A 65403-nucleotide genomic window follows, 5' to 3' on the forward strand; every position below is an offset into this window, starting at 1 on the left:
TGCAAGATGCAGTAAAAGCAATTCTAATAGGCAAGTTTATAAAGATAAAAAGAAAAAACATTACAAAAAGCAATCTATCTTTATCTCAAGTAACTAGAAAAAGAAATAAACTAAGCCCAAAGTTAGAAACAAGAAAGAAAATAACGAAGAGCAGAAATGATAGAGATACAAGAAAAGCAATAGAAAAGACCAACAAAACTGAGTTGGTTTATTTGAAAGATAAACCTGAGAAACCTTTAGCAAGATTAGCACAGAAAAACAGAGAGAACAGCTTTATTCACAATAGTTAAGACATGGAAACAACCTAAGAATCTATCAAAAGATGAATGGATAAATAATATTTTACATACAGTGAAATATCCTTGAACCTTGAGAAAGAAGAAAATCTTGCCTTGTGCAAAAATATAGATGAAACTTGAGGGCGTTATGCTAAGTAAAATAAATTAGAAAGACAAACACAAGTACTGTATGTTCTCACTTTTATGTGAAATTAAAAAAAAAAAAGAGGCAAACAGAAAAATAGCTAGTAAAATGACGGTTACTAGGGGCTGAGATTGGGAGAAACAGAAAACGGTTAAAGAGTACAAATTCTCAGCACTAAAATACTTTCTGGGGATTTAATTTACACATGGTGACTATAACAATATGTGTGTGTTAAGTCACTTCAGTCTTTGCGACTCCAGGGACTGTAGCCCACCAGGCTCCTCTGTCTGTGGAATTCTCCAGGCAAGAAAACTGGAGTGGGGAACCATGCCCTTCTCCAGGGGATCTTCTCCATCCAGTAATCAAACACTAGTCTCTTAAGTTTCCTGCATTGCCAGGCAGGTTCTTTACCACTAGTGCCACCTACTGTATTATATACTTCAAATTTACTAAAAGAGTATATCTTAAATATTCTCACTACAAAAAAATAAATAAATGTATAGTAAATGGGAGAACAGATGGGTTAACTAGTTTTTGGTAACTATCTGCAATATATATATGTATAAATCATCACAATGTACACCTGGAGCTTGAACATGTTGTATGTCAATGATACCTCAATAAAGCCAGAGGAAAATAAAATATAAATAAATGAAAATTATGGATGAAAATTAAAGGAAATTAGAATTCCACCTAATTTCGACCTTCTCCCCACCAGGTTCTTGTGAATTACCAAATAAACATAGTAACTTTATAGTAAAGAAGCCTAAAAGACACCATGTTATCCAAGTGTTCAAAGTTCATATCATCAGTAATAGAATAAGTAAATACCAGGTTCCTTCTAATAAGACGCAGCTGGGGTGGACACAATATCAGTTTTGTGGAGTCTCATTGTCAAAAAGGAAAATTCTAATTCTGCATACACACTAGGCAAATATAAATTGAAAAACATTGTATAAAATAAATGGCCTATACTCTTCAGAAATATTTAGCTATTAAAGGCAAAGAAAAACTGAAAAATGGTTTCAGATTAAAGGACACTAAGACACATAATACCTAAATCTAATTTGTTATCCTGAATTAGATCTCCACTTTAGGAAATACTCTCAGGAACAGTTAGGGATGGGTGTGCATATACACTATTTCAGAAAAATATTTAAATTCATATTAACATTATATAATTATAGACAGAATGGCAAAGCACCCATGGTAAAACATTAACACTATGAAATCTGGTGGAGGTCTAAATCTGTACTGTTTTCTTTTCTGTAAGTTTTATTGCTGTTGAATTGTAATTTGAATGTGGTGTATTTGTATTTGAAACTTTATTATGCTTGAAACCACTTGATGTTGTCTAGGCATATGATAACCAGTGACCTTTCAGCTTCATATTTGTAAAAAGAATACAATGTATGGCAATAAGGCTAGTAAAATAGTAGAGAATGAGTGAATCTGAACTGGAAGCTAGAGCTAGTTTCTATAACTGATGGCATGTTTGTGACAATACGCCTGCACTGCTGAGATACACTAAGAACAAATAATTGAGCATGTGTTTAGGGAATATGCTGCACTGGAATCAGTATGAGAAGTGGGCAAAGATTGGGAGATATTGTCCTGAAGAGGAGGAATCTTTCTCTAAGATAAAAGAAGATGATCCTACAGCGCATTTAGCTTCCATTTTAGCAGAGAAAATGCTTTCATCGTCAGTTCTTCAGTAAAGTTGCCTGTGACCCAAATTCACGTGTGCTGTGTAAATGTCAATTTACCAAATATTGGTTGGAAGCTTAGGGTTGGCAATGATAGAGTCTCAGATCTCCTAGCTGTTGTTGACCATAACAAGAGAACTCAGGTAAAAAATCTATTGTCATTACCTGATTTGTCATATACAAGTTGCTTAAGCTTAGGTAAGTCTCATATCTACTCTTCAGTTTTCTCATCTAGAAAGGGAGAAAAAAAATTTTTCCATGTAAGAAGTATGAAAATACAAGCAACAAAAATAATAGCTTTTTGAAAGTAATCTTTATTTTAGATTACAAATAAATATTATAGCAACATGGCTAGGATTCAAAGTCATAAACACTAAATTTATACATTTCAAGAAAAATAGTCTACACATACAAAAAGATATTTCTTTGTTTTTCAAGCATAAAAGGAATAGAAGAAATAGGAAATTTCAAAGCTTTTTCAAGTTAGATAGTGAGATACTCTGGTACCGTATCAGGTATACCAAACAATAAGAATTCCATAAGTACAAGGTGGTTCAAAGAACTAAACTATGTCTTTTAAATTCTTAAAAGATTTTTGCTCTGTGATAGTTCTTTTGTGTGGCCCCAATGATTTACTAAAAGTTATTTTATAGACATGATTCTTGGTTCTTCATTTCTTGGAAAGTAGTTTAAGGACAAATGTATATACCCCCTAGTATTGTTTATGGCTAGTTAGAGAAAAAACTCACAGACACACAAAGGCAAAGACATCAGAATCAACGTACATGAGAGCCACACAAGAAACTGAAAGGAAGATGTGGGATGTTTTTCTTTTTAATAATTTAGGGGAAATGGCTTGAATCAATCATATCTAAACTAAACTTTAGAGGCCCCCAGAACTAAAACTAGTCTTTCATTTGGAGAAGGCAATGGTAACCCATTCCAGTACTCTTACCTGGAAAATCCCATGGACGGAGGAGACTGGTGGGCTGCAGTCCATGGGGTCGTGAAGAGTCGGACATGACTGAGTGACTTCACTTTCACTTTTCACTTTCCTGCATTGGAGAACGAAATGGCAACCCACTCCAGTGTTCTTGCCTGGAGAATCCTAGGGACAGGGGAGCTTGGTGGGCTGCCATCTATGGGGTTGCACAGAGTCGGACACGACTGAAGCTACTTAGCAGCAGCAAAACTAAAACAGACATTTAAGAACCATACAAAACTCAGGTGTTGCCAAGATTTTACTTTATTCCTTATTCCATTTTTTAGCTCAATATGGTGCAGTTTAAAGTGTTATATACATAGTACACTTATTTCAGATGGAGATGGTATCAATAATATAGGAAACAACACTATTACTTAAATTAAAAGTGCATTTATTTATTTATTTGAAAAACACATGCTAATTTTCATAAGAACTTTCTAACCACAAATAATCAAATCAGATGGAGCTTAAAAAAGAAAAAAACTGCCATTTTCATAAAGCTTTTATCATAAAATTTTTCCCATATATTTTCAAGCAATTCCTTCAAATACCCATTGGATTCATCAATACATTTTTCAGAGTCTAGCACTTGGTCGCTTTGGATATTATTTACTGCTTCTTGGGTCATGCAGATGCTACAAACACTTATTTCACCTAACAATACCTAGCCTATGATGACCATTACTTTATGAGCTGTATAGCACAGCTTTAAACTTATTTTCCACTTCCTTTCCACTTCTCACTGACTTGAAAAAAAGAGAAATAGGAAATGCTTACTTCTGTTGCATTACTGAGAGCACTTCTTGTTACAACTCATGCAAGTCACTTTGTTACTAGTGATAATGGGATATTACAGAATACAGACCAAAACTCCTCTCAATATTAACTAGCATTCAAAAAAAGAATAACAATGTTGGAGAAAATATTTAAAGTGTTTCAAAATGTCTTTCATTAGACCAAAGATGGAAGACAAATTGTATGACAATTCTGCCTACAAAGCAAGAAATTAAACAACATATTCTAGGTTTTTGTAAAGGGATTTTACCTGAATTTTATCAATTTTTATAATAAATTCTACGCTTCATTTTCAATTAAGAAAACTATATTTTTATTAGGTTTGTGCACTAAAAACTTAATATTCATATTTGGTCCAGTTTTACATGGCTGTCATTACCACTAAAGAATGATTAGTATTTAGACAGACTGTGTCTAATTCATATCTATTACTACGAACTTTGTGACCTTGTGAGTGTACACACTCACTAAGTGCTAACTGAGTGAATGAAAGAAAGACTGATGAGTGGATGACTGGAAAAACCATTGGTGAAGAGATATTCCATTTTACCATTCATGTCACCAGTATAACAGACATCCTCACCCCATTAGTCTCTTTACAGCCCCTCTTACATCTTTGTTTCTGAGGGTGTAGATTAGAGGGTTGAGGCTAGGTGTGACAACAGTATAAAAGAGGGCAATGAACTTGCCTTGATCTTGAGAATTTCCTGATGGTGGCTGGAGGTATAGGCACATGACTGGGATGTAAAAGAGGGATACGACCATAAGATGGGCTCCACACGTCCCAAAGACTTTCTGGAGTCCAGTTGTTGACTGCATCCTCAGCACTGCCCGGGCAATGGCACCATAGGAGCTGAGAATGAGGATGAGAGGTACCAGAACAAAAATGGAGCTCGTGACCATGAGGGACAGCTCATTAACACGGGTATCAACACATGACAGTTGAAGCAGTGCTGGAACTTCACAGAAGAAATGGTCCACTTGGTGATGTCCACACAGGGGTACCAAAAATGTAAAGAAGGAGTGAAGTGCTGAGTTGGTAAAGCCACTTACCCAACAAGCCACAGCCAACAGTTGGCAGAAACGAGGGTGCATGAGGACAGTATAATGCAAGGGTCTACACACAGCTGCATAACGGTCATAGGACATCACCATCAGTAGAACACATTCTGTGCATCCCAATGCAAGGACAAAATAAAGTTGAATCATGCAACCAGTGTAAGAGATGGTTTTTCCTGGACCCCAGAGGTTGACCAGCAACTGAGGGATGAAGCTGGTGGTATAGCAGAGATCCAGAAAAGAGAGGTTTGAGAGGAAGAAGTACATGGGAGTGTGGAGATGGGAATCCAAGTATGACAAGATAATGATGAACAGGTTGCCTGTCAATGTCATCAGGTAGAACACCAAGACAACCACAAAGAGAACTACTTCCAGATGAGGCCAATTAGAAAATCCCAGTAGAACAAAGTAGCCTTCAGAGGTTACATTCATTTTTTTCGTGGTCGTTCATTACTTGTTATCTGAAGCAAGTATCATATATACACTAGAAATGTAAAGAACTACTGCAAGAGAAAAAAAAATCACATCAGAGCCACCTGTAGTTACCTCTTTTGGGTTGTTTAATTGCTTGTGTTTTATAAATGCAACTCCTGAAAAAGATATTAGCAGTAGACAAATACTTGAATTTCAGCAGGCACGTTAAAAACAGCCTCACACTTGTAAGTCTGATTCAGGCTTTAAAACTCTGTCTACAGCTCAGAAACCATGGAGGATAATCAGCACATTGCCTAAAAGAAACTGTGTAATTAAACATAAGATTTATTATAAAGAATTATTGAGCTATAAAAGGAGAGGAACTATTAAAAAAAAATGTAGTTAGAACTCTGAATAATGTCTTGGGCCAAGGGACAGTATCCAAGGAAGGACAAGCTTGGAAAGAGGCACTTCCTGCTCAAGGCTGCAGTTCAGACCTCGTCAAAGAGGGTGTGGTTGAGTCCACTGGATGATGAAGTTAACTGTGGCTGAATCAAAAAATAGCAATCAATGGTCAAAGAGTGAATTACAAAGATACATCACTTAGAGATCACTGTCATTTGAGGGGTAATAGGAAAATTTCAAGATTTTAAAGTTTCTTTGGAATGAGACAGTATACCATGAGAAATATAAACCCACATGGTTTTGTTGCTTCTTCTGATGCACATATAATTTTCTTCTTCCTTACACAGTTGCATAAATAACATAATACATTAATTTTAAACAGTAGCAGCTCTGAGATATATTTATCTGCTGCATGACCCATCCTTCAGCATTCTTATAGAAGTTAAAATAAGATATGAGACCAAAAATAGATGTAAGTAGAAAACTGGTAGGAAATTTAGGATTAAATTTCTACTTACAGTAAGAAAGGAAAATAAAGACCTCATCAAAGGTTGCTTTCATAGGCTGTAGAATGAAATATCTCTTCTCTATTTTTGAAATACAGCATTATGGAGGATTCCCTGTATTTGTCTGCCTAATCTATGCCTCTATCTGTGGGCCAATGATCTCTTTGAAATCACCAACATAAATGTCTGCCTACACCATGTATTCTAATCTACTACATCAATACAGGAAGGCAGAGTCTGAAAATAACTATGATTATCATTACAACACAAGAAAGGATCCTGAGTCTACCAAAAAGGTCTCATTTTAGCTGGAAGGAGGAACTAGTTGGAGCATATACTGTGTCAGGGAATGGACCCCTTTTCCTAGAGCAAACAGAGCCCTTATGGAAACAAAAGAATACTGTGTTTTGTCTTCCTTGACTGAGGCCACTGGGAGTATAAATCCCAAAGTAGCAATTAATGCCCTTCAAGGAGTTGTGCTAGGTTAGAACAGTTTCCTGCTTTCTCCCAAAGCAGAGTAGAAAGGACCAATTGAAACCACTCAGTTAGCTGATTTGTTTCCCTGGACTGCCCTTGTGCACGCCCCACTCTGAGCTGAGCAAACACTCACAGCTCCACACTGGAAGGAGGGCTGCCATGACCGAGGGAAAGCTCAGTGTGGAATGCTGCGGCAGCTGAAAAATCAAATGGCCTCTGAGCAGGGAGGGGGCAGCCATTATTGGCACTTACACAGGCAGCACATCATGAGCATAACAAGTCTCTGATGGCAGCGAAACCACCACACCCAATACAATGACTATCGCCAAATAAACATCCCCAGCCTCTCTTACTCCAGCACTGCTCCCCACTGGGGCTGAGGGGGCCAGTGCTGGAAGGGAGGAGAGCACACACTACAAGGGAATGGAGCCAACTAATGCAACCCTTAGGGCTTCTGTTCCAGCAATGTGGGACCCACCCTTGCCTTAAAAAGGGTGGTGACAACAATTGAGCAGAGAGGATGTCTTGGCTCACACTGGCTCTGGCCCTAGCCCCTTCATCTCTAACCCCACCTCCTAACCAGGTGGTACTTGCCAGCACACTCTGAAGAAATATCTGTCTTGTATTCAAATCAAACTCAGCTTTTCCCCCAAAGCCACTGCACCCACACGAACTGTACAGGGACACTCCCAAATCTGCACATTATTTTAAGCTTGCCAGTAGTAAATGTTTCACTGAATTTCATAAAAACAGAGGAAGTCAAGCAAAATGAGAAGACAGAGTAACTTTTCTCAGTTGAAAAAGCAAGAGCACACTCCCGGGGGCAGGGGGGAGGAGGGTGGAAAAACAACTAATGAGATGAAATAAACAATTTACTAAAGAATTGAATAACCTCAGCTATGCAGATGACACCACCCTTGTGGCAGAAAGTCAAAAGGAACTAAAGAGCCTCTTGATGAAAGTGAAAGAGGAGAGTGAAAAAGTTGGCTTAAACTCAACATTCAAAAGACTAGGATAATGGCAACTGGTCCCATCACTTCATGGCAAATAGATGGGGAAACATTGGAAACAGTGACAAGCTTTATTTTCTTGGGCTCCTAAATCACTGCAGATGGTGACTGCAGCCATGAAATTAAAGATGCTTGCTGCTTGGAAGAAAACCTATAACCAACATAGACAGCATATTAAAAAGCCGAGATGTTACTGCCAACAAAGGTCCATCTAGTCAAAGCTAAGGTTTTTAACATAGTCATGTATGGATGTGAGAGTTGAACCATAAAGAAGGCTGAGCACTGAAGAACTGATGCTTCTGAACTGTGGTGTTGGAGAAGACTCTTGAGAGTCCCTTGGACTGCAAGGAGATCAAACTAGTCAAACCTAAAGGAAATCAACCCTGAATACTGAATACTCATTCGAAGGACTGAGGCTGAAGCTGAAGCTCCAATACTTTGGCCACCTGATGTGAAGAGCCAACTCATTAGAAAAGACCCTGATGCTGGGAAAGATTGAAGGCAGGAGGAAAAGGGGATGAGAGAGGATGAGACGGTTGTTTGGCATCACCAACTCAGTGGACATGAGTTTGAGCAAGCTCTGGGATACGGTAAAGGACAGGACAATGCCTTGCTGTCGTCCATGTGGTCACAAAGAGTCAAACACGACTGAGCAACTGAACAACAACAAAAAAAGTTGAAAGCAGTAGTGATAAGAATGCTAACTGAATAAATGGAAAGTGCAAGATGAAAAATGGATGAAAAGAATAGATGAAAACTATAAGAATTTTATCAAGAAAATAGAAAATGTTAAAAGAATAAGTCTGAACTGTAGCATACAATAACTAAAATTTAAAACACACTAGAAGGAATGAAAGAAAGTGACAGCAGCAGCAGCAGCAGCAGAAGGAATGAACAGCAGACTAGGTGATAGAGAAAAATACATAAGGGATTGGAAAGATTACTTTAAAATCACCAACTGAAGTGTCCTTCTTTGTCTCTTTTCACAGCCTTTGTTTTAAAGTCTATTTTATCTGATATGAGTATTGCTACTCCTGCTTTCTTTTGGTCTCCATTTGCATGGAATATCTTTTTCCAGCCCTTCACTTTCAGTCTGTGTGTGTCCCTTGTTTTGAAGTGGGTCTCTTGTAGACAACATATATAGGGGTCTTGTTTTTGTATCCATTCAGCTAGTCTTTGTCTTTTGATTGGGGCATTCAACCCATTTACGTTTAAGGTAATTATTGATAAGTATGATCCCATTGCCATTTACTTTATTGTTTTGGGTTCGGGTTTATACGCCCTTTTTGTGTTTCCTGTCTAGAGAGTATCCTTTAGCATTTGTTGGAGAGCTGGTTTGGTGGTGCTGAATTCTCTCAGCTTTTGCTTGTCTGTAAAGTTTTTTATTTCTCCTTCATCTTTGAATGAGATCTTTGCTGGGTACAGTAATCTGGGCTGTAGGTTATTTCCTTTCATCACTTTAAGTAAGTCTTGCCATTCCCTCCTAGCCTGAAGAGTTTCTATTGAAAGATCAGCTGTTATCCTTATGGGAATCCCCTTGTGTGTTATTTGTTGTTTTTCCCTTGCTGCTTTTAATATTTGTTCTTTGTGTTTGATCTTTGTTAGTTGGAATAATATGTGTCTTGGGGTGTTTCACCTTGGGTTTATCCTGTTTGGGACTCTCTGGGTATCTTGGACTTGGGTGATTATTTGCTTCCCCATTTTAGGGAAGTTTTCAACTATTATCTCCTCAAGTATTTTCTCATGGTCTTTCTTTTTGTCTTCTTCTTCTGGGACTCCTGTGATTTGAATGTTGGAGCGTTTCATATTGTCCTGGAGGTCTCTGAGATTGTCCTCATTTCTTTAAATTCGTTTTACTTTTTTCTTCTCTGATTCATTTATTTCTACCATTCTATCTTCTACTTCACTAATCCTATCTTCTGCCTCTGTTATTCTACTATTTGTTGCCTCCAGAGTGTTTTTGATCTCATTTATTGTGTTATTCATTATATATTGACTCTTTTTTATTTCTTCTAGGTCCTAGTTAAACCTTTCTTGCATCTTCTCCAAGACAGAAACATAGATCAATGGAACAAAATAGAAAGCCCAGAGATAAATCCACACATCTATGGACACCTTATCTTCAACAAAGGAGGCAAGAATATACAATGGATTAAAGACAATCTCTTTAACAAGTGGTGCTGGGAAAACTGGTCAACCACTTGTAAAAGAATGAAACTAGAACACTTTCTAACACCATACACAAAAATAAACTCAAAATGGATTAAAGATCTAAACGTAAGACCAGAAACTATAAAACTCCTAGAGGAGAACATAGGCAAAACACTCTCTGACATAAATCACAGCAGGATCCTCTATGACCCACCTCTCAGAATACTGGAAATAAAAGCAAAAATAAACAAATGTGACATACGGATGGCTAACAAACACATGAAAAGATGCTCAACATCACTCATTATTAGAGAAATGCAAATCAAAACCACAATGAGGTACCACTTCACACCAGTCAGAATGGCTGCGATCCAAAAATCTGCAAGCAATAAATGCTGGAGATGGTGTGGAGAAAAGGGAACCCTCCTACACTGTTGGTGGGAATGCAAACTAGTACAGCCACTATGGAGAACAGTGTGGAGATTCCTTAAAAAATTGCAAATAGAACTACCTTATGACCCAGCAATCCCAGTGCTGGGCATACACACCGAGGAAATCAGAAGTGAAAGAGACACATGTACCCCAATGTTCATCGCAGCACTGTTTATAATTCCAGGACATGGAAACAACCTAGATGTCCATCAGCAGATGAATGGATAAGAAAGCTGTGGTACATATACACAATGGAGTATTACTCAGCCGTTAAAAAAAATTCATTTGAATCAGTTCTGATGAGATGGATGAAACTGGAGCCGATTATACAGAGTGAAGTAAGCCAGAAAGAAAAACACCAATACAGTATATTAACACATATATATGGAATTTAGGAAGATGGCAATGACGACCCTGTATGCAAGACAGAAAAAAAGACACAGATGTGTATAACGGACTTTTGGACTCAGAGGGAGAGGGAGAGGGTGGTATGATTTGGGAGAATGGCATTCTAACATGTATACTATCATGTAAGAATTGAATCCCCAGTCTATGTCTGACGCAAGATACGGCATGCTTGGGGCTGGTGCATGGGGATGACCCAGAGAGATGTTATGGGGAGGGAGGTGGGAGGGGGGTTCATGTTTGGGAACGCATGTAAGAATTAAAGATTTTAAAATTTTAAAAATAAAAAACTAAAAAAAAAAGAAGAAGAAAAATAAAATAAAATCAAATTAAAAGCTTCTGCACAACAAAGGAAACTATAAGCAAGGTGAAAAGACAGCCTTCAGAATGGGAGAAAATAATAGTAAATGAAGCAACTGACAAAGAATTAATCTCAAAAATACACAAGCAACTCCTGCAGCTCAATTCCAGAAAAATAAAAGACCCAATCAAAAAATGGGCCAAAGAACTAAATAGATATTACTTCAAAGAAGACATACAGATGGCTAACAAACACATGAAAAGATGCTCAACATCACTCATTATCAGCAAAATGCAAATCAAGACCCCAATGAGGTACCACTTCACACCAGTCAGAATGGCTGCGATCCAAAAGTCTACAAGCAATAAATGCTGGAGAGGGTGTGGAGAAAAGGGAACCCTCTTACACTGCTGGTGAGAATGCAAACTAGTACAGCCACTATGGAGAACAGTGTGGAGATTCCTTTAAAAACTGGAAATAGAACTGCCTTATGACCCAGCAATCCCACTGCTAGGCAGACACACCGAGGAAACCAGAACTGAAAGAGACGCGTTTACCCCAATGTTCATTGCAGCACTGTTTATAATAGCGAGGACATGGAAACAACCTAGATGTCCATCAGCAGATGAATGGATAAGAAAGCCATGGTACATATACGCAATGGAGTACTACTCAGCCATTAAAAAGAATACATTTGAATCAGTTCTAATAAGGTGGATGAAACTGGAGCCAATTATACAGACTGAAGTAAGCCAGAAAGAAAAACACCAATACAGTATACTAACACATAGATATGGAATTTAGAAAGATGGTAACCATAACCCCGTATGCGAGACACCAAAGAGACACAGATGTATAGAACAGTCTTTTGGACTCAGAGGGAGAGGGAGAGGGTGGGATGATTTGGGAGAATGACATTGAAACATGTATAATATCGTATAAGAAATGAATTGCCAGTCTAGGTTCGATGCAGGAAACAGGATGCTCAGGGCTGGTGCACTGAGATGACCCAGAGAGATGGTATGGGGAGGAAGGTGGGAGGGAGGTTCAGGACTGGGAACATGTGTACACCCGTGGCATATTCATGTTGATGTATGGAAAAACCAATACAATATTTTAAAGTAAAAATAAAATAATAATAATAATAAAAAAATATTTTTAAAAATAAAATAAAATCACCAAATGAGACTAGCAAAAAGAAAACAGAATTTCGAACAATGAGCTTCTTGGTGCTGCTCACTGCAGGGTGGAGTCCAACACCCTTGTCAAAGCCAAAAAATCTACCACCACCCTGTGACAACCACCTCCTCCCCTGCCCTGTCACCGCCACCACCTGTGTCACCACCACTTGGGGACAGGATGGATAATTAGGCCAGTCTTTAGTGAGGAGACATATTCCTCAGTTCTGTGGTGTTCTTCATCACACATTTATGAAGTTTCTGAAGGGCACTGGAGACTATTGCCAAGCACAGCATGACCTCTATGCAAACAAGTGATCTGTAGAAATTCACTATCACTCCAATAAGAAGCTCGCAGTGAATAACCCGGACACAGAAGAACTGAACTGAAATTCATAGAGCATTTTTCACAAGACTTCTGACATGGATGGAGTAAACCTCAGCACACTTCATTTCTATCACCTTAGTATTACTGAACCAAAGAATTGTTGTTTCTTGTTAGAAAGGTCATTTCATTTCCCATTACTCTCAACTTCATACTCTAAAGCACTGAGTATTTCAAGCGGAGTATATTGAAGTAGATTAAGTTTCTTTGCATCATCTCTATTATTCAATTTTTAAATTTTTTCATAATCTTATTGAGCATTTTTTAACTAAATTAACATGCTTCAAATGAACCACCAAGATCCTGTGGAACTCATATACAAGAACATGAGATTTCTTATTACACACAATCAAATCAATGCAAACAAATGTATAGAGGAACTTAAGTACCACAATAATAAGAGTATGTGTTGTTGTTCAGTTGCTCAGTCCTGTCCGACTCTTTGCAACCCCATAGACTGCAGCACGCCAGGCTTCCCTGTCCATCACCAACTCCCGGAGTTCATTCAAACTCAAGTCCATTGAGTTGGTGATGCCATCCAACCATCTCATCCTCTGTCATCCCCTTCTCCTCCCACCTTCAATCTTTCCCAGCATCAGAGTCCTTCACTATCTCATGGAGGTTTCTCAAACTCATTTCCGTTGAGTCAATGATGCCATCCAGCCATCTCATCCTCTGTGGCTCCTTTCTCATCCTGCCCTCAATCTTTCCCAGCATCAGAGTCTTTTCCAATGAGTCAGCTCTTTGCATTGGGTGGCCAAAATATTGGAGCTTCAGCATCAGTCCTTTCAATGAATATTCAGGGATGATTTCCTTTAGGACTAACTGGCTTGATCTCCTTGCTGTCCAAGGGACTTTAAGAGTCTTCTCCAGTACCTCAGTTCAAAAGCATTAATTCTTCTGCACTCATTCTTTTTTTCTGGTCTAACTCTAACACCCATACATGACTACTGCTAAAACCACAGCTTTGACTATATGGACCATTGTCAACAAAGTTTTACCACAATTATAAGAGTATGTGAAGTTACCACAATAATAAGAGTGTGTGAAGACACTTACAACACTATTCTTGAGAAAGAAGGTAGCTGTGATCTCAGCGGGCCTTTTGATGATGGTGCTGAATAGTAAGGACTAGTTCATAAATTCAGAAGTTGAATGACTCTTTACTAAGATAAATGAACCCCCTTTCAGATAGTGCTTTATCTTTTAGTTAAAACTTGTTCACATGGTAAGATCATGAGGCTCCAAGGGAGAGAGTGGAAGCATGCAACACCTCTGTAGTCCAGCACAATAGCCCTTCTACCACACATGTTCTATTAGCCAAGCAAGTCACAGAACCAGTCAAAATTCAAAATTCAAAGGAGGAAACACTTGGGAAACACTAACACATCACTCAAAATTCTCCAAGCCAGGCTTCAGAAATACATGAACCGTGAACTCCCTTACGTTCAAGCTGTTTTTAGAAAAGGCAGAGACCAAATTGCCAACATTCACTGGATCATTGAAAAAGCAAGAGAGTTCCAGAAAAATATCTATTTCTGCTTTATTGACTATGCCAAACCCTTTGATTGTGTGGATCACAAGAAACTGTGGAAATCTGAAAGAGATGGGAATACCAGACCACCTGACCTGCCTCTTGAGATATCTGTATGCAGGTCAGGATGCAACAGTTAGAACTGGACATGGAACAACAGACTGGTTCCAAATAGGAGAAGGAGTACATCAAGGCTGTATATTGTCACCCTCCTTATTTACCTTCTATGCAGAGTACATCATGAGAAACGCTGGGCTGGAAGAAGCACAAGCTGGAATCAAGACTGCCAGGAGAAATATCAATCACCTCAGATATACAGATGACACCACCCTTATGGCAGAAACTGAAGAGAAACTAAAAAGCCTCTTGGAGGAAACCAGAATTGAAAGAGACACATGTACCCCAATGTTCATCGCAGCACTGTTTATAATAACAAGGACATGGAAGCAACCTAGATGTCCATCAGCAGATGAATGGATAAGAAAGCTGTGCTACATATACACAATGTAGTATTACTCAGCCATTAAAAAGAATACATTTGAATTAGTTCTAATTAGGTGGATGAAACTGGAGCCAATTATACAGAGTGAAGTAAGCCAGAAAGAAAAACACCAATACAGTATACTAATACATATATATGGAATTTAGAAAGATGGTAACGATAACCCTGTATGTGAGACAGCAAAAGAGACAGAGATGTATAGAACAGACTTTTGGACTCTGTGGGAGAGGGAGAAGGTGGGATGATTTGGGAGAATGGCATTGAAACATGTATAATATCATATAAGGAACAGACCACCAGTCTAGGTTCAATGCAGGATACAGGATGCTTGGGGCATGCGCACTGGAATGACCCTGAGAGATGGTATGGGGAGGGAGGTGGGAGTGGAGTTCAGGATTTGGAACTCATGTACACCCATGGTGGATTCATGTTGATGTATGGCAAAACCAATACAGTATTGTAAAGTAAAACAAAGTAAAATTTAAAAATATATATAATATAAAATAAAATAAAAAGCCTCTTGATGAAAGTGAAAGAGGAGAGCGAAAAAGTTGGCTTAAAGCTCAACATTCAGAAAATGAAGATCATGGCATCTGGTCCCATCACTTCATGGCAAATAGATGGGGAAACAGTGGAAACAGTGTCAGACTTTATTTTTTGGGGCTCCAAAATCACTGCACATGGTGACTGCAGCCATGAAATTAAAAGACACTTACTCCTTGGAAGAAAAGTTATGACCAACCTAGATAGTATATTCAAAAGTAGAGACATTACTTTGCCAACAAAGGTCCATCTAGTCAAGGCTACAGTTTTTCTAGTGGTCATGTATGGATGTGAGAGCTGGACTGTGAAGAAAGCTGAGTGCCGAAGAATTGATGCTTTTGAAGTGTGGTGTTGGAGAAGACTCTTGAGAGTCCCTTGGACTGCAAGGAAATCCAACCAGTCCATTCTAAAGGAGATCAGCCCTGGGATTTCTTTGGAAGGAATGATGCTGAAGCTGAAACTCCAGTACTTTGGCTGCCTCATGTGAAGAGTTGACTCATTGGAAAAAAACCCTGATGCTGGGAGGGATTGGGGGCAGGAGGAGAAGCGGTCGACAGAGGATGAGATGGCTGGATGGCATCACTGACTCGATGGACATGAGTCTGAGTGAACTCCGGGAGTTGGTGATGGACAGGGAGGCCTGGCGTGCTGCGATTCATGGGGTCGCAGAGAGTCAGACACGACTGAGCGACTGAACTGAACTGATCTGAACACATCACTTATGCATGGAAGGAGCTAATCACACACACTGCAGAGGGTGTGGAGAGAGAAAAAGGTAGCTAGTTTTGCTAACCATCTTCAACAGACTCTATGCTTCCCCTGTAATTAATGAATTCCCTATCTATTTTGTGTCAAGTCTACCATTATGTCTTTAATGTTTGTGTATGAATCCCTGAAAAAACAATGATTAGTGTTACTTTTTAAATATTATTTATTTTTATCATTAAATACTATTTAAATAAATATTAGTTGAATAAATTCCTTAGAAAATACTAAAGAATAACCTTTTAGAGAGGAAATATCAACTCTAACTTTGAATCAGAACCATATGGAGAGAAATAAGGTGGGTGTTCCTTGGTAGGTCAGTTGGTAAAGAATCTGCCTGCAGTGCAGGGGACCCAGGATCCATCCCTGGGTCACAAAGATCCCTTGGAAAAGGAAAGGGCAAACCACTCCAGTATCTTTGCCTGGAAAATCCCATGGACAGAGGAGCCTAGCGGACTGCAGTCCATGGAATCACAAAGAGTTGAGCATGACTGAGTGACTAAAACTTTCACTTTCAAGGTGGGTGTAATTTATGTGAAATTAAAAGGAATTTTATTCATTAAAAAATACTTCTGGCTAAAACAATTCTTAATCATAAAATTTCTGAAATTCTTATAATTTTCCCATACTTCTCTGAAGTTGTTTACCAACTTATTTTTGTTTGTAGTGTGATTCCCAACTTCTCTCACAAAAAAAAAAAAAGTGGTTTCTGCTAATGAATTGAGCAGACATTTAATATTTATATGCCTTTGGAGCTGGGTAACAACATTTAATACTTGACAATTTGTTTTATTATATAATTGACCAAAACCATATATTTATACTGTCTGGGAACATGTGGTTATAGTTCTGTGGGATAAATAATTTGTCAGTGTTCACCAGCTTGTAAAAATACAGTGTAAGGACTTAAACATTAAATAAGTAATGAAATGCATTTCTCTTTAAAAATGAAAACAATTTAAGGAATCTCTAAGACAACATCAAGGGTACCAACATTCACCTTATAGGGATCCCAGAAAGAGGACAAAGAGAGAAGAGTATGGAATATGTAAATATGGAGCTGCACCTTGAAGCAAGCAGAGCTGGAGTGTTCCCTAGGCTCAGGCTGGGACATGAGCCTGGGGGGCAGTCTTGGGAAACTGGTCAGTCACTCATGCAGTTTTCAGTCCTCTCTCTCCTCACTGCTTTAGGAGCAAGCAAGTGTGCACAGCTCCTAAGGAGTGAAGTCCAAGCTTCCCACAGCCCTTCTCTTAATCTCACAAGTCCTGCAATCAGTCAAAGGGGCTCATTTTCTCCATCAAGGAACACAGAGCTGGGGTGCCCAGTATCTGGCTGGAACCACTCACTCCCTGGGGAGGATCTCTGCCCATGTCATCTCTCTTTTCTTCTGAGTCCCATCCCAAGGGTACAGGTCCTGACCTGATGCTTCTCTTCCTAACTGGCTTCCATGTGGATATTTCTTATAGCCTTGGTTGTACAGGAGTTGTTCTCCCAGTCTCCAGTTAGTTTCCAGTAAGAATTGTTCCACATGTAGATATAATTTGTATGTATTCATTAGGGGAAGGAGTCTCCCCATCCTCCTATTCCATCATCTCTTCTCTTCCTATGCATAATTCATCTAATGGGACTGCAAGATGCAGAATTTATATCCAAATGGCAACTTCCTCCTCCCTAGTCATTCTCACTTCCCTTTAGATCATGTCAGTGATAGGTATTCAGTACCTTAACCACTTTTTAAACCATTTAAACAATTAGTACTAAGTATCATCTACTTTTTTTCATCATCTTAATATATATCTTTGACTACTGAGGTTTTTTTAATTACTTTTGACAGAAATAAATAGAACTTTTGTGAACTCTTGTGTATCTGGAAGATTATTAAGATTTATTAGAATGTTTTATAATAATCAGAATAAATACTAACTGCATTGATATGATATGAAAGTTATTTGTTGTTTTCACAATTATTTTGGATGACTACTTAGTTTAATTCAAACAAAAATTTTAAATCTGGGCATTTCATAGTAATGTTAATAGCACAGAGTGGTCACATAAATATTTGATTCCAGTAGTACATTTCCACAGAATTAATATCACATTGTGTATGCACTCTATGATAGCAGTTACATATAGTATAAGTTATTCATTATATTTTTCTGTTGATGTACTTTTAGTTTTGTTTTGTGCTTTTTTTTTTTTTTTTTTTTTTTTTTTTTTGCCATACTGTGAGGCATGTGGGATCTTAGTTTACTGACCAGGGATTGAACCCATATCCCTTACACTGGAAGTGCAGAATCTTAAACACTGTACCACTATGAAAGTCCCTACATTACCTCTTATATTTATTTATTTTGCTTCCTAAATGTTCATATTCACCAACAAATGGAGACAGATGTGTCCATGGCAATCCCTGAGAGATGGATCAAACTACTTCCTGACATACTTCTGAGAATATGTCTCCTGGGCAAGAGAGACAGGATAAGGATTCAGAACAGGGAGAAGAAATGAAGTGTAACGTATTCATATACCTTTTTTTTTTCATGGTGAGAAGAGTTCAAATATATCATCACGTAATCAGCACAGCTCTCATGCACCCACACATGCGTGTGTGTGTGTGTGTGTATGTGTGTAGTTGAGAGCATGGCTAGGAGGGACATAGTGCTCTCTGAGAAGACAATCATCCTGGGATCAGACATGGCCCTGATTACAACAAAATCTTCCCAGTGTGTGGTCTTAGAAAAGAGGATTAGGGAGATATATATCCTCTGAATTTTGGGAGATTATACAGAGTGTTTAGACAAAAATCAGGAGTGGCTCATCAAAAGCAAATACTATCTACTTTTTTCTTCAAATATTAGGATTAAAGGTATGTGATGTAACTGATGCCTTATAAGAAAAGAGGGTTGTAGAAAACAGTGGATTAAAATGTGCACATGGATAGACAGTACAGAAAGCATTATTCAGTTCTGGAGATTATTTTAATCAGTTTTTTTCTCCTTATCTGAAGAGTATAAGGATTTACTCAGTTTGCAGTATCCCTGTCATAAAATTGTTATAAGTTGTTCTAAAATAATTTCTCAGGAAATAGGCATATCTCTTATTGTTGGGTAATGCAAATGCCTAGATTATCCTATAAATGTTACTCCAAAAAAATGATAACATAGTTTCTGCTGAGCTATGGTAAGGCATCACCCAGCTAAATATTAGGTGCTTGATGAAAAGGCTATGGGTAAATTGTGGAAAGCAATGGGAAATCTTCTCTACAAACTAATGACCAATTTATATAAATTGTATCTATTATTCAAGCATTTTGAAATGCGATTTCAGAATAACAAAAGTTAATATTTACCGAGGTTTTTTTGTATGCAAGGCATTGTATTGTTTCAGGTAAAATATCTGATAATGTCTCAGATGTTTTCTTTTGACTAATAGGAACCAAACATTTCATTATGAAAACTGAGATTAATCAGGGATTGAGTCAGTTAAAGAGCATTTCTAATTATGTGATGCTGACCCAAAATGAATCACTTCTGCTGGATTATTTCCAAAGCAGAACTATACAGAATGTGCTTGTCTTGGATCTTGAGGCTGGGTAAGGTGGTACATGATCCCAAGACATTGAGTTATTAAAGTTATCTTGTCTCCTTCCTCTGTCACTGAAACTCCATCTCAAGATTCAAACCTTCACACACATGTCAATGTCCAGTGGCCACATAATCTTTTATCACTTTGAGTAGGAATAGGCAAATACAATTTAAAACAGGGCATGAAGCTCTTATGTCTTTATATTAATATCACAGTGCATATTTGCTTGATGACTGACTGAATATAGTTATTTTAATTATCTGGTAATAATAGGGAATACTGCAGGCCATATGAGTTGAGTTTAGATGATGATAAAAGTGAATTTTAATTCCTTATTTTTCATTCATGGTTTCCCTCTATAATGTTTCCATTTTAACTCAAAACAACTCAGCAAGCAAGACTGGAAGGACTTCATCATCCTTACTTCATACAGAAATGATTAATCAGAGGCTTTAGGTCAAGAAAATGTATCAGGTGAGAGACAGAAAAATGTCTGTGCCAAACTGTTATACTGCCTGTGATGGTCCTTTCTGCAGACTCCTGACACCTGTCCTTGAGCATCTCACTCTTTTTCTGTAACAATGATTAAAATGAAACATTCTTGCTAGGAACATAAAGCTGACCTCTACTACATGTATCTCAAGGTCCCTGCACAAAGGTCAACAGAGCAAATCCTGAAAACAATAGAAAGTGCAATGAAGAAATCAGATATCACCTGGTATAGTTTTATTAACATTCTTAAGTCAGTTTAAATATTTCAAAGCACTCACTTCACTATCTTGGACAACTTATTTTTTCAAATGTCTATGAATTTCATGAGGTTTTAAAAAGTACTTAACACAGGATGACTTTTTATTCATCCTGTGCATCTAAGAATATAGAATGACTAACAGCATGCATTAGCCTTTGGGCAGTCAACCCTCCCTGTGTGCCATCCACAGCTAGGTTTCTCCCATTCCCCACATCCCCGGACTTTCCCTAACACAGGCGTTTGCATTTATGCCTACAGCCTAAATGGGACAAGGATACTTATGAAATGAAATCTTTGCAATATCACTACCTAGGAAAGAGTCAGGTATTCTCCTTTTTTGGTCAGAATTTCCCCCTTAGTTCTTCCATCAGTGTCACTGAGAAAGCTGCAGTCCTTCCCAAATACAGGAGACTAGAACTAGTTTTTTAAAACAATTGTGTGTTTAACTGACAAAACAGATGACAACTTCTCCACATCCAGAGCTTTTATGTAACAACATAGGCTATTATTTAGAAGTGAAGATATATAAGAAAATGTTTGGGGTTTTAAAAAAAGATAAGTAAACAATTGTCTCTTTTTCTGGCCACAGCCTTAACTGAATTTCTTTGCTACATGTCGAATATAGATATTCAATTATATTAATTAATTTAATTAGATATAGTGCAAGGTAAATATATGAAAATTCGTTTAAATAATGTAAATGCATTTAATATTTTATGTGTGAGCAAATTTTTCAACAATCATACCCATCAAGGGTTCTTGTCATCATGCAGAGTTGTTACTCCATATTTAACAGAATTTTGAATCAGTCCACTTATTTCTGACCTTTTTTCCTACTGTTTAAATCCCATGACAACAGTAAATGCAAAATAATCTGAAAATACTCAATGTTCAATAAATGTTTGTTGAGTGAACAAGTGAAGAAAGCAACTAAGCAACCAAAGAAGAGGAAAGAAATAGAAATCTTAAGACCTTTATTTGATAAAATGAAGGGGTGAAAGAAAATTGTACTGAAATTTTTTTTCTAATTTATGCTTGCTGACTAGACATATATTGGACAAATCAACGGGTACAGTGAACATAGGATAGGACTGGGTTTCAGGATGAGTGTAACTCCCAAACTGTTTAAATTTAAATTGTAGTTAAGAAATTTATCTCTTTGACTCACTAGAGCTTGTTAAGAGTAATATAAGGATTTATATTTCTATCTGAAATAATCTTTCTGATGACTTTGCCTTTCTTTTATTCAGGTCATGAGTCTCAATTGTTCTTTGTGGCAAGACAACAGCATGTCTGTGAAACGCTTTGCATTTGTCAAATTCTCTGAGATCACTGAACAGTGTTTCCTTTTATTTTCCCTCATTCTAGTCATGTTTTTAGCATCACTGTCAGGCAATGCTCTCATAGCCCTCGCCATCTGGACCAATCCAGCCCTCCATACCCCCATGTACTTCTTCCTGGCCAACTTGTCTCTCTTGGAGATTGGATACACTTGCTCTACTATACCCAAGATGCTGCAGAACCTTGTGAGTGAGGCCCGAGGAATCTCTCGGGAGGGCTGTGCTACACAGATGTTTTTCTTTACATTATTTGGTATCAGTGAGTGCTGCCTTTTGGCAGCCATGGCTTTTGATCGCTATACAGCCATATGCTCCCCACTTCATTATGCAACACGAATGAGTCATGGAATGTGTGTCCATTTAGCAATGGTTTCTTGGGGAGTGGGTTGCATAGTAGGCTTGGGCCAAACCAGCTATATTTTCTCTTTAGACTTCTGTGGCCCCTGTGAAATAGACCACTTCTTCTGTGATCTCCCCCCTATTCTGGCACTAGCCTGTGGGGATACATCCCATAATGAGGCTGCAGTCTTTGTTGCAGCCATTCTTTGCATTTCCAGTCCATTTTTATTAATCATTGCTTCCTATGGCAGAATTCTAGCCGCTGTGTTGGTCATGCCCTCCCCTGAAGGCCGTCAAAAAGCTCTTTCCACCTGTTCTTCCCACCTGCTGGTAGTAACACTCTTCTATGGCTCAGCATCTGTCACCTACTTGAGGCCCAAGGCTAGCCGTTCACCTGGGGTAGATAAACTCCTAGCCCTCTTCTATACTGTGGTGACATCCATGCTCAACCCTATCATCTACAGCTTACGGAACAAGGAAGTCAAGACAGCTCTTCGGAGAACTCTGGGCAAGAAAAATGTTTTGACTCACAGATAGATACCAAAGGACCACACAAATTTCTTTGAAAAAGATGCACACTCAACCTCAGAGGAAGGGAAAAAAGAAAGAAAGACAGAGGTATGGATAAAGAGAGGGAGTATGGAGGGAGGGAGGAAGGGTGGAAGGAGAGAAAGAAAGAAAGAGGGAGAGAAGGAGAAAGGGAGTGTAGGAGGTTGAGGGGGAAGAAGGAAGGAAGACAGAAAGGAAGGAAGGAAACTCTGTACTTGTCAAGGTGTGTTTTAAGAAACTTCTTTAGTAACAGTGATTTTAATTTGGGAGATAGTTCTCTTCTTATAGCAAAAGTTCTTATTGCCAAATTCTGAAAGAAAATTGGCTACCAACGAATTTTAATAAGTGAATCTAATACTAGACTGGCTTTCTAAAACATTTCAGTCTAGGCTAAAGTGCAGGCTTAGAGTATAAATTACCAGATTTTATCTCAGAAGCCTAGGAAATTCTCACTCCATACTCTCAGGCATTTTCTCTCCTCTGAGAGGTCAATGTGACTTCTGCCATGGTGACTAGGGTAGCGCTTCCACATATACCAGTCCCACATGACTCTTAATTCCCTAATAACTCTATGATGTTCATTACTTTCTTCCATAAAAATGTTTTAAATTCTTCATCCTTAATTATTGGTATATGAAGTAGTCAAATAATTATTTTATGAGTTGTGGATACTATAAAAATGTGTAAACATTCAAAAAAGCAAACTCTTAAAATTCAGAGGTAATTGTGGCAGAATATTAAAAGAAAAGCATGAGAAATTTTTACCAAGAGTCCCCATAGAAAAAATATTTTTGAAAGATGTTATGGGGAGGGAGGTGGGAGGGGGGTTCATGTTTGGGAATGCATGTAAGAATTAAAGATTTTAAAATTTAAAAAAAAAAGAGAAAAAAAAAAGAAAAGAAAGAGAAATCATATTTAAATTCAAGAATGGAAAAAGAAAACTGAGCTTAAAATAATTAATATAAATAATGTTAATGATTTTATGTAATTTACAACATGTACAAATGTGCAGATGAATCCTGGCAGGATATATTTGGAAATTATCCAAAATTTGCTCTTAAGAGAAATGAACATAGTTACAACAAAATCTAGTATCTCAAGGCATCTATAGAAGAAATTATCTTGGATTTGAACTCTAGTCCTTGGGGAAGAGCTGTGGTCTATGAGGATTTAGCAACTACCCATACAGTAGTGGTAACATGATAGGAATGGAGAACTCTGCTGCCGTGACAACTTACAAATAGGATGAATAAATTTTAGTGATCTAACATATGGCATACTGACTGTAGTTAATAATACTGTATTGTATACTTGAAATTTGCTAAGAGAGTAGACCTAACTGTTCCTACCACACACATACACAAAAGATATCTACATTAGGTGATGTTATTTAACTTGATTTTGGCAATCATTTCATGATGAACACATATATAAAACCATCACATTGTCCACCTTAAGTTTTAACTCGACAATTTTTTCCATTTTATCTCAATAAAGCTGAAAAAGAAAAAGAAGATTTAATAATACTATGATTAGAGGATGGTAGTGATGTTCACTAATGACCAAGATTTGTTTTACTGGACACATTTTACCAAAAGCTATATAATCCATTGAAGATCAAAACATAACATATTGCAGTTTTTATTTATATCTGTGTGCAATTAACAAAAAATGGAAAGAATCTGAACATGAAAAAATAACTATTTAACAATTATGCTATAGAAATAGGCAGGAATTATACGCAGGCATTAGAGATTACTATTCAAAGTGTTTATTAATCTAGAAAAACGATTGTTAAAAACTAAAGCAAGTAAAAACAATTTGTATAGCATAATCATTTTTGCTTGATTTACTAATTTTGTAAAGTCTTATAAGTTCAAAAATATCAAAAACTGGGAGGTTACATGTAAAAGCATAAGATTAGAACATTTCCACTCATCATATACAAAATGCAAATGTATACTCAAATAAGTATATTTTTTGAGTATACAAAAGTATACAAAAGTATACTCAAAATGGATTAAAGACCTAAATGTAAAACCAGAAACCATAAAACTTCTAGAAGAGAACATAGGCAGAACACTCATTCAGTAAAATCACAGCCATATTTGTTTAAAACTGTATGCTAAGGCAAAAGAAAAAACAAACAAACAAATTGGACCTAATTAATGTTAAAAGCTTTTTCATAGCAAAGAAAACAATCTATTCATAACCAAAAGACAACCTACTAAGTGGGAGAAAATATTTGCAAATGATATGACTGGTATGGGATTAATATCCAAAATATATAAATACAACTCAGTATCAAAAAAAAACAAACAAATAATGCAATCCAAAAAATGGGCAGAAGGCATGAATAGACATTTTTCCAAAGAAGACATATAGATGGCTAACAAGCACATTAAAAGATCAACATTAAAAATTATTAGTGAAATGTAAATCAAAACCAGAATGAGATGTTACATCACCCCCATCAGAATGGCTATCATCAAAAAAATGTATGCACAACAAATGTTGGCAAGGATGAGGAGAAAAGAAAATTCCTTATGATGGGAATGTAAATGGGTGCAGTCACTGAGAAACATTATGGAGGTTTCTCAAAAAACTAAAATCCAACATATACCACAATCCAGGATTTCCATTCCTGGGGATACATTTGAAGAAAACAAAACAAAACAAAACACTAATTTGAAAAGATACATGCACTCCAATGTTCATAGCAGCATTTTGCCAAGACATGAGAGCAACCTTACTGTTCATCAACACTTGAATGCATAAAGGAGATAAAGGATATCATCACTTCTATTGGAATCTACAAAAATAAAACAAATGTATGTAACAACAAACTCACAAATATAGAGAACAAACTAGAGATTCCCAAAGGAAAGAGGGAAAGGAGGGGCAAGATAGGAGTAAGTATAGGATTAATAGATACAAACTATGTATAAAATAGACAAGCAACAAGAATATATTGTATAACACAGTCAACTATAGCCATTTTCTTGTAATAATTTTTAATAGAATATAATCATTGGAAAGACAGATGCTGAAGCTGAAACTCCAATACTTTGGCCACATGATGCAAAAAAACTGACTCATTGAAAAAGACCCTGATATTGGGAAAGATTGAGGGTGGGAGGAGAAGGGGATGACAGAGGATGAGATGGTTGGATGGCATCACTGACTCAATGGACATGAGTAAGAGTAAACTCTGAGAGTTGGTGATGGACAGGGAGACCTGGAGTACTGCATTCCATGGGGTCACAAAGAGTTTGACATGACTGACTGAACTGAACTGATAATCTGTAAAAATACTGAGTCAGTATATTATATACTTGAAACTTCTATAATATTCTAAAATAGCTATACTTCAATAAAATGCTAATAAGATAAAGGGAAAAGAGAGCACTATTTAGTTATACTGATAACAGAATAAAGGCATAACAAGAATTGTTACCACAATCAAAAAATCTTTTCATAGTGATAAATTTATGCTATCCATCAAGAAGATATAATGGTTACAAACATATATGTATCTAGTAACAGATTGCAAAATATTTAAAGTAAAAAGTAACAGAAGTGATTGAAGAAATAGTTAATTCTACAATAATAGTTGAACTTCAATACCTCACTTAAAATAATGGAAAGAACAATTATAAAATCAGCAAAGAAAGAGAAGATTTGAAAAATATAAGCAAACTAAAACTAACAGACATCTACATAACACTGCACCCAACAAAAACAGAATACATATGTTTCTCATTGCATATGGAACATTCTACAGAGTAGATCATTTGTTAGGCCATGAAAAAAATCACAATAAATTTTAAGTGATTGAAAGAATGTTCTCTATGCACAATGAAATGATATTACTATAAATTTTTAAAATATTGTGAAACATACAAGTATGTAGAAATTAGATGATGCACTCATACATAATAAATGTCTCAGAAGAAATAAATGTCTTAGCAAAGAATTTGAGAAGAATTAAAACAGAGCATACCAAAATATATGGAACGTAGCAAAAGTATTTCAGATATGTTTTGTATAAAAAAGAAATATATTTTAATTATTGACTTATCAATTTATCTGCCATGAAAAGGCTTATGTGTGTGTATAAAAATCAACTGACATAATATGTAGAAGATGACTCTATTATACTTTTTCAGTTACTAGTGTCATGAAATTTACATCTTTCAGAGCAAAATAATTTTGGATATACTTGGAAAGCAAAATAATTTAGAAAATACATAGTCTATTGATTGAAATTTTAAAAGAATATGATATTGAGATACTAGGTAGTAAATTCATATCGGGTATTCCTTCCTAGAAGGTGATCTTTAAACTCGAAACTGAAAGACAGGAAGACGCCAGCCATGATGAAATCAGGGAAACAGCGTTTTAGGTGAGAGAAAAGGTAATTCGAAAGTTCTGGAAGACACCAGAGAAGGAGAAATATAGTATGACATCCCTTAAATGTGGAAACTAAAAAGAAATGATACAAATGAACTTACAGAACAGAGACTCAAAGACTTAGAAAACAAACATGGTTTCTAAGGGGACAGGACAGTTGGGAGTTTGGAAAGGTCATGTACACACTGCCATATTCAAATCAGATAGCCAATAAGGACCTATTGTATAGCACAGGGAATTCTGCTCAATGTTATGTGCCAGCCTGAATAAGAGAGGTCTGGGGGAGAATGGGTACATGTATATGTATGGCTGAGTCCCTTCACTGTTCACCTGAAACAACCACAACACTGACAATTGGCTATTTCCCCAAAAAAAAATATAAAGTTCAAAGTTTGGAGAAAAAAAACAAAAACAAACAGTATGGAAGCCAGAAATGATCTTGGCCTGTTTTTAAATGGAGAGTTATATCAGCTATGATCCCAGCATAAAATAGATGCACATTCCAACTGGGAAAATGAGGAAAGTTGAACAAAGGAAGAACTGACAAAGGTGTAAGAAGAATTTAAACATCAACAAAGGATTTCTATATGTGTACTACACATGCACTACCCTGGAACCTGTCACATTTAGGAGTCTCTCTCAAACCTAAGGCTTGAGGTATCAAAGAATTCTTTAGTTCTTTTGATTTGGATACCTCATGTATACTTCAAGTATTCAAAACAAAAGAATTAAAGAATTCCTTGATTTATGGCTTTTGGTTGGGTTCAGCCAATGAGAGTGGACAGCTGAGGATTAGAGAATGAGAGAAAAACTAATTTGTGTTATTTTCCATTTGCTCCCTCTTAGCTGGGAAACCAGGAGAAGGCAATGGCACCCCACTCCATTACTCTTGCCTGGAAAATCCCATGGATGGAGGAGCCGGGTGGGCTGTAGTCCATGGAGTCGCTAAGAGTCAGACTCGACTAAGCGACATCACTTTCACTTTTCACTTTCATGCATTGGAGAAGGAAATGGCAACACACTCCAGTGTTCTTGCCTGGAGAATCCCAGGGACGGGGGAGCCTGGTGGGCTGCCATCTATAGCGTCGCACAGAGTCGGACACGACTGAAGCAACTTAGCAGCAGCAGCAGCAGCTGGGAAACATGAGGTTGCCTGTGTTGCTCAACCAAAAGTCATAGCTCCTGGAGGTATCACACAGGAGTCATAGCTCCTATGTATTACAGATTCTGTTTTTCTGGTTTCACTTGAGGTACAGCAGAGAATAAGACATCAGTTCAGTTCAACCACTTAGTCGTTTGCAACTCTTCTCCTGCACCCCATAGAGTGCAGCACGACAGGCCTCCCTGTCCATCACCAACTCCTAGAGCTTACTCAAATTCATGTTCATAGAGTCAGTGATGCCATCCAACCATTTCAAACTCTGTCATCCCCAGCTTTAATCTTTCCTAGAATTAGGGTCTTTTCCAATGAGTCAGTTCTTCTCATCAGGTGAGCATTGAAGTTTCAGCTTCAGCATCAGTTTCACCAATGAATATTCAGGACAGATTTCCTTTAGGATGAACTGGCTGGTTCTCCTTGCAGTCCAAGGGACTCTCAAGAGTCTTCTCCAACATCACAGTTTAAAAGCATCAATTCTTCAGCACTCAGCTTTCTTTATGGCCCAACTCTCACATCCATACATGATAACTGGAAAAACCATAGCCTTAACTAGATGGACCTTTGTTGGCAAAGAAATGTCTCTGCTTTTGAATATGCTATCTAGGTTGGTCATAACTTTCCTTCCAAGGAGTAAGTGTCTTTGAATTTCATGGCTGCAGTCACCATCTGCAGTGATTATGGGGCCCCCCAAAATAAAGTCTGACATTGTTTCCACTGTTTCCCCATCTATTTCCCATGAAGTGATGGGATGCCATGATCTTCGTTTTCACCTTCAAGTCAACTTTTACACTCTCCTCCTTCACTTTCATCAAGAGACTTTTTAGCTCCTCTTCACTTTCTGCCATAAGGGTGGTGTCATCTGCATATCTGTGGTTATTGGTATTTCTCCCGGCAATCTTTATTCCAGCTTGTGTTTCTTCCAGTCCAGCATTTCTCATGATGTACTCTGCATAGAAGTTAAATAAGCAGGGTGACAATATATAGCCTTGACGTACTCCATTTCCTATTTGGAACCAGTCTGTTGTTTCATATATAGTTCTAACTGTTGCTTCCTGACCTGCACATAGGTTTCTCAAAAGGCAGCTCAGGTGGTCTGGTATTCCCATCTCTTTCAGAATTTTCCACAGTTTATTGTGATCCACACAGTCAAAGGCTTTGGCATAGTCAATGAAGCAGAAATAGATGTTTTTCTGGAACTCTCTTGCTTTTTCCATGATCCAGCCAATGTTAGCAATTTGATCTCTGGCTACTCTGCCTTTTCTAAAACCACTTTGAACATCTGGAGGTTCACAGTTCATGTATTGCTGAAGCCTGGCTTGGAGAATTTTGAGCATTACTTTACTAGCATGTGAGATGAGTGCAATTGTGCAGCAGTTTGAGCATTCTTTGGCAATCCCTTTGAATGAAAACTGACATTTTCCAGTCCTGTGGCCACTGTTGAGTTTTCCAAATTTGCTGGCATATTGAGTGCAGCACTTTCACAGCATCAGCTTTTAGGATTTGAAATAACTCAACTGCAATTCCATCACCTTCTCTAGCTTTGTTCACAGTGATGCTTCCTAAGGCCCACTTGACTTTGCACTCCAGAATTTCTGGCTCTAGGTAAGTGATCACACCATAATGGTTATCTGGGTCTTGATGATCTTTTTTGTATAGTTCTTATGTGTATTCTTGCCACCTCTTAATATCTTCTGCTTTTGTTAGGCCCACACCATTTCTGTCCTTTATTGTGCCCATTTTGCATGAAATGTTCCCTTGGTATCTCTAATTTTCTTGAAGAGATCTCTAGTCTTTCCCATTCTATTGTTTTCCCCTATTTCTTTGCATTGATCACTGAGGAAGGCTTTCTTATCTCTCCTTCCTATTCTTTGGAACTCTGCATTCAGATGGGTTTATCTTTCCTTTTCGCTTCTCTTCTTTTCTCAGCTATTTGTAAGGCCTCCTCAAACAACCATTTTGCTTTTTTTCATTTCTTTTTCTTGGAGATGGTCTTGATCACAGCCTCCTGTACAATGTCATGAACCTCTATCCATATTTCTTCAGACACTCTTTTCTATCAGATCTAATCCCTTGAATCTGTTTGTCACTTCCACTGTATAATCATAAGGGATTTGTTTTAGGTCATGTCTGAATGGTCTAGCGGTTTTCCCTACTTTCTTCAATTTAGGTCTGAATTTGGCAATAAGGAGTTCATGATCTCTGAGCCTTGGTCTCATGATCTCAAATCCTGGTCTTGTTTTTGCTGACTGTATAAAGCTTCTCCACCTTTAACTGCAAAGAATAAAATCAGTCTGATTTTGGTATTGACCATCTGGTTATGTCCATGTGTTGAGTCTTGCCTTGTGTTGTTGGAAGAGGGTGTTTGCTCTGGACCAGTGCGTTCTCTTGGCAAAATTCTATTAGCCTTTGCCCTGCTTCATTCTGTACTCCAAGGTCAAATTTGCTTGTTACTCCAGGTAGCTCTTGACTTCCTACTTTTGCATTCCAGTCCCCTATAATGAAAAGGACATCTTTTGGGGTTGTTAGTGCTAGAAGGTTTTGTAGGTCTTCATAGAACAATTCAACTTCAGCTTCTTCAGCATTACTGATTGGGGCATAGACTTGGATGATTGTGATAGTGAATAGTTTGCCTTGGAAATAATTCTGTCATTTTTGAGATTGCATCCAAGTACATTCAGACTTTTTTGTGGACTATGAGCAAGAAATAGATTTAAGGGCCTAGATCTGATAGATAGAGTGCCTGATGAACTATGGAATGAGGTTCGTGACATTGTACAGGAGTCAGGAATCAAGACCATCCCCATGGAAAAGAAATGCAAAAAAGCAAAATGGCTATCTGGGGAGGCCTTACAAATAGCTGTGAAAAGAAGAGAGGCGAAAAGCAAAGGAGAAAAGGAAAGTTATAAGCATCTGAATGCAGAGTTCCAAAGAATAGCAAGAAGAGATAAGAAAGCCTTCTTCACTGAGCAGTGCAAAGAAATAGAGGAAAAGAACAGAATGGGAAAGACTAGAGATCTCTTCAGGAAAATTAGAGATACCAAGGGAACATTTCATGCAAAGATGGGCTCGATAAAGGACAGAAATGGTATGGACCTAACAGAAGCAGAAGATATTAAGAAGAGGTGGCAAGAATACACAGAAGAACTGTGCAAAAAAGATCTTCACGACCCAGATAATCATGATGATCTGATTACTAATCTAGAGCCAGACATCTTGGAATGTGAAGTCAAGTGGGCCTTAGAAAGCATCACTACGAACAAAGCTAGCGGAGGTGATGAAATTCCAGTTGAGCTGTTTCAAATCCTAGAAGATGATGCTGTGAACGTGCTGCACTCAATATGCCAGCAAATTTGGAAAACTCAGCAGTGGCCACAGGACTGGAAAAGGTCAGTTTTCATTCCAATCCCAAAGAAAGGCAATGCCAAAGAATGCTCAAACTACCGCACAATTGCACTCATCTCACATGCTAGTAAAGTAATGCTCAAAATTCTCCAAGCCAGGCTTCAGCAATACATGAACCATGAACTTCCTGATGTTCAAGCTGGTTTTAGAAAAGGCAGAGGAACCAGAGATCAAATTGCCAACATCTGCTGGATCATGGAAAAAAGCAAGAGAGTTCCAGAAAAAACATCTATTTCTGCTTTATTGACTATGCCAAAGCCTTAGACTGTGTGGATCACAATAAACTGTGGAAAATTCTGAAAGAGATGAGAATACCAGACCACCTAACCTGCCTCTTGAGAAATCTGTATGCAGGTCAGGAAGCAACAGTTAGAACTAGACATGGAACAACAGACTGGTTCCAAATAGGAAAAGGAGTACATCAAGGCTGTATACTGTCACCCTGCTTATTTAACTTCTATGCAGAGTACATCATGAGAAACGCTGGACTGGAAGAAACACAAGCTGGAATCAAGATTGCCGGGAGAAATATCAATTACCTCAGATATACAGATGACACCACCCTTATGGCAGAAAGTGAAGAGGAGCTAAAAAGCCTCTTGATGAAAGTGAAACAGGAGAGCGAAAAAGTTGGCTTAAAGCTCAACATTCAGAAAACGAAGATCATGGCATCTGGTCCCATCACTTCATGGCAAATAGATGGGGAAACAGTGGTAACAGTGTCAGAATTTATTTTGAGGGGGCTCCAAAATCACTGCAGATGGTGACTGCAGCCATGAAATTAAAAGATGCTTTCTCCTTGGAAGGAAAGTTATGACCAACCTAGATAGCATATTCAAAAGCATGGACATTACTTTGCCGACTAAGGTCCATCTAGTCCAGGCTATGGTTTTTCCTGTGGTCATGTATGGATGTGAGAGGTGGACTGTGAAGAAGGCTGAGTGCCAAAGAATTGATGCTTTTGAACTGTGGTGTTGGAGAAGACGCTTGAGAGTCCCTTGGACTGCAAGGAGATCCAACCAGTCCATTCTGAAGGAGATCAGCCCTGGGATATCTTTGGAAGGAATGATGCTAAAGCTGAAACTCCAGTACTTTGGCCACCTCATGTGAAGAGTTGACTCATTGGAAAAGACTCTGATGCTGGGAGGGATTGGGGGCAGGAGGAGAAGGGGATGACCGAGCGTGAGATGGCTAGATGGCATCACAGACTCGATGGACATGAGTCTGAGTGAACTCCAGAGATGGTGATGGACAGGGAGGCCTGGTGTGCTGCAATTCATGGGGTCGCAAAGAGTCGGACAAGACTAGTGACTGAACTGAACTCAACTGATGAGGGCTACTCCATTTCTTCTAAGGTATTCTTGCCCACAGTAGTAGATATAATGGTCATGTGAGTTAAATTCACCCATTCCAGTCTATTTTAGTTCACTGATTCCTAAAATGTTGATGTTCACTCTTGCCATCTCCTGTTAGACCACTTCCAATTTACTTTGATTCATGAACCTAACATTCCAGGTTCCTATTCTGCCAGGGTCCAGCCCCGTGGATCCAGGGAATTTGAAGGGGAGGCGGCATTCGCGATCAGAAAAGAATAGTTTAATTAAGTTTTAATTAAAGATATAAAGAGGGATAAGGATAGCTCAGTGGGAAAATTCAGTGGAGAAAAGGGGCTGAATAACTTGGTTTACATGGAAAACCAATAAAACTCCAAGACAAGGAGTTTGCACCCCCTCGTAGGCCACAGACGTCTTCCCGTTCTCCAGAAGGAGAGGAGACACAAAGGCCTCCCTGGTCAGATCTTAGAAGCCCCGGCAAAATTTGTAGGCTTAGTGAGCCTCCATGCTCCAGATAAGAATTCAGCAGAAGGTGAGAGAGAGAATAACATGAGGAGACCACTCTTTCCAGGAAGTGACCCGTTTCTTTATTTTCCAAGTTCACTTATATACTTTTTGTTATACATAGAGATAAATTGAAAATACAAAGTCACGTGGGGTCAGCAGTCCTGACCCTTATCAAAATCAGGTGCTTCATACAAATGTATACAAATATCTTAAGGGATTTACATCATCTTCTGGCCAAGGGGCCTGCTAACATTGTATGACCCTTTCTTTCTGATAACAGTCAGTCAACCAGAAAATCTATTTTCCAGGGGTGATTTTTCTTAAACCAGGCACCACCCTCCAAAGGCACCAGATAAAGTTGCATTCCTATACGGTGAAGGTGCAGTGGGTTACAATTAAGAAAGGAATTTACTTAGCCTAAGGTTTACCATGATTAATATCAAAGGTTAATACTTATTTCTCCTATATGCTAGTTATATTCATTACAAGGGCAGGGAATATGGAGATTTGGCAGCAAATATTGGCTCAACAAATGAAAACCCTTCACAAATGATTTCTAACCAACCCTCTAGTACTATACTAATAATTTCCTAACTTCTCAAAAGAATCTGTATTTAGAAAGTTTAAAGTATCTTGTGCCTCTCACAGTTTGAAGGCTGCGAACAATCACATGTGGCCAGACAAAACTGTCAGGCAGGCTGGAGAACTTTCAGAGGAGTTTGTGGATTGAAACACTCTTGTCATGCCCAGGAATTTTATTAACTAGAGCTCAAAGTTAATGCCTTCTCAGAGAGAGGTGATGGGAGACAGCCCCCGTAATGTCAGAAGTGTAAGTGAAAGTACAAGGCAGTAAGGCAGGCAGACTCTGGTTTCAAGGGGTGGATGCTCGAGAATGACCAGGAGGACCCCTGAGGCCTGACCCCCACCTTTGCGTTTAGCCAGGCCTCCTTCCTCATGACCTTTGCCACGGGCAGGATTCCTCATGCTGGCTCCCGGCACTATGCAATATTGTTCTTTACAACAACGGAGTTTTCTTCAGTCACCAGTCACATCCTCAACTGGGTGTTGTTTTTGCTTTGGCTTCGTCTCTTCATTCTTTCTGGAGTTACTTCTCCACTGTTCTCCAGTAGCATCTTGGCACCTACCGACCTGGGGAGCTCCTCTTTCAGTATCCTATCTTTTTGCCTTTTCATACTCTTCATGGGGTCTCAAAGCAAGAATACTGAAGTGGTTTGCCATTTCCTGCACACTCAGTGCCCCCGACCCTGCAGCAAGCCACCACTGACCAACACCTTCACTGGAGACACCTGGACACTCATGGAAAGTCTGGGTCAGTCCTCTTGTGGGGTCATTGCTCCATTCTCCTGGGTCCTGATGCACACAAGGTTTTGTTTGTGTCCTCCAAGAGTCTGTTTCCCCAGTCCTGTGTAAGTTCTGGGGGCTCTATTACGGGGTTAACAGTGACCTCCTCCAAGAGAGCTTATGCCATACCCAGGTCTGCTGCACCCAGAGCCTCTGCCCCTGCAGCAATCCACTGCTGACTTGTACCTTCACAGGAGACACTCAAACACTCAACGGCAGGTCTGGCTTATTCTCTGTGAGTTCTTCTGGTGTGCACAAGATTTTGTTTGAGCCCTCTCAGCATCTCTGACAGGTATGGGGTTTGATTCTAAACATGATTTCGCCCCTCCTACCATCTTGTTGGGGCTTCTTCTTTGCTCTTGGACGTGGGGTATCTTTTTTTTGGTGAGATCCAACATTCTCCTGTCAACAGTTGTTCAGCAACAAGTTGTAATTTTGGAGTTCTCACAGAAGATGAGTGCCCGTCCTTCTACATACCTAATGCAATAAAGAGGGGATCTGGACAGAAGAATGAAATATATTCACCCATCACACTTGTAAAGTGGAACAAACATATGATTCACTTTATACTAGTGGCTCAATTTAGGGAAAGGATAGTGGGATTATAAGCCATGGAAAGAGAATGTTCAAAGACAGATATATCTGTTTATAACTGTTTTTCAGTACATTTAAATTTGCTTTTTTTCAAAATATATAATATACTCATGGATATGAGTGAAATTTTTTATATGTAAGAATTAAATTTTTTTAATTTTTATTTTTACTTTATTTTACTTTACAATACTGTATTGGTTTCGCCATATATTGACATGAATCCACCATGGGTGTACATGCGTTCCCAAACATGAACCCCCCTCCCACCTCCCTCCCCATAACATCTCTCTGGGTCATCCCCATGCACCAGCCCCAAGCATGCTGTATCCTGCGTCAGACATAGACTGGCGATTTGATTCTTACATGATAGTATACATGTTACAGTGCCATTCTCCCAGATCATCTCACCCTCTCCCTCTCCCTCTGAGTCCAAAAGTCCGTTATACACATCTGTGTCTTTTTTTCTGTCTTGCATACAGGTTCGTCATTGCCATCTTTCTAAATTCCATATATATGTGTTAGTATACTGTATTGGTGTTTTTCTTTCTGGCTTACTTCACTCCGTATAATTGGCTCCAGTTTCATCCATCTCATCAAATACATCAAATGTATTCTTTTTAACAGCTGAGTAATACTCCATTGTGTATATGTACCACAGCTTTCTTATCCATTCATCTGCTGATGGACATCTAGGTTGCTTCCATGTCCTGGCTATTATAAATAGTGCTGCGATGAACATTGGGGTACATGTGTCTCTTTCAATTCTGGTTTCCTCCGTGTGTATGCCCAGCAGTGGGACTGACAGACATTTCTCCAAAGAAGACATACGGATGGCTAACAAACACATGAAAAGATGCTCAACATCACTCATTATTAGAGAAATGCAAATCAAAACCACAATGAGGTACCACTTCACACCAGTCAGAATGGCTGCGATCCAAAAATCTGCAAGCAATAAATGCTGGAGAGGGTGTGGAGAAAAGGGAACCCTCCTACACTGTTGGTGGGAATGCAAACTAGTACAGCCACTATGGAGAACAGTGTGGAGATTCCTTAACAAATTGCAAATAGAATTTAATTTTTTAATTAATTTATTTTTTAACTGAACGATAATTGCCTTACAGAATTTCTTTGTTTTCCAACAAAACTCTACATGAATCTGCCATAGGTATACATATGTCTCCTCCCTCTTGAACCTCCCTCAGGTCTCCCTCCCTAGCCCATCCCTCTAGGCTTATACAGAGCCATTGTTTGAGTTCTTGAGACATAAAGCAAATTCCCATGGGCTATCTATTTTACATATGGAAATATAAGTTTCCATATTATTCTCTCCATATATCTCACCCTCTCTTCTCTGCCTGTGTCCAAAACTCTGTTTTCTATGTCTGTTTCTCCATCTCTGCCCTTCAAATAAATTCTTTGGTACCATCTTTTGAGATTCCATATATATGTGTTAGTATACAATATTTATCTCTTTCTGACTTACTTCACTCTGTATAATAGGTTCTAGGTTCATTTACCTCATTAGAACTGACTCAAATGCATTCCTTTTATGGCTGAGTAATATTCCATTGTGTAAAAGTATCACAACTTCTTTATCCATTCATCTGTCAATGGATGTGTAAGTTGCTTCCATGTTCTAGCTATTGTAAAGAGTGCTGTAGTGAATATTGGGGTACATGTGTCTTTTTCAATTTTGGTTTCCTCAGGTTATATGCCTAGGAGTGGGATTGCTGGACTATATGGTGGTTTTATTCCTAGTTTTCTAAGGAATCTATGAGTGTAACTTTTTAATCTTAAGGCATATATACAAATCTGACTACTATTATGTGTAAGTGAGAGATTAAGAGAAAGAGAGTGAAAGGTTGAAAGAGAGACTATCTTGAGCCCTTATATTAGAGAAATTTTTTAACGTTCTAAATAATTTTTTAATGTCACTTTATTCTTCCTCACTGGAAAGACCAATTATGGGGGTTTTTTTTCTTTTCTTTCCAACTCACTTTTATGCCCCTTCATTGTATGGTCAGAAATATTAAGTCTTATGTGAGATATTCTACAAATAAACAAAATAAGGTATTTAAGGAACTCACATTTAAATCCTCCAGAATCATTTACTCAAACTAGCTTTACTCTGATTACATCTTATTTTAAATTGTTGCTTAACAACTATTTGAAAGAAAAATTAAGAAAGCAATCCCATATACAATTGCACTGAAAATAATAAAATACTTGAAAATGAATTTAACCAAAGAAGTTAAAGATCAGTACATTGAAAACTACAAGACACTGAAAAAGGAACTGAAGGACATACAAATAAATGGAAATATTTTCCACAGATTGATGGAATTAATTTAAATATCCATACTACCCAGAACAATATACAGATTCAATGAATTCCCTATCAAATTCAAATGGCATTTTACACAACATTAGAACATACAATTTTAAATATTTCTATGGAACAATAAAAGTTCCTGAATAGTCAAAGAAATCTTAAGAAAGAAGACCAAATCCAGAGGCATCTATCTCCCTGATCTCAAACTATATTAAGAATCAACAGAAAACAAAACAGTACGGCACTGGCATTTAAAAAGACATAGTAATCAATGTAACAAAATAGAGAGCCCATAAACAAACTCACCCACATAAAGTTGATTAATTTATGGCAAAAAAAGGCAATAATGATGTGGTAAATGACAGTCTCTTCAACAAATGGTTTTGTAAAAATTGGAAGTTCAGTTCAGTCACTCATTCATGTCTGACTCTTCATGACCCCATGGACTGCAGCATGCCAGGCTTCCCTGTCAATAACTCCCAGAGCTTACTCAAACTCATGTCCATCGAGTCAGTGATGCCATCCAACCATCTCATCCTCTGTCATCCCCTTCTCTTACTGCCTTCAAACTTTTCCAGCATCAGGGTCTTTTCAAATGAGTCATTTCTTCCCATTAGGTGGCCAAAATATTGGAGCTTCCACTTCAGCATCAGTTCTTCCAAGGAATGTTCAGGACAGATTTCCTTTAGGATTGACTGGTTGGATCTCCTTGCAGTCCAAGGGCCTCTCAAGAGTCTTCTCCAACACCACAGTTCAAAAACATCAATTCTTTGGTGCTCAGTTTTCTTTAGAGTCCCAACTCTCACATTCATACATGATGACTGGAAAAACCATAGGTTTGACTAGACAGACCTTTGTCAGCAGTAACATCTCTGCTTTTTAATATGCTGTCTAGGTTTGTCATAGCTTTTCTTCCAAGGAGTAAGTGTCTTTTAATTTCATGCCTGCAGTCATCATTTACAGTGATTTTGGAGCCCAAGAAAATAAAGCTTTTCACTGTTTCCATTATTTCCCCATCTACTTGCCATGAAGTGATGGGACCAGATGCCATGATCTTCGTTTTCTGAATGTTGAGCTTTAAGTCAGCTATACATTCTCTCCTTTCACTTTCATCAGAGGCTCTTTAGTTCCTCTGTGCTTTCTGTCATAAAGATGGTATCATCTGCACATTTGAGGTTATTTATATTTCTCCTAGCAATCTTGATTCCAACTTGTGCTCCACCCAGCCCAGCATTTCACATGGTATACTCTACATATAAGTTAAATAAGCAGGGTGACAATATACCACCTTGACATACTCCTTTCCCAATTTGGGACCAGTCCATTGTTCCATGGCCGGTTTAACTGTTGTTTCTTGACCTGTATATAGGTTTCTCATGAGGCAGGTAAAGTCTGGTATTCCCATCTCTTGAAGAATTTTCCACAGTTTGTTATGATCCACACAGTCAAAGGTTTTAGCATAGTCAATGAAGCAGAAGTAAATGTTTTTCTGGAATTCTCTTGCTTTTTTGATGATCCAACAAATGTTGGAATTTGATCTCTGGTTCCTCTGCCTCTTTTAAATCCAACTTGAACATCTGGAAGTTCTCAGTTCATGTACTGTTGAAGTCTAGCTTGGAGAATTTTGAGCATTACTTTGCCTGTGTGTGAGGTGAGTGCAATTGTGCGGTAGTTTGAGCATTCTTTGGCCTTGTCTTTCTTTGGGATTGGAGTGAAAACTGACCTTTTCCAGTCTTGTGACCACTGTTGAGTTTTCCAAATTTGCTGGCATATTGAGTGCAGCACTTTCATAGCATCATCTTTTAGGATTTAAAAAAGCTCCACTGGAATTCCATCACATCCACTAGCTTTGTTCATAGTGATGCTTCCTAAGGGCCACTTGACTTCACACTCCAGGATATCTGGTTCTAGGTGAGTGATCACACCATCGTGGTTACAAAGGTCATTAAGATCTTTTTTGTATGAAACTGGGCAGCTACGTGACACTATACACAAAATTAACTCAAAATTGATTAAAGACTCCAATATGAGATGAAAACACATAAAACTCCCAGAAGACAATGTAGACAATAAGCTCCTTGACATCACTCAAGGCAATAGTTTTTTTGGATCTAACCCCAAAAGCAATGGCAAGAAAAGCAAAAATAATCCAGTGAGTCTGCGTCAAACATAAAAGCTTCTTCACAGTGAAGGAAACCATGAACAGAATAAAAAAGGCAACCTAGAGAATGAGGAAAGATATTTACAAATCATTATATGCAAAAATTTATAAAAACAATATCCAAAATAAACAACCCAAATAACTCAATCACAAAACAACAAACAATCCAACTGAAAACAAGTAAAAGTTCCAAATAGACAATTTTTTGAAGAAGACATACAGATGGCCAACAAACACATGAAAAGATGTCCAACATGCCTAATTATTAGAGAAATGCTAATCAAAACCAAAAGTATGAACTCACATTTGTCACAGTGGCTTTCATCAAAAGAACAAGGAATAATAAGTGTTGGGAAGAATGTAAAGAAAAAGGAACCACTCATGGGAAAGAAAATTGGTGGAGACACTATGAAAATCATATGGAGATTCCTTCAAAAATTGAAAATAGAATTATTATACAATCCAGCAATTTCCATTCTTGGTGTATATCTGGAGATGACAAAAACACTAATTCAAAAAGATATATGCACCTATATGTTCATTGCAGCCTTATTTACAATGGCCAAGATATGGAAACAGCTTAAGTGTCCATCAATGGAAAAATGAATACAGAAGATGCAGCATCACATACACAACGCAATTCTACGTAGCCATAAGAAAAGAATGAAATCTTGCCATTTGTAATAACACAGATGGACCTTGAGGAAGTTATGCTAAGAAAATAAGTCACACAAACAAAGACACATACTGTATGTGGAATATTTTTTAAAAAGCAAATGAGCAAACGAAACAGAACTTATAGAAAAAAGACTGGTGTTTGCCAGAGAGGATGAGGGTTGAAAGGTGGGAAAGAGGGTAAAGGGAATCAACAGGTTAATTTCCAGCTATAAAATAAATTAGTCATGGGGATGTAATGTACAACGTTGTGAATATGGTTAATAACATTACATTGCAAATTTGAAAATTACTAAGAAAATAAATCTTAAAAGATCTCATCACAAAGAAAAAATTGTAACTTTGCATAATGATCAATGGTAATTAGACTTACTGTGATCAAAATGTATATAAATATCAAATCATCATATTGTACACCTGAAAATAATGTAATATATGTCATTTATACTCTAATTTTAAAATCATGAAAATAAAACATACATTAAAAAGGAAAATAAATGAATAAAATAAAATTAGTTTCCAGTGTGTTGGGAAATCAAATGAGTCTATTTTAAAACAAATCTAGCAATAGAGGAGGTTTAATATAAACCTCAATTCAGAAGGTAAACAAATGTACATAAGGAGCATTCCCATGGAGAACTCTGTCCCAAGGAACTTCGTCTGCTAACTCATCTGAGATAACCATAACTGGGCTGTTTGAAAATAATGCCCAAGGGTCTCAGGAATATAATAAAATTGCACACCCACAGGACACTCTTGATATTATCTACTAAGGTCTTCCTAAGCTGGGCTTTTTTCTTTGTGGCAGCGTTTTATCAAATGGAAAACTCACACTTCTGTAGATATTTCTTAAATACTCATCTGCATACTCCAGTTTCTCATCCTTCTCTGAAAATTTGAAAGAATCAAGTGCATTCCTTGATGTCTCACACTTCTTTTTATTAAATGATATTTATCAAACTAAGGGTAAGTAAAAAGACTCTTGTTTTAAAATCTATCCATTCTTAGGGAAGGTTGGAATGTGTGTACATCATAGTGCCAAATATTCAAAGGAAAATCAGAAAGCATTTCAATTCTGAGAGCCTTCTTTAAACATTGGAAATAACTAGTGTGGTGTTGTAGAAAAAAACTAGATTTTTCTCTGTAATTAAACTCATTCTCTCATTTGAACCTACATTAAAAGCATGTACATTTTAATAAACATTATAAAAGTGTGAAAGTGAAGTCACACAGTCATGTCTGACTCTTTGCAACCATATGCACTGCAGCCTGCCAGGCTTCTCCATCCATGGGATTTTCCAGGCAAGAATACTGGAGTGGGTTGCTGTTTCTTCTCCAGGGGATCTTCTCGACCCAGGGATGAATCCTGGGTCTCCTGCACTACAAGCACTCTTTACCATCTGAGCCACCAGGGAAGCCCAATAAACACGAAATCTGACAATATTAAATACCTGAATTAAATGTGTAGCTTGTATTCAATTATGTGAACATTTTTAATATGCAGTAAAAATCTGGTGGATCAACTTGTCTACATGATTGATCCAGATGTTCCGAAATCAGATAAAAAAATTTTCTTTCTTCAATAATTTTTTCCACATATAACTTTAAAGTCACTGTAAATATAAATAAAATTCTGTGTAATGAAAATTATATAGTAAAAGATATACTACAATAAAATTTAGTGGACATTAAACCTTCACAGATAAAGAGATCCCTATGTGGTTAAACAGTGATGGAAAAATCACTGGAAGTACTTCAAAAGTTGGATTAAAATGTCATGATATTTGAGATTTAAAAGTAAAGAAATATCATGAGAATCACATGGAAAAGACTAGAAAGAGATCTAGGATAGGATTACAGCACTTAAATATACAGTTTGGGAATCTTTAAATTTGAAATTTTACTCTTATTATCTCCTACCTGGTTGAAGAAATTGATTGCTTTTTGATCTTTAGAACATCCATAGCTGTTAGGCTACAATAAGGATAAATGATTAATAATATCTTAAAATATGGATACTAATATTTCCTTTGTCATGAGGTTTAGGGATAGATATCTAAATGAGTTAATGGATGTAAAATGATTCCTGTAATGTCTGACACACTGCACTCATTAAGAATTAGTTGGAATTATTATTTTATTATTGTATTTCACACACCTGACCTGGAGTAGTGTGAAGTCAAAGAGCCATGGTGACATCTTGGCCCTGAGTAACGTTATGTGACACTTCCCAGGATGGCTTTGAGGATTTGATGAACTAGTGGATGTGAAAACTTTGCTCTGCAACCCTACAAACGTAATCTGTTGCCCCTAGACTGGTAAGTCTCCTATCCTGAATAGGAATAAAGATTTGCCTCCTGATCTAGTTCCCTAAACATAAAGATTAGATTTGTAGCTACTTTGCCAACAAAGGTCTGTCTAGTCAAAGCTATGGTTTTTCCAGTAGTCATGTGTGGATGTGAGAGTTGGACTGTAAAAAAAAAAGCTGAGCACTGAAAAATTGATGCTTTTGAACTGTGGTGCTGGAGAAGACTCTTGGAGTTCTTGGACTCCAAGGAAATCCAACCAGTCAATTCTAAAGGAAATCAGTCCTGAACAGTCATTGGAAGGACTGATGCTGAGGCTGAAACTCCAATACTTTGGCTATCTGATGCGAAGAACTGACTCATTTGAAAAGACCCTGATGCTGGGAAAGATTGAAGGTGGGAGAAAAAGGGGATGACAGAGGATGAGATGGTTGGATGGCATCACTGACTCAAGAGACATGAGTTCGAGTAAACTCCGGGAGTTGGTGATGGACAGGGAAGCCTGGCGTGCTGCAGTCCACAGGGTCACAAATAGACACAACTGAGCAACTGAACTAACAATTAACTAAGTCATTGATAACTATCCAAATTCTTATGTAGAAACAGGATAAGCCCACTCAATAAAGAAAAATTCCTGCATGATAGATAATTAAAATTTAACATGAAAAACCAATTGCCCAGTTTAAATGAAGTCGTTGTGCAAGAAAATTTACATTCCAAAACAAAGTTCTGAGTATAGGAAAACATGTCATAGCTAAATCCTCTCCATTTATATTTCAGGACACTGGCACGAAAGTGTTTAAATTTCTTTTTCAATTATAAATTACTAAGATGGACTTGAATAAAACCTGCCTTGTCAGTTCCTATGCGGATGATGTAACTCTTCAACTATAATAATATACTTGTATCTGAACAAGGCTACCTTGATGATGCTTAAGTGCAGGGTTTTTTCCACCTCATTCTTGTGCTATAGCTATAGCTATAGCTAACAATTTTAGTCTTAATATTTCAGTAATACCTTGCAGCAGTGATTCTGAAAAGGAATTATCTGATTCCTAGGTCCCATGCCACATCTACTCTACTAGACATTTGAATATAGGAACCAATAAACTTCATTTTAACTGCATCTTCAGCTGATAAGTATGCAAACATAGTATGAAAAGCATTCCTTTGGAAAATATAAAGCACAGTCATTTCTACTTGACATTTAATCCTCACCATAGCACAAGGACATAGTCACTGCATCTTTATTATACATAAAAGAAACTTCAATTTCAAAAAGGTTAGGTTACTTAAGCTAGCTACCTTTATTTTGTAGACTCTTGAAAAGAAATTAAGTCACCTAGTATCACATTTGTTTCATTAGTCCTCTCCTCCAGTTCATATGGTAAAGTATCTGCCTACAATGCAGGAGACCCAGGTTTGATCCCTGGGTCAGGAAGATCCCCTGGAGAAGGAAATAGCAACCCGCTCCAGTACTCTTGCCTGGAAAATCCCATGGACAGAGGGTCCTGGTAAGCTACAGATCATGGGGTTGCAAAGAGTCAGACACGACTGAGCGACTGCACTTTGACTTTTTTCCAGTTAGTTACCATACTCAACCTCCTATGACTGGATGCTTAATTGTGCGAGCTACATAATTCTGTTTCATCATTTCTTAAAATTTGTCTACCTTTCTTGCTAACTCCCTGCCATAGGTGAAACAAATTGAAGATAATGGAACCAAATAACAAAAGCCATCCTGAAGAGTTTATTCTACTAGGCTTTACTGACCGTCCTTGGCTAGAGTTTCCTCTATTCATTATTCTGCTTATAACATACCCTATGGCCATGATGGGAAACATAGCCATCATTCTGGTGTCCAAGTTAGACCCCTGTCTGCACAGCCCCATGTATTTCTTCCTCACTAACCTCTCCTTTTTGGACATGTGCTACACCACAAGCATTGTCCCTCAGATGCTCTTTAACCTGGGAACGTCTAAGAAGACAATCAGCTATATGGGGTGTGCTGTTCAGCTTTATTTCTTCCACGTAATGGGGGCCACAGAATGTCTGCTTTTGGCTCTTATGTCTTTTGATCGCTACGTGGCCATCTGCAAGCCTCTACACTACACCCTCATCATGAATCAGCGCGTCTGTATCTTATTAGTGGCCACCATGTGGCTGAGTGGAATGACCTATGCTGTCTCAGAGGCCACTGTCACCTTACAGTTACCACTGTGTGGTCACAATACCCTGGATCACTTGCTATGTGAGATTCCTGTTCTGATAAAGGCTGCCTGTGGTGAAAAGGGGGCTAATGAGCTCACACTCTCAGTGGCATGCATTTTTTTCTTAGCTGTGCCACTGTGCTTAATTCTTATTTCCTATGCTTGCATTGGACATGCTGTATTTAAGATTAAATCTTTGGAGGGAAGGAAAAAAGCCTTTGGGACATGTTCTTCCCATCTCATTGTAGTTTTCTTATTTTATGGCCCAGGTATCAGCATGTACCTTCAGCCCCCCTCCTCTATCTCAAGAGACCAGCCCAAGTTCATGGCTCTCTTCTATGGAGTAGTGACTCCTGCACTCAACCCTTTCATCTACACTCTGAGGAATAAAGGTGTAAAGGGGGCACTGGGCAATCTGATGAGGAGCATTTTCACTTCCAAGTGATAGTTGGTAGACATCAGATGAAATTATTTACCTATTTAGTAGGTATATAGAGGCTTATTTAATAACTCAATCTTGTCTCATAATTCCCACATCATGTTATTTCATAATAGATGTACTTGTAAAACATGTCATGTTTCTCATATTCTTCGGCAAGGTTGATACTTGGCTAATACACACCAGTAAGGGCATTGTGTGGAAATGTATTTTAAAAATCATTCTATTTTGTTTGATATATACTGAAATAGTGGCTGTTAAACACTAAAAAAAAAAAAAGTACTGTAAACTATAACATAAACTAATCAGTTCAGTTCAGTCGCTCAGTCGTGTCCAACTCTTTGCAACCCCATGAATCACAGCACGCCAGGTCTCCCTGTTCATAACCAACTCCCGGAGTTCACTCTAACTCATATCCATCGAGTCAGTGGTGCCATCCAGCCATCTCATCCTCTGTTGTCCCCTTCTCCTCCTGCTCCCAATCCCTCCCAGCATCAGAGTCTTTTCCAATGAGTCAACTCTTCACATGAGGTGGCCAAAGTACTGGAGTTTCAGCTTTAGCATCGTTCCTTCCAATGAACACCCAGGACTGATCTCCTTTAGAACGGACTGGTTGGATCTCCTTGCAGTCCAAAGGACTCTCAAGAGTCTTCTCCAACACCACAGTTCAAACGCATCCATTCTTCAGCGCTCAGCTTTCTTCACAGTCCAACTCTCACATCCATACATGACTACTGGAAAAACCATAGACTTGACTAGACAGACCTTTGCTGGCAAAGTAATGTCTCCGCTTTTGAATATGCTATCTAGGTTGGTCATAACTTTCCTTTCAAGGAGTAAGCATCTTTTAATTTCATGGCTGCAATCACCATCTGCAGTGATTTTGGAGCCCAAAAAAATAAAGTCTGACACTGTTTCCCCATCTATTTCCCATGAAGTGATGGGACCAGATGCCATGATCTTAGTTTTATGAATGTTGAGCTTTAAGCCAACTTTTTCACTCTCCTCTTTCACTTTCATCAAGAGGCTTTTTATTTTCTCTTCACTTTCTGCCATAAGGGTGATGTCATCTGCATATGCTAATCATAAAATAGCATGGTAGCATTCATCACTGGACTTCCTATGACCATTTGCATACCAAGTCACTTTAGTCATGTCTGACTCTTTGCAACCCTATGGATTGTAGCCCACCATGCTCCTCTGTCCATGGTATTCTGCAGACAAGAACACTGGAGTGGATTGCCCTGCCAACCTCCAGAGGATGTTCCCAACCCAGGGATCGAACTCATGTCTCTTACATCGCCTGCATTGGCCAGTGGTTTCTTTACCACTGCCACCAACTGGGAAGCCCTCCTATGCTCTTGGCACCTAAGAAACATTTCTTCACTCTCTGCAAGATTTGCCACGTCTAAGTGGGCAGCAAGGTGCCACTGTAAATTCAGTGTGAGGCACTCTACACCTTCGAACAACCATGAGTTTATCTCATAAGTTTCAGTTTAGTTCAGTTCAGTCGCTCAGTCGTGTTCAACTCTTTGTGACCCCCAGGCACCGCAGCATGCCAGGCCTCCCTGTCCATCACTAACTTCCAGAGCTCACCAAAACTCATGTCCATTGAGTCAGTGATGCCATCCAACCATCTCATCCTCTGAAGTCCCCTTCTCCTCCTGCCTTCAATCTTTCCCAGCATCAGGGTCTTTTCAAATGAGTCAACTCTTTGCATCAGGTGGCCAAAGTAGTTTCAGCTTCAACATCAGTCCTTCCAATGTACACTCAGGACTGATCTCCTTTAGGATGGACTGGTTGGATCTCCTTGCAGTCCAAGTGACTCTCAAGAGTCTTCTCCAACACCACAGTTCAAAAGCATCAATTCTTCAGCACTCAGCTTTCTTTATAGTCCAATTCTCACATCCATACATGACTACTGGAAAAACCATAGCCTTGACTAGATGGACCTTTGTTGGCAAAGCAATGTCTCTGCTTTTTAATATGCTGTCTAGGTTGGTCATGACTTTCCTTCCAAGGAGTAAAATTAAAATTACTTTTAATTTCATGGCTGCATTCACCACCTGCAATGATTTTGGAGCCCCAAAAAATAAAGTCAGCCACTGTTTTCTGTTTCCCCATCTATTTGCCATGAAGTGATGGGACGGGATGCCATGATCTTAGTTTTCTGAATGTTGAGATTTAAGCCAACTTTTTCACTCTCCTCCTTCACTTTTATCAAGAGGCTCTTTAGTTCTTCACTTTCTGCCATAAGGGTGGTGTCATCTGCATTTCTGAGTTTATTGATATTTCTCCCGGCAATCTTGATTCCAACGTGTGCTTCATCTAGCCCAGAGTTTCTTATGATGTACTCTGCATATAAGTTAAATAAGCAGGGTGACAATATACATCCTTGAAGTACTCCTTTTCCTATTTGGAACCAGTCTATTGTTCCATGTCCAGTTCTAACTGTTGCTTCCTGACCTGCATACAGGTTTATCAAGCTGCAGGTCAGGTGGTCTGGTATTTACATCTCTTTCAGAATTTTCCAGTTTATAGTGGTCCACACTCAAAGGTTTTGGCATATTTAACAAAGCAGAAATAGATGTTTTTCTGGAACTCTCTTGCTTTTTCCATGATCCAGCGGATGTTGGCAATTTGATCTCTGGTTCCTCTGCCTTTTCTAAAACCAGCTTGAACATCAGGGAGTTCACGGTTTACATATTGCTGAAACCTGGCTTGGAGAATTTTGAGCATTACTTTACTAGCATGTGAGATGAGTGCAACTGTGTGGTAGTTTGTGCATTCTTCGGCATTGCCTTTCTTTGCGATTGGAGTGAAAACTGACCTTTTCATTCCTGTGGCCACTGCTGAGAGTTCCAAATTTGCTGGCATATTGAGTGCAGCACTTTCACAGCATCATCTTTTAGGATTTGAAATAGCTCAACTGGAAATCCATCACCTCCAGTAGCTTTGTTTGTAGTGATGTTTCCTAAGGCCACAAGTTTATCAACCTCAATTTATCTAAGTGCTACAACACATTGTTACTCTAACAAGCAAGTGTGCAATGTTTTATAATTTTAACTAAGGAATGTATCATTAAATATAAAATGAATAAAATATATGGACAAAACATATGGGTTTCTTAATGTTCCTTGTATATATCATAAGCATGAGCCTTCTGAATCAGTGAGAGAACAAGTTAGTGACAGTAATAATGAACCACACATGGAACCATTTCATGTGTAATGGGAACATCCAGGAATGCTTTTTGAAACTGTGCAAGAATCAGGATGAGAAAGAAATAATTTGTATTTCTAGAATAGACAGCAAATTGATTACTTCAACAAGGTAAGTATATTTTTGAGGTTTAGAATCTGTTTTGTTAAAAGTTGAAAGTGTCAAAATTAGTTCTAGGACTCACATCCAACTTCAAACTCTCATAAAACATCACATTTTTTAAAGCAAATTAAAGGATATTGCATTTATTTGGTGTTTAAAATATGGTTAGAAATCAACACTAGGGTGCTTTCCTGGTGGTGCAGTGGTAAAGAATCTGCCTGCCAATACAGAAATCAGCATAATGTTGTTTAGTGAAAACTTAATAGGTAAGAACAACAAGGGTGACTTAGATATTTCTGGCATGTCTTCTGGTCTAGCAAATCAAGGTCTAAGCAAATTATTGGATGATAAATCATATGTTTTCCTGAACAAGAATTAACTGCAATACAGATTCATTTTTTTTTGAAACAGAACACACCATGCTTGGTGCTTGGTCCAGTTCTTGAGACAAATGGACTTTGGTATATTTACTTTGAAAATAACTCTAAACAACTTTAAATGTTGGCCGATAGGTGGCTGATGTGCCATAAAAGGTTTTTTAAATTTGACACAAACATTCACACAAAGCAAGAAAAATAAAAATTCTGTGATGGTACATAATATCTCTGATCATTTTTGTTAGTTAAGATAACCTTTGTTTAACTTAATTTTATTTAGACAAAATGATATCTTCTGTTTAGAGTACAAAATTCAAGGTTTAAGTTGAAAACTTAGCTATAGAGACTGTTTTGAGCTGTTTAGATCACTTCTTTATCTTTTAGATCTGTAAAGACAACTCATTTCAGAATTGTAATTGTCTTCCACTCAGAAATCAATAGTGACAAAATACACCTTTAAGAATGGGTTTCTGCCCTCTTAAGTTTTAAAGTTCACAAACTCATGACCAGTGCTCATCTCACAAACAAACAAACAAACAAACAAGAATGCATGGAGCACAGGAAGTCTTTGGAGGTGATGGTTTATATTGTTTGTGATGGCAGTATCATACGTATAGGCCCATTTCCAAATTTATCAAAATGCATACATTAAATATAGTCAACTTTTTGTGTATTAAGCATGCATGTGTGAAACTTGCTCAGTCATGTCCAACTCTTTGCGACACCATGGACTATACAGTCCATACAATTCTCCAGGCTGGAATACTGAAATGGGTAGCTATTCCCTTCTCCAGGGGTCTTCCCAACCCAGGGACCAAACTCAGGTCTCCCACATCGCAGGCAGATTCTTTATCAGCTCAGCCACCAGGGAAGCCCAACAATTTTTAAAGGATGCACAACAATTTTGAAAGGAATATGATGATACAGGGTGCTCAGGGCTGGTGCACTGGGATGACCCAGAGGGATAGGATGGGGAGGGAGGTGGGAGAGAGGCTCAGGATGGGGAACACATGTACACCCATGGTGGATTCATGTCAATGTATGGCAAAAGCAATACACTATTGTAAAGTAAAATAAATAAATAAATTTTAAAAAATAAATAAAGGAATATGAATCTGAACAGAAGAATAAAGCTATATTCCCAAAAAAGAGGAAGAATTGAAACTTTTTTTCTAGAATTAAGTAGCAAAATTAGCTAGTGGGAAGCTGCTGTATAGCACAGGATTCTGTTTGGTGTTCTGTGAGTGACTGGTAAGGGTGGAATTGTGGGTATGGAAAGGAGATTCACAACGGAATGGATATGTATATACACATAAATAATTCATGTCCTTGTACAGCAGAAACTAACATTGTAAAGAAATTATACTCCAATTAAAAAAACAAATGACAACTTACTCTTCTGTAGGCTTTTTCCTTTGCCTTCATATCATGTCAATAATAGGTATTTATTATCTTATCCACTTTTTTATGTCATTTAAAGAAAAAATATGAAGTATCATACAGTTTTTTCATCATCATAATATATATCTTTGACTCGGGGTTTTTTTACTTTTGATACAAACAAAAAGGTACTTTGACAAACTCATGTTACTAGAAGATTAGAAGATTATTATGATTTGTTGAGTCTCTTATAATAACCAAAATAAATACTAACTGCATCAATATACTATTAATATGACATGAAAGTTACATGATTTTCATAATTACTTTTGACAACTACTTAGTTTAATTCAAACAAAAATTTAAATGTGAGTAGTTTATATTAATAGTATAGAGTGGTCACATACATATTTGGTTCCAGTAGTTGATTTTCCTTGAATTAATATCACATTGTGACCCAGCAATCCCACTGCTGGGCATACACACCGAGGAAACCAGAATTGAAAGAAACACATGTACCCCAATGTTCATTGCAGCACTGTTTATAATAGCCAGGACATGGAAACAACCTAGATGTCCATCAGCAAATGAATGGATAAGAAAGCTGTGGTACATATACATAATGGAGTATTACTCAGCCATTAAAAAAATACATTTGAATCAGTTCTAATGAGGTGGATGAAACTAGAGCCTATTATACAGAGTGAAGTAGCCAGAAAGAAAAACACCAATACAGTATACTAACACATATATATGGAATTTAGAAAGATGGTAATGATAACCCTGTATGCGAGACAGCAAAAGAGACACAGATGTATAGAATGGACTTTTAGACTCTGTGGGAGAGGGAGAGGGTGGGATGATTTGGGAGAATGGCATTGAAACATGTATACCATCAGGTAAGAAATGAATTGCCAGTCTATGTTCGATACAGGATACAAGATGTTTGGGGCTGGTGCACAGGGATGATCCACAGATATGATATGGGGTGGAAGGTGGGAGGGGGGTTCAGGATTGGGAACTCATGAACACCCGTGGCTGATTCATGTCAATGTATGGCAAAACCAATACAGTATTGTAAAGCAAAATAAAGTAAAATAATATATATATATATATATATATCACATTGTGTACCCAGTCTATGATAGCAGCTATCTATACTATAGGTTATTCATTATATATTACTGTTGATTTACTTTTACTTGTCTTTTTACATTATCTTTTATATTTATTTCTTTTGCTTCCTGAATATTCCTACTCCCCAACAGATAGAGTCAGACCCGTCCATGGCAATTCCTGAGAGAATCAAACTGCTTCCTGACATACTCTAGTGAGAAGAATATGTCTCCTGAGAAAGGAAGGCAGGATATGGATTCAGAACAAGAAGAAGAAATGAAGTATAAATATTCATAATTCTTAGTGTTTCAGGATGAGAAAAGTCCAAACATCATCATTATGTAATCAGCACAGTCTGGCATGCTTGTGTGTGAGTGTCTGTGTGTCTTTGTGTGTTAGCCATGAGAGCATTGCTAGGAAGGACATGATGCTCTGTTAAGAGACACACAGCCTTCATGAAATCAGACATGGTCCTGACTACAGCAAAATCTTCTCAGTGCATTGTCTTAGGAGTGAGGATGTGGAGATTTATATCCTCTGAACTTTGGGAGGTTACATGGAGAGCATGCAGACAAAATCAGCTACTGGCTCATCAGAAGTAAAAACCATTTACTTTTTTGACTCAAATTTTAGGATTAAAGGTATGTGATAAAACTGATATCTTAAAAAAAGAAGGTTGTGGAACACAGTCTATTAAAATGCTAAAATGGATAGATAACACCCAAAGCATTATTCAGTTCTGGAGATTATTTTAATGAGGTCTTTTCTCCTTCTCTGAAGCATATAAAAATCTACTCAGTTTGCCAGTAGCTCTGTCATAATATTGTTGCAAATTGTTCCAAAATAATTATTTCTCAAGAAATAGATATATCTCTTATTGTTGGGTAATAGAAATGCCTAGATTATCTTGTGCATGTTATTCCAATGAAATGATAACATAGTTCGTCTGAGTTATGTTAAGGCACCACCCAGCTAAATATTAGATCCTCAGTGACTATGGGTGAATTGTGGAAAGCAATGGGAAATCTTCTCTACAAACTAATGACCAATTTACATAAACAGTACCTACTGCTCGATCATTTAGAAATGACAATTTCAGCATAACAAAGGTTAATATTTACTGGGGCTTCCCTGATAGCTCAGTTGATAAAGAACCCACCTGCAAAGTGGGAGACCTGGGTTTGATTCCTGGGTTGCGAAGATCCCCTGAAGAAGGGAAGTGGTACCCACTCCAGTATTGTAGCCTGGAGAATTCAATGGACTGTACAGCCCATTGGGTTGCAAAGAGTTGAATATTTATTGAGTTTTTCTTGTATGCCAGGCACTGTACTAAGTGTTTCAGGTAAAATATCTAATAATGTCTCATGTTTTCCTTTGACTGATGGGAAACAAAGAAACATTTCATTAAGAGAACAGAGATTAATAAGGGACTGAATCAGCTAAGGAGTATTTCTGATTATGTGGCACAGACCCAAAATGAATTACTTGTGCTAGATTATTTCCAAAGCAGAACTATATAAAATGTACTTGTCTTGGATCTTGGGGCTGGGTAAGGTGGCACATGAAGCCAACCCATTGAGCTATTAAAATTATCTTGTCTCCTTCCTCTATCTCATCATACATCTAACTATCACTGAAACTCCATTCCAAAATTCAAACCATCAGAATCTTGTCTATGTTCATTGGTCACTTAATCTCTTATTACATTGATAGAGATATATAGACAAATACAATTTATTATTGGGCATGAAACTCTTGTTTCTTTAGATTAATATCAGTGCATATTTTCTTGATGACTGAATCTTAACATAGGCTTTTTATTGAAGTATAGTTGATTTAAGATGCTGTGTCAATCTCTGCTGTACAGCAAACTCATTTTTACACATATGTATATTAAATAGATTATTTTTACAGACTGGTTATAATAGAGGATATGGCACACATCATCCTATGAGTTTCTTAACATGAGACTAGTAAAAGGCAAGAGGTTTTGATGCTGATTAAGTGCACTTTAATTCCTTATTTTTCATTCATGATTTGCCTCTGTAATGTTTGCATTTTAACTCAAAACAACTCAGCAAGAAAGACAGGAAGGGCTTCATCATATTTTCTTCACAAAAAATGATTAGTTAGAAGCTTTAAAGTCCAGAAAATGTATGAGGTAAAAGCCTGAAGAATGTCTGTGCCAAGCCATCTGTTGTACTGCTGTGATGCTCCTATCTACAGACCCCTGACAACTGCCCTTGAGGACCTCCCTCTCTTTCAGTAGACAATAATTACATATTCTTGATATGTATGTAAAACTGACCTCTACTACATGGATCTCAGGGTCCCTGGACAAAGGTCAACAGAGAGTAAATCCTGAAATAAACAGAAAGTGTAATGAAAAAAATCAGATTTTGCCTGGTGTAGTAATATTCCCAGTGACAGGGAGAGGGAAGGGAATTTGACTACATTTGTTTGTATTCTCACCTCAAGCAGACCCATACATTTATCTCTCTATGATGTAATAATTATTTATAGACACAATACAATTCTTCATAAGTTTAATTATTTAGAGGCACTCACAGACCTTTCTGGACGTCTTATTTTTTCAATTATCTCTGAGCTTTGTTAAGCTGAAAGAAGTACTTATCACAGGATAACTTTATTCATCCTGTGGGGCTAAGAATACCAAATGACTGACAGCATGCATTGGCCTTTGCACAGTCAGCCATCCAGTGTATCATTCACCAGTTGCTTTCTCCCATGCCTCACTACCCTGACTCTCACTCCCAACACAAGCATTTGCATTTACTGTCTGCAGTCTAAATGGGACAGTATATTTATGAAATGAAATCTTTGTGATGTCACTAATTAAGAAAGAGTGAGGCATTCTCTATTTCTGGTTTGGATTTCTTCCTTCTTTCCTCCATCAGTGTCACTGAGGAAACTGCAGTTCTTCCCAGGTACAGGAAGATAGAATTAGTATTATATTAATAATGTATTTGTGTATTTCACTGATAAAAGAGATGACAACTTCTCCACAATCAGAGTTTTTATGCAACTGCATAGGCTATTATTGAGGACTGAAGATATTTAAGAAAATGTTTTGGGTTCAAAAAAAAAGATAATAGACAATTATCTCTGTTTCTTTACTACAACCTTAACTGAATTGTGTTGCTACAAGGGGAATATATACATTAAACTATATTAATTAATTTAACTAGATACAGTGCATGGTAAATGTTTATAAATGCTTTAAGTATAAATGCATCATAATAGAATACATGATGTATGAATAAATTTTGCAAAATCATATCCACCAAGGGTTCTGTAATCATTCAGAGTTGTTATTTCATATTTAACAGAATTTTGAATGAGTCCACTTGTTTCCATCCTTTTTTGTCCATTGTTTAATCTCAGGACCCATGAACAGTAACTGAAAAATACTCTGAAAATACTCTGAATTCAATAAATACTTATGGAATGAATGAGTGAAGAAAGCAAGTCAGTGGCAAGAATAGGAAATAAATATTTAGATATGATAACTTTATTTGACAAAATAATGGGATAAAAGCTAATTGTGCTGAAATTTTTTTTCATTTTATGCCTGCTGACTAGATATAAAAGGGAATTTTTTTTTCCATTTTATGTCTGCTGACTAGATTTGGCAACAGGATCAGTGTAACTTCCAAACTTTTTAAACTAGCGGTAAGAAATTTATCTCTGACTTGAGCTTGTTAAGAGCAATATAAAGATTTCTATTTCCAGCTAAAAGAATCTTTTAATAACCTGCCTTTCTATTTTTCAGGTCATGAGCATCAATTGTTCCTTGTGGCAAGACAACAGCATGTCTGTGAAACACTTTGCATTTACCAAATTCTCTGAGGTCACCGAACAGTGTTGGCTCTTATTTTCCCTCATCTTACTCATGTTCTTAGCATCACTGACAGGCAATGCTCTCATAGCCCTTGCCATCTGGACCAATCCAGTCCTCCATACCCCTATGTACTTCTTCCTGGCCAACTTGTCTCTCTTAGAGATTGGATACACTTGCTCTGTCATACCCAAGATGCTGCAGAGCCTTGCAAGTGAGGCCCGAGGAATCTCTCGGGAGGGCTGTGCTATACAGATGTTTTTCTTTGCCTTATTTGGTATCAGTGAATGCTATCTTTTGGCAGCCATGGCTTTTGATCGCTATACAGCCATATGCTCCCCACTTCACTATGCAACACGAATGAGTCATGGAGTGTGTCTCCATTTAGCAATGGTTTCTTGGGGAGTGGGTTGCATAGTAAGCTTGGGCCAAACCAACTATATTTTTTCTTTGGACTTCTGTGGCCCCTGTGAAATAGACCACTTCTTCTGTGACCTCCCCCCTATTCTAGCACTAGCGTGTGGAGATACATCCCATAATGAGGCTGCAGTCTTTGTTGTGGCCACTCTTTGCATTTCCAGCCCATTTTTATTAATCACTGCTTCTTATGGCAGAATTCTAGCTGCTGTGCTCATCATGTCATCCCCTGAAGGTCGCCGAAAGGCTCTTTCCACCTGTTCTTCCCACCTACTGGTAGTAACACTCTTCTATGGCTCAGCGTCTGTCAGCTATTTGAGGCCTAAGTCTAGCCATTCACCTGGGGTAGATAAACTCCTGGCCCTCTTCTACACAGTGGTGACATCTATGCTCAATCCTATCATCTACAGTTTACGAAACAAGGAAGTCAAGACAGCTCTTTGGAGAACTCTGGGCAAGAAAAAGCTTTGACTCTTGAGTACAAATAGCAACCCATTTAAACATTTTTCCTGGAATATCTCATGGACAGAATAGTCTTGCAGGGCACAATCCTTGGTGTTGCAGAAGAGCTGGACACAACTTAGTGGCTAAACAGCAACAACATACTAGAAGACCATAAAAATTTCTCTTTGAAAAAGATGCATACTCAATCTAAAAGGAAAGAAAGAAAAGGAAGGAAGGGAGAAAAAATGTATTTGTCCAACTGTTTTGTAATAACCTCCTTTAATAACAGCTATTGTAATTTTGGAGACAGCAGTCTTCTTATTGCTAAAGTTCAGATTGTCAAGTTCTGGAATGAAATTGGCTACCAAAGAATTTTGATACATGAGTCCAGTACTAGACAGGTTTTCCAAAATATTTCAGTTAGGTTAATGTACAGACTTAAAATGGGGCTTCCCAGGAGGCACTAGTGGCAAAAAAAAAAAAACCCACCTGCCAATGTAGGAGACATAAGAGACATGAGTTCAGTCCCTGGGCTGGGAAGATCCCCTGAAGGAAGCACAGCACCCACTCCAGTATTCTTGCCTGGAGAATCCCATGGAGAGAGGATCCTGGTGGGTTATGGTCCACAGGGTCGAAAAGAGTCAGACATGACAAAGCAACTTAGTCCACATGCATGCACAGGCTTAAAGTACAAATTACCAGATTATATCTCAGAAGTCTAGGACATTCTCACCTATACCCTTAGGCATTTCCTAGTCCATGAGAGGAGAAAGCACTATAAGGTCTTCCCTTGTAGCTCAGTTGGTAAAGAATCTGCCTGCAACACAGGAGACCCGGGTTTGATTCCTGGGTATGGAAGATTCCCTGGAGAAGGAAATGGCCACCCATTCCAATATTCTTGCCTGGAGAATCCCATAGACAGAGGAGCCTGGTGGGCTACAGTCCACGGGGTCACAAGAGCCGGACACAACTTAGCTACTAAACCACCACCACCACCAGTCCATGAGAAGTTCATATGACTTCTGCTCTGGTCACTGGGAGGGCTTCCCTCATAGCTCAGTTGGTAAAGAATCCACCTGTAATACAGGAGACCCTGGTTCCTTTCCTGGGTTGGGAAGATCTCCTGGAGAAGGGAAAGGCTACCCACTCCAGTACTCTAGCTTGGAGAATTCCATGGTCAGTCCATGGGGGTCACAAAGAGTCAGACAAGACTGAGCGACTTTCACTTTCACATTCTGGTCACTGGTAGCGCTTCCACAAATATCCGCCTCTTGTGACTCTTAGTTCCCCAACAACTCTATGATGTGAATTATTTCCTTCCATAAAAATATTTTTAAATTTTTTATCCTTACTAATTGGTACATGATATAGAGTTAAATAACTCTTTTTTTGAGTTGTGGGTACTATGAAAATATGTAACCATCCAAAAGAGCAAAGTCATAAAATTCAGAGGAATTTGTTGCAGAATAATATGAGAAATTTTTACCAAGAGTCCCCATAGTAAAAAATTTTTATAAAAGAAAGAGAAATCAGATTTAAATTCAAGGAAGGAAGAAGAAAGCTGAGTTAAACATAATTAATAAAAGCAATTTTAATTTTTATGTAGTTTACAAAATGTACATATGTGCAGATGAATTCTGAAAGAATATATTTGGAACTCATTCAAAAACTTGCTCTTAAGAGAAATGAACATAGTTACAATATAATCAAGTACCTCTAGTCATCTATAGAAGCATTACCTTAAATCTGAACATCAAGTTTTCAGGGAGGTGCTGTGATCTATAAGTGATTAATAACTACTCATAGTAGTGATGATGTGACAAGGAAAGGAGAACTCTGACTGCTGCCATGACAATTTGCAGATAGAATGAATAAGTTCTAGCAGTCTAACATAGAGCATGCTGACTGTAGTTAATAATACTGTATTGTATTTGAAATTTGCTAACAAAGTAGACCTTAACTGTTCCTATCATCCACATGCCCAGTGGATAGCTATGTGAGATAGTGAATATGTTACTTAACTTGATTGTGGTAATCATTTCACAATGACAATATAAAATCATCACATTATCCACCTTAAGTCTAACTCTTGACAATTTTTATTATTTTATCTCAATAAAGCTGAGAAAAATATGTGATAATGCTACAATCACAGGATGATAGTGATGTTCATTAATGACCAAGATGTGTTTTGCCAGATATGTTCATTTTACCAAAAGCTATTTGGTTCACCAAAGACCAAGACATAATACACTGTGGTGTTTATTTGTATCTGTGTGCACCTAATGAAGAATAGAAATAATCTGAACGTGTGAAAATAACTACTTAACAACTATGCTATAGAAGTAGTTAGGAGTTATCTGCAGGCATTAAAGATTATTACTTTTACACGTGTTTATTAACCTTAAAAAATGAATGATTTATTAAAAATTAAGGCAAGTAACAGGCTTCCTGGGGAGTTCAGTGGTAAAGAATCTGCCTGCAATGCAGAAGATGCAAGAGCTCCATCCTGCCACAGGCTCCATCTCTGGGCTGGAGAGATCCCCTGGAGGAGTGAATGGAAACCGACTCCAGTATTCTTGCCTTGGAGAATCCGATGGACAGAGGAGCCTAGCAGGCTACAGTCCATAGGGTCGCACAGAGTCGAACATGATTGAAGCAACTGAGCATGGCATGGAAGGCAAGTTAAAAACAATTTGTATAGCATCATCATATCTGTTTAGTTTACTAGTTTTGAAAAGTTTTGTAAGTCTAAAATGATCAAAAACTGAACATTTATATGTAAAAGAATGTCTGCAACATTTCCACTCATCATATAAAAAGAAAAAAACTCAAAATCAATTAAAGACCTAAATTTAAGACCAGAATTCATAAAACTCCTGAGGGAAAATAAGCAGAACACTCTTTGAGATAAATCATAGCAATATTTTTTTTTAATCTGTATGCTAAGGCAAAAGAAACAAAAGCAAAAACAAACAAACTAGACCCACTTAATGTTAAAAAGCTTCTGCACAGGAAATATATATATATATATATTTATAAAACAAAATGACAATCCACAAAAAGATGGCCGACTGAATGGGAGAAAATATTTACAAATGATATGACTGGTAAGTGGTTAATATCCAAAATATATAAACAGCTCATATAACTCAGTATCAATAAGACCAAAAAACTCAATCAAAAAATAGGCAGAAAGCATGAATAGACATTTTTCCAAAGAAGACATATAGATGGCTAACAGGCACATTCATGTTAATGTGTGGCAGAACCAATACAATATTGTAAAGTAATTAGCCTCCAATTAAAATAAATAAATTTAAATTAATAAAATAAAATGAAAACATTAAAATTACAGCTTAAATGTTTAAGTATTATTTGACCTAAAATGAAGGAAATAAATTTACCAGTTGTAGTTTCTCAAAAAAAAAAAAAAAGATGCTCCACATCATTAATTATTACAGAAATGCAAATCAAAACCAGAATGAGACATTACCTCATACCTATCAGAATGGTTATCATCCAAAACTTTACAAACAACAAATGTTGGCAAGAATGTGGAAAAAATAAACTCTTTTAGACTCTTGATGGGAATGTAAATGATACAGCCACTGTGGAAAACTTCCTAGAGGTTTTCAAATACTAAAAGTACAACTACTCTACAATCTAACAATTCCATTCCTGAGTATATATCTGAAGGGAAAAAAAAAAAAAACACTAATTTGGAGAGATATGTACAATCCAATGTTCATTGCAGCATTATTTACAATAGCCAAGATATGGGAGCAACCTTAGTGTTCAGCAACGTTTGAATGGATAAAGGAGATAAAGGGGAAATTATAATATATATGACACATATATTAAATATCAATATAAACACTCCATGTTATCACTTCTACATGGAATCTAGAAAAATTAAACAATTGGAAGTGGGGAAGATGGTGGAGGAGTAGGACGGGAAAACCACATTCTCCCTCACAAATTCATCAAAAGATCATTTGAATGCTGAGCAAAACAACTTCTGAACACCAGCAGAGGACACCAGGCACCCAGAAAGGCAGCCCTTTCTCTTTAAAAGAAGGTAGGACAAAATACAAAAGACAAAAAGGGACAAAAGAGTTAGGGACAGAAACCCATACCAGGGAGGGAGTCGTGAAGAAGGAAAAGTTTCCAAACACAAGGAAACCCTGTTACCAGCGGGCCTGTAGGAAGTTTTGGAATCTCAGAGTGCAACATGCCTGGGAAGAAAAGAAAAGAAAAAAAAAAACCCACAGAATAGGCACCTAACCACAACCCCCAGTGGAGAAGTAGCCCAGACACTCGCATCTGCCACCAGCAAGCAGGGGCTGAACAGGGAGGCACAGGTTGCAGGCTTAGGGTAAGGTCCAGGCCTGAATGCCCTGAGGACAATCTGAGAGAGCTAACATGAGATAGCAACCCAAACTGTGGGATAGCCAGAGAGAGGAAAAAAGAGAGAGAGAAAGAGAACTTTCCCGCAAAAAGCTCTGACCTAAGGCACACCCTGGCCTGCTCACATAACAAAGGACTGACAATACCAGAAGAGAGCTAGCAGACTGTGGACTGGCTCATCCACCCACGGGAGGCAGAGAAGCAGGCTGGCGACAGCCAGAACCAGAAAGCAAAGGGCAATCTCAGCCCCAGAGATGGCATTCCCCCACCAAACTGTGAGCAGGCTCCTAGTTGCTAACCAAGACTTCCTGGGATCCTGGGAAGTTGACATCTGCAAGGAGGGTCGCAGCCAGAGATCAGCTCCCCAGAGGAGACACATGGCACACCTGAGACGGCACTCATGCGACGCACCCAAAAAACCAAGTGGCCAGGACCAAGGAGGTGATTAAGATGCATGATTCACCTGGGACAGTGTGCTTGCCAAGCACCTGGTCGCCCGAGCTGCTGGGACCTGGGAAGGGAACAAAACGCAGGCCCAACCGAGTTTGTGCCTTTGTGGAGTACCCAAGAAGCTGAATATGAGTATCTTAGACCTAGGAAGTGCATGAAACCCAGGGCCCACTTTGGACAATTCTCCTACAAAGCAACCTGGAGCCTGAGCAGTGTAGACCAGAAAAGCATACACAACGTGAGCTGGGGCAAACCCAGTGTGGTACATACACTGGGAGCACTCCCCACACATGCCAGTTACATTTGTTTGCACTGTTCTGCCCTCCCCACAGCACAAGTGAACCTAACTAAGTGACCACCTTCGCCCCCTTGTGTCAGGACAGAAATTAGACACTGAAGAGACTTGAAAACAGAGAAAGCCAAATAAATAAAGAAGAGGGAACCGCTCTGCAAGTGACAGGTGCAGCAGATTAAAACCCTGTAGTTTGCATTGACGAAGCATTGGAAGGGGCCTATAGGCCTTGAGAAGAAGTATAAGCTGGAACAAGGAATTATCTGAAACTGACCTGACCCTATACTGCCCTCAACAGCTCCACAGAAATTCCTGGATATATTTTTACTATTATCATTTTTTATTTTAAAGTTCTTTCTTACTCCTTTAATTCTCATTTTTATAACCTAGTACTACTTTGAAATAAAGACCCTATTTTATTTTTTAATTAACTAATTTATTTTAATTGGAGGCTAATTACTTTACATATTGTAGTGGTTTTTGCCATATATTGACAAAAATCAGCCATGGGTGTACACGTTCCACATCCTGAACCCCCCTCCAACCTCCCTCCCCATCCCATCCCTCTGGGTCATTGCAGTACACCCTGAGCACCCTGTCTCATGCATCAAACCTAGACTGGCAATCTATTTCACATAGGGTAATATACATGTTTCAATGCTATTCTCTCAAGTCATCCCACTCTCACCTTCCCTCACAGAGTCCAACAGTCTGTTTTTACATCTGTCTCTCTTTTGCTGTCTCACATATAGAAGACCCTATTTTTAAAGCAAATTTCATATATATATTTTTATAATTTTGTGATTTAATTTTTTAATATTTTTAATATTGTATTTTTGAATGGGAAAGACTAGAGATCTTTTCAAAAAAAATTGAAGATACAAAGGGAACATTTCATGCAAAGATGGGCTCGATAAAGGACAGAAATGGTATGGACTTAACAGAAGCAGAAGATATTAAGAAGAGGTGGCAAGAATACACAGAAGATCTGTACAAAGAGATCTTCAGGACCCATATAATCACGATGGTGTGATCACTCACCTAGAGCCAGACATCCTGGAATGTGAAGTTTAAGTGGGCCTTAGAAAGCTTCACTATGAACAAAGCTAGTGGAGGTGATGAAATTCCAGTGGAGCTATTTCAAATCCTAAAAGATGACTCTGTGAAAGTGCTGCACTCAATATGCCAGCAAATTTGGAAAACTCAGCAGTGGCCAAAAGACTGGAAAAGGTCCGTTTTCATTTCAATCCCAAAGAAAGGTAATGCCAAAGAATGCTCAAACTACTGCACAATTGCACTCTTCTCACACGCTAGCAAAGTAATGCTCAAAATTCTCTAAGCCAGGCTTCAGCAATATGTGAACCGTGAACTTCCAGATGTTCAAGCTAGTTTTAGAAAAGGCAGAGGAACCAGAGATCAAATTGCCAACATCCGCTGGATCATGGAAAAAGCAAGAGAGTTCCAGAAAAACATCTATTTCTGCTTTATTGACTATGCCAAAGCCTTTGACTGTGTGGATCACAAGAAACTGGAAAATTCTGAAAGAGAAGGGAATACCAGACCACCTGACCTGCCTCTTGAGAAACCTGTATACAGGTCAGGAAGCAACAGTTAGAACTGGACATGGAACAACAGGCTAGTTCCAAATAGGAAAAGGGGTACGTCAAGACTGTATATTATCATCCTGCTTATTTAACTTATATTCAGAGTACATCATGAGAAACGCTGGACTGGAAGAAGCACAAGCTGGAATCAAGATTGCTGGGAGAAATATCAATAACCACAGATATGCAGATGACACCACCCTTAAGGCAGAAAGTGAAGAGGAACTAAAAAGCCTCTTGAGGAAAGTGAAAGAGGAGAGTGGAAAAGTTGGCTTAAAGCTCAACATTCAGAAAACGAAGATCATGGCATCTGGTCCCATCACTTCATGGGAAATAGATAGGGAAACAGTGGAAACAGTGGCAGACTTTACTTTTTTAGGCTCCAAAATCACTGCAGATGGTGATTGCAGCCATGAAATTAAAAGACACTTACTCCTTGGAAGAAAAGTTATGACCAACCTAGATAGTATATTCAAAAGCAGAGACATTACTTTGCCAACAAAGGTCCATTTAATCAAGGCTATGGTTTTTCCAGTGGTCATGTATGGATGTGAGATTTGGACTGTGGAGAAAGCTGAGTGCTGAAGATTGATGCTTTTGAACTGTGGTGTTGGAGAAGACTCTTGAGAGTCCCTTGGACTGCAAGGAGATCCAACCAGTCCATTCTGAAGGAGATCAGCCCTGGGATTTCTTTGGAAGAAATGATGCCAAAGCTGAAACTCCAGTACTTTGGCCACCTCATGTGAAGAGTTGACTCATTGGAAAAGACTCTGATGCTGAGAGGGATTGGGGGCAGGAGGAGAAGGGGACGACAGAGGATGAGATGGCTGGATGGCATCACTGACTCGATGGACGTGAGTCTGAGTGAACTCCAGGAGTTGATGAGGGACAGGGAGGCCTGGTGTGCTGTGATTCATGGGATCGCAAAGAGTCGGACACGACTGAGTGACTGAACTGAATGGAACTGAAGACTCTAATCTTCAGTACCAATTTTTACTTAGGGGTGTGATTAGTGGCTTAATTGCTCTCCCCTTTTGACTCTCCCTCTTCTTCCCCAGGTCACCTTTATCTCCTCCCTCCCCTTTCTCTTCTCTACTTAATCTGTGAATCTCTCTGGGTGTTCCAGGCTGTGGAGAACACTTAGGGAACTTATTACTGGCTAGATTGGTCTCTCCTCTTTTGACTCCCCCTCTTCTCTTCCTAGTCACCTCTATCTCCCTCCTCCCTCTTCTCTTTTTCATGTAACTCTGTGAACCTCTCTGGGTGTCCCTCACTGTGGAGAATCTTTTCACCATTAACCTAGATGTTTTATCATCTGTGCAGTATGGATGGAGAAGTCTTGAGGCTACTTTAAGAATAAGATTGAAAGCCACAGGCAGGAGACTTAAATCCAAAACTAAAGAACATCAGAAAACTTTGACTGCAGGGGATAGTAATCAACAAGAGCTTATCCAAAAGCCTCCATACCTACACTGAAACCAAGCTCCACCCAAGAGCCAACAAGTTCCAGAGCAAGACATACCACACTAATTCTCCAGCGATGCAGGAACATAGCCCTGAATATCAAAATATAGGCTGCCCAAAGTCACACCAAACCCACAGACACCTCAAAACTCACTATTGGATACTTCATTGTGCCCTAGAGAGAAAAGATCCAGCTCCACCCACCAGAACTGACACAAGCTTCCCTAACCAGGAAACCTTGACAAGCCACTAGTCCAACCCCACCCACAGGGAGGAACCTCCACAATAAAGAGGAACCACAAATTTTCAGCATACAGAGAGGCCACTCCAAACACAGCAATCTAAACAAAATGAAAAGGCAGAGGTAAAGGATTCAGCAGGTAAAGGAACATGATAAATGCCCACCCAACCAAACAAAAGAGGAGGAGATAGGGAATCTACCTGAAAACGAACTCAGAATAATGATAGTAAAGATGATCCAAAATCTTGAAAACAAAATGGAGTTACAGTTAAATAGACTAGAGACAAGAATTGAGAATATGCAAGAAATGTTTAACAAGGACCTAGTAGAAGTAAAAAAGAGTCAGTCAACAATGAATAATGCAATAACTGAGATCAAAAGCACTCTGGAGGGAACCAACAGTAGAATAACTGAGGCAGAAGATAGGATAAGTGAGATGGAAGATAGAATGTTGGAAATAAATGAAGCAGAGAGAGGAAAAGAAATAAAAGAAATGAGCACAGCCTCAGAGACCTCTGGGACAATGTTAAACGCCACAATATTTGAACCATAGGAGTCCTAGAAGAAGGCAAAAAGAAAGGCCATGAG

At 38.2% G+C, this 65403-nt stretch overlaps 4 protein-coding genes across 4 annotated transcripts; 3 read left to right on the plus strand and 1 right to left on the minus strand.

The window, feature by feature from the left end:
* Positions 1-4488: 4488 nt before the first annotated feature.
* Positions 4489-5406, minus strand: LOC138425113 (olfactory receptor 2J3-like). Its single transcript, XM_069562740.1, has one exon. It carries the CDS (start codon positions 5398-5400, stop codon positions 4489-4491), a length of 912 nt encoding a protein of 303 aa, XP_069418841.1. The 5' UTR covers positions 5401-5406.
* Positions 5407-21550: 16144 nt separating this feature from the next.
* Positions 21551-22528, plus strand: LOC138425458 (olfactory receptor 10C1-like). Its single transcript, XM_069563356.1, has one exon. It carries the CDS (start codon positions 21566-21568, stop codon positions 22526-22528), a length of 963 nt encoding a protein of 320 aa, XP_069419457.1. The 5' UTR covers positions 21551-21565.
* A 21976-nt stretch (positions 22529-44504) lies between these two features.
* Positions 44505-45443, plus strand: LOC138425390 (olfactory receptor 2B6-like). Its single transcript, XM_069563203.1, has one exon. The coding sequence runs from the start codon at positions 44505-44507 to the stop codon at positions 45441-45443; it is 939 nt and encodes a 312-aa protein (XP_069419304.1).
* A 9966-nt stretch (positions 45444-55409) lies between these two features.
* LOC138425467 (olfactory receptor 10C1-like) lies at positions 55410-56381 on the plus strand. The gene has a single exon (XM_069563383.1). The coding sequence runs from the start codon at positions 55431-55433 to the stop codon at positions 56379-56381; it is 951 nt and encodes a 316-aa protein (XP_069419484.1). The 5' UTR covers positions 55410-55430.
* Positions 56382-65403: the final 9022 nt, after the last annotated feature.

The sequence above is a fragment of the Ovis canadensis genome, chromosome 20, assembly GCF_042477335.2.
Source record: "Ovis canadensis isolate MfBH-ARS-UI-01 breed Bighorn chromosome 20, ARS-UI_OviCan_v2, whole genome shotgun sequence".
Taxonomy (NCBI): domain Eukaryota; kingdom Metazoa; phylum Chordata; class Mammalia; order Artiodactyla; family Bovidae; genus Ovis; species Ovis canadensis.

Coding starts and splice junctions, on each gene's coding strand:
- LOC138425113 (XM_069562740.1), bottom strand. CDS start 5,400: ATGAATGTAACCTCTGAAGGCTACTTTGTTCTACTGGGATTTTCTAAT.
- LOC138425458 (XM_069563356.1), top strand. CDS start 21,566: ATGAGTCTCAATTGTTCTTTGTGGCAAGACAACAGCATGTCTGTGAAA.
- LOC138425390 (XM_069563203.1), top strand. CDS start 44,505: ATGGAACCAAATAACAAAAGCCATCCTGAAGAGTTTATTCTACTAGGC.
- LOC138425467 (XM_069563383.1), top strand. CDS start 55,431: ATGAGCATCAATTGTTCCTTGTGGCAAGACAACAGCATGTCTGTGAAA.